Source organism: Thamnophis sirtalis, unplaced genomic scaffold (assembly GCF_051295495.1).
Source record: "Thamnophis sirtalis isolate CommonGarterSnake01/CBP01778 unplaced genomic scaffold, rThaSir2_p1.2 scaffold_13, whole genome shotgun sequence".
Taxonomy (NCBI): domain Eukaryota; kingdom Metazoa; phylum Chordata; class Lepidosauria; order Squamata; family Natricidae; genus Thamnophis; species Thamnophis sirtalis.
Genome location: NW_028261393.1, coordinates 3,739,261 through 3,809,538, shown reverse-complemented (window position 1 = coordinate 3,809,538; position 70,278 = coordinate 3,739,261). Strand labels below are relative to the sequence as shown.

Genomic DNA, 70,278 nt, shown 5'->3' with positions numbered 1-70,278 from the left:
TAGTAACCAATGCCCAATCCGGCGAAACAACTGGCCGCTGTGATACAATTGTACAATAATAATAATAATAATACCCGGAGAAATTGCTGGCAATGAAGAGATTGGAGAGAGAGAAAAAAACCCTGCACAATTCGGCTTAATTCTCCCAGGAAATGATTTCTGATGACTCACAAATTCCGCTCCCCCTCCCCTCTTTTCTGGGTCTCTGAAGAAGTCGGCCTGTGCCTCCTCCGATGGCTCAGCTACCTGTGGCCCCTGTCGCCAGGTGGCCGTGGCTTGTCGGGGGCTTCACACACACACAGCCCCAACACACACACAACACACACACACACGGAGACAGAGGCACACTTCTGAAGCCCCCAGCAGGCAGGAAAAAGCAGGGGAGGTTGTTGAATCAGATTTTGCTGGAGAGCAGATGGTTCCTGTTCACCCCCACGGATATTCCCAGAGAGCTTGGCTAGGCAAAGTAATTTCCATCTATCTATCTATCTATCTATCTATCTATCTATCTATCTATCTATCTATCTATCTATCTATCATCTATCTATCTATCTATCTATCTATCATCTATCTATCTATCTATCTATCTCATCTATCTATCTATCTATTTATCTATCTATCACCTATCTATCACCTATCTATCTATCTATCTATCTATCTATCTATCTATCTATCTATCTATCATCTATCTATCTATCTATCTATCTATCTATCTATCTATCTATCATCTATCTATATATCCTCTCTCTCTCCTCTCTCTCATCTCTCTCTGCTTGTCTCCCTCCCTCCATCTCTATATCTTTTTCTCTTTCATCTCTCTCTTTCTCCCTCCCTCCATCTCTATATCTTTTTCTCTTTCATCTCTCTCTCTCTCTTTCTCCCTCTCTCCATCTCTATATCTTTTTCTCTTTCATCTCTCTCTCTCTCTCTCTATCCATCCATCCATCCATCCATCCATCTATTCTAGTCTATCATCTCTCTCTCTCCATCCATCTCTTCTATCCATTTATCTATCTCGATCAATCTATCAATCTACCTACCTACCTACCTACCTATTCTATCATCTCTCTCCGTCCATCCATATCTCTCTCTCTCTTTCTCTCCCTCTCCCTCTCTCTCTCTCTCCCTCTCAATCTAATCTCCTCCTTTATTATTTTTACAAATAACTGAAGTCTGCGACATATCTAACACGCCTTTCCCTTCCTATTTTCTCTACTATGACAACCTTGTGAGGTGCGTTGGACTGAGAGAGAGGAGGGACTGAAGGGTTGTTGCAGTAACTGGGCATGTCCAGTTTAATGAGGAGAAAAAGACACGATAACTGTCTTCCAATATTTGAGGGGCTGCGACAAAGAGGCGAAGCACCTGGAGGCAGAAGAAGCAACGGGTGGAAACTCATCAACGAGAGAAGCAATCGGGAATGAAGGAGAAACTCCCTGAAAGAACAATTAATCAGAGGGACAACTTAGAGCAGAATAATAATAGGAGTTGGAAGGGTCCTTGGAGGTCCTCTAGTCCAACCTTCTGCTCAAGTGGGAGACCCCAATACCATGGCTGTGCCGTCTTTTTTGAAAGCCTCCAGCGATAGACCACTCATAACCTCTTCCCTCCAGAAGTTACAACTGCTCCATCACTAGAGGCCTTCAAGAAGTAAGCGGACAGCCACTGGACAGAAGAAACCGGACGTCCAGAATGGTATAAGCTCTTCTGTTTGAGCCAAAGGTTGGACTAGAACAGAAGTGGGTTCCTACCGGTTCGCACCGGTTCGGTAGAACCGGTTCGTCAAATCTAGCGAACCGGTTAGAGGAGGTTCCACCAGTGGACCCGGAAAGCAGGCCACACCTACAGAAGAGGTTCCAAAAATTTTTGAAACCCACCACTGACACACAGACACACACACACAGACTCACACAGAGAGAGAAAGAGAAAGGAAGAAAGAAAGTAAAAAAGAAAAAGTGAGAGAGAGATGAAAGGAAAAAAGGAAAAAGGGACAGAGAGACAAAAGGAAGGAGAGAGAGAGAGAGAGAAAGAAAGAAAAGACATGGCCGGCAAGCCACTCCCACCAGGTCACATGGCCGGCAAGCCACTCCCACAAAGGAGGCCACACCCACAGAGTAGGTTCGAAAAACTTTTGAAACCCACCACTGGACTAGAAGGTCTCTAAGGTCCAGTGGTGGGATTCAAATAATTTAACAACCGGTTCTCTGCCCTAATGACCAGCTGGGGGTGGTGGTGGCGGCTCGGTGGTCATGTGACTGGGTGGGCGTGGCCAACTCAATGTCACTCACATCAATGGGCGCTTTGCCTTAGCTGTGACAATGTCATAAGGGTTAACAGGAGACGCAGTTTCTGTAAGCAGGGTAAAATAAAGATTAGGCTAGAAACAACACCAGAATGTTTCCTTCCTGCCTTCCTTACAGGATTAGCCCTGGAAAGTGGAAAGAAACAAAAGGAGATTTCTTCCAACAACCGGTTCTACGAACTGCTTAGAAAGTTACCAACCGGTTCTCCCGAATAGGTGCAAACCGGCTGAATCCCACCACTGCTAAGCTCCCTTCCAAGCCTCTTGTCCTGTGTTCTGTGATTCTCCTCCCAGGCCAAACCGAAGGAGAAGAGGCCCCAAAGCTTTGCGGTGTTGTGTTCTGGCCGAGGGCTTAGCGTGGAAGTGAGGCTAAATGAACAGCCTCCAGCAACTACTCCAGATCCGAGCTGGATGTAATTCCCTTCTTTTCTTCCCACCCCCTGTGCTATAATTTAAAATCCCTCTGGGATTCCCACAGGAACAAAGTTGCACAGCATGTACTGAGAAAGCCGAATTTTAATTTAACCGGATTTTGGCTTTGCGGGAACGGACGGACGGGGGGGGACGGCGATGGCCAGGATCTGAATGCACCAATTCTTATCTATCCATGTTTTGGAAACAAGCGGTGGATATCGTGGTTAGCAGCCTAATGGGTTGTAATTTTAGTATAGTTAGTGAAGACCGGGTATAACTTGACAGACTGGGTTTTATTACAGATTTTAGTTGTTCTTTCCTGTTTTCTCTGCAATTTTTAATTGGATATTCACGGAGCGTTTTTTATTTGTTCTGGTCTCTGATCTCAGAGGGTAATAAAACGGATTGATTGATTGATTGATTGATTGATTGAATGGTTAACCTAAGGTGGGTTCATTTTAAGGTGCCAGCCCTGGAAGCCAAGAGGGACATCACAAAGGGATGAGCAATCTGCAGCTTCTGGATGGAGTCGAACTACAAATCCCAGCAGCCCCAGCCAGCACAAGGGAGGGCTAGGCTTGCTAGGCGCTGAGGCCTGCCTGGTGTCACTGCCTCAAGGGGGCAATGCTGAGAATGAGGGATGCTGGGATGTGTAGAGGTAGACTTGGATTTACGACCAAAAATTGGTCTTGTGGCCTCTTGGCTGCTATCCCCTCCATCAGCCAATCAGAGGAGGAGGAAGAGGAGGAGGAGGAGGGTGATGGTGGTGGTGAGGGCGTCAGGGTCAGCATCAAGGCAACCTGGGAACTCCAGTGGGGAGAGGGAATGGAGCTGGCAGAGAGAGAGAGACAGAGAGAGAGAGAGACAGAGAGAGAGAGAGAGAGAAACAGAGAGAGAGAGAGAGAGACAGAGAGAGAGAGAGAGACAGAGAGAGAGAGACAGACAGAGAGAGAGAGACAGACAGAGAGAGAGAGACAGAGAGACACAGAGAGAGAGAGACAGAGAGAGAGACAGAGAGAGAGAGAGAGAGACAGAGAAAGAGACAGAGAGAGACACACAGAGACAGAGAGAGACACAGAGAGAGACACAGAGAGAAAAAGACAGAGACAGAGAGAGAGAGACAGAGACAGAGAGACAGACAGAGAGAGAGACACACACAGAGAGAGAAAGACACAGAGAGAGACAGAGGGAGAGAGAGAGAGAGACAGAGAGAGACAGAGAGAGACACACACAGAGAGAAAGACACAGAGAGAGAGACAGAGAGAGACAGAGAGAGAGACAGAGAGAGAGACACACAGAGAGAAAGACACAGAGACACAGAGAGAGACAGAGAGAGACACACAGAGAAAGACAGAGAAAGACACAGAGAGAGAGACAGAGAGAGAGACACAGAGAGAGACAGAGACACACAGAGAGAGAAAGACACAGAGAGAGAGACAGAGAGAGAGAGAGACAGAGAGAGAGAGAGAGACAGAGACACAGAGAGAGAGAGACAGAGAGAGACAGAGAGAGACAGAGAGAGACACACAGAGAGAGACAGAGAGAGAGACAGAGAGAGACACACACAGAGAGAAAGACACAGAGACACAGAGAGAGACAGAGAGAGACACAGAGAGAGACAGAGAGAGAGAGACAGAGAAAGAGACACACACAGAGAGAGACACAGAGAGACAGAGAGAGAGAGACAGAGAAAGAGACACACAGAGAGAGAGACACAGAGAGAGACAGAGAGAGACACAGAGACAGAGAGAGAGAGACAGAGAGACAGACAGAGAGAGACACAGAGAGAGACAGAGAGAGACACACAGAGAGAGAAAGACACAGAGAGAGACAGAGAGAGAGAGAGAGACACAGAGAGAGACAGAGAGAGAGAGACAGAGAAAGAGACAGAGAGAGAGAGAGACACAGAGAGAGACAGAGAGAGAGAGACAGAGAAAGAGACACAGAGAGAGACAGAGAGAGAGACAGAGGCAGAGCCTGGGCTGTCTGTTAGTCCACAGATGGAGAGACAACAGTCCCAAGGTCTGGAGGTGGCTGATGAGGAAGAGGAGGAACAGCTGGTCCAGTGCCTGATGCATGGATGCACAGAAGGCAGAGGAGAGGAGAGCAGTGGAAATCTATAGGCCGGTCCTTGGGACAGAAGAGCCACTGCTGCTGGTGAAGCCCCACCCCAGCTCTGGGGATCAAAGGCAGGGGGCGGAGATGAGTAGGTGTGGCAGGCAACTATTCATCTCCCTCCTGGACAGACTTGTTAGCCTGCGAGAGAAACTTTTTGCCGGGGCTGCCGGCATTCCTAATAAAGAAATCTTTTGAAGTCACGTCTGATGGTTTGTCGTGCTTGGGGATTTGGGCCAGAACAACAGGATTCCAGGGTTTTACAATGTATGTCGTTAAGTGAATCCCTGTGGACACTACGTGGGTCACAGGATTTTGCCTGTCGGAAGCCGAGTGGGACGGTCTCAAGTGACGATCGTGTGACTTGGGGGACGCCAAAACCGGCCAGTTGCTAAGGGCTCCGAATTCTGATCATGGGGCTGCAGGGACACGGCCAAGGTCATAAGTGTGAGGAGGGGTTGGAAGGCCCATTTCTCAAGTTGCTGTCGCAACTTGAATCGGAACAGTTGCAAGCTGAGGACTAACTGCTGTTCAAGTCTTTAAAGCAGGGGTGTCCAACCTTGGCCACTTTAAGGGGGGAAAAAAGACCTGTGGACTTCAATTCCCAGAATTCCCCAGCCAGCATAGCTGGCTGGGGGATTCTGGGAATTGAAGTCCACCAAAAGTGGCCAAGGTTGGATACTCCTGCTTGGCCGACTGGGGGAATTCTGGGAGTTGAAGTCCACAGGTCTTAGTGGCCAAGATTGGACCCTCCTGCTTGGCTAGCTGGGGAATTCTGGGAATTGAAGTCCACCAAAAGTGGCCAAGGTTGGATACTCCTGCTTGGCTAGCTGGGGAATTCTGGGAATTGAAGTTTACCAAAAGTGGCCAAAGTTGGACATTCCTGCTTGGCCGACTGGGGAATTCTGGGAACCGAAGTCCACAGACGTGTCAAAGTTGCCAAGCTTGGACCCTCTCTCTTTGTAGAACCACTCCTCCCAATTCCCCACCCTTGGTTTAGATTCCCAGAACCCCCCATTTCAGAGGAATTCTGGGACTTGGAATTTTGAAAGAGCCAAGGTGGCGCAGTGGTTAAATGCAGCACTGCAGGCTACTGCTAGATCAGCAAGTCAGCGGTTCAAATCTCACCGGCTCAGGGTTGACTCAGCCTTCCATCCTTCTGAGGTGGGTAAAATGAGGACCCAGATGGTTGGGGGCAATATGCTGACTCTCTGTAAACCGCTTAGAGAGGCCTGAAAGGCCTATGAAGCGGTATATAAGTCTACTGCTATTGCTATTGCTATTGAACAGCCGGAGAGCCCCAGATTGCAGGAAGTTGGCCGCGGTGTTTTGGCAACCTAATGGCGCCTTGCAGATTCATGTCAGCGCCAAGGTGGCCAGAAATGACTGTGACGTTGTGATGCCCGAGTGCAATATTTTGGGGGCGTGTTTCTTCGAAGCCTGCTCTTCTCTTGCTTCCCCACTGCTTGCCCTTTAGCCTGTGTGTGTGTGTCAGTGGTGGGTTTCAAAAATTTTTGGAACCTCTTCTGTAGGTGTGGCCTGCTTTCCGGGTCCACTGGTGGAACCTCTTCTAACCGGTTCGGTAGATTTGACAAGCCGTTTCTTCTCTCCTACTCCCCTTCCTTCCCTCCCTCCTTCCCCTTCCCTCCTTCTCTCCTTCCCTCCTTTCTTTTCTCCTTCTCTCCTTCCTTTCCCCCTTCCTTCCCTCCTTCCTTCCCCCCTTCCTTCTCTCCTACATTCCCTCCTTTCTTCTCTCCTTCTCGAAGGAACGAGGGAAGGAAAGAGGGAGGGAGGGAAAAAGAAGTAGGACCGTTGTAAGTTAAGATGGATCTATGGGATGTTAAAAAAGCAATCTTCAAGTATATTGTCAACTGTAGGGAAAAATTGTTATAAATACATATTATTAATAACAGTTATGAGATCATATAATTGTGAATGTATATATGAAATTGATAAAATTAAAATAATTAAAAAAATAAATAAATTAAATGACAAAAAAAAACATATTAAGGGGGGGAAAAAAGATTTGACAAGCCGGTTCTATTGAACCGGTGCGAACCGGTAGGAACCCACCTCTGGTGTGTGTTCCCTTCCTGGGGTTTCCGATGCTAGATTGATTTAATAATTTCTGGGCTCCCCCCCTCCACACCTTCTGTTTAAAAAAAAGGCAGCCCCCCCCCCCCAATATGCCCCTCAGTCCCTTTGCTGCAAGGGAATCAATCCGTCCTTGATTGAGGAAAAAACGAACCCAAAGGAACTCGCACGGGGAACTTAAAGCAAAGGAATTGGGGCCAAAACGGTTGAGCTGGAGATAATTAAAAGGAACGAATTGGGGGCGGGGGGGGGGGGAATCTGGAGTACAGGAAGGCTGGAAATGTAACTCATTCCTTAAGATTCCCCCTAGCCAGAATACCTACAAAAATTAAGGGGAAACAAAAGAGCTTGCTAATCGATAAATTGCGGTACTCGGTGGTAATTCTGGAAATGGAAAAAAAAAAAAAGGCTATTCAGCTTCACATTTTCCATCTCATTTACCGGCTGAGATAAGCACTTTGAAAGAACTTAATGCAAAGTGTTTTGTACTTCTGTTTGCAAGAGGCTCAGTTGGGGCTCATTAAATTCTGCCTTTCTGGTCCCCTTTTCTCGCCCCTGGTATCGGCTGAATGCGGGCATACTTAGCAGCTGCTTTGGGAGAAAAAGACCTGTTTATTTATTTATTTATTTGGGTATTTATTCATTGGCATGCCGCCTTTATTGTTATTACAAATAACTCAAGGTGGCAGACCTGGAGGTGGGTGGGAGAAAAATATAGATTTGGAGTGGGGGGAAGCAGCAATCGCTGTCCATATTTGGGGTGCAAAAAAGGCAAGGGAGATTCTCTGGGCCATTTTTGATTGCAAGGGTCTCGTTTCACACCCACCCACCCACAAACAAGCTCAACATCTTTCAGCAGCATCTCCATCCCGCCTGGTCCTTCTCGGGGAAAGCTAGTCGTGCTGGATCTCCGGGCAGGGTTTTAAGGATTCAGAAGACCAGCCGAGGAAGGGTGGGGAATCTGATAGGCAGCACAAGGGAGAATTTGGGCAGGGAGAGATAAGTCAAAGAGGGGGGGGGTCTCTGCAGACGGAAAGGGGTTAGCGACTTCTTTAATGGGAAGTGAATCATCTCCTCTCCTCCGGGAGGAATAAATGAGTGTATCAGTTGCAAAGGAGAAGAGAGAGAGATGGGGGAAAGAATTCTTTCTTATGGAGATTAGATCCCCGTTCGCCTCGGCAGAAGTTTTGCCTTGCCTCTGAAATAGCAAAATCGAAAATAGGAAATGAAACGGGGGCTCGGGGTTGTTTATTTATGGCAGAGGTCTTCAAACTTGGCAACTTTAAGACTCGCGGACTTCAACTCTCAGAATTCTCCAGCCAGCAGAGCTGGCTGGAGAATTCTGAGAGTTGAAATCCGCGAGTCTTAAAGTTGCCAAGTTTGAGGACCCCTGATTTATGGCTATGCGTTGCAAAACGGAGCCTATTGGCCCTTTGGAAGGGTTGCAAAAAAAAACCCACTTGACACATGTGGGTCTCAGAAAGTGGCCTTCCACAATCTAAAAAGCTATAATTCCCAGAACTCCCTGCTGGCTGCGACTCGCAGAATTCCTGCTACATGAATCGATTTGATGTTTACACCACCTTTATTACTTTCTAAATCATTCAAGGGGTTGAATACGCCTAGTAATCTTTCCTCCTATTTTACCCCCCAAAAATCACTTTAAGTTGGATTGAGGGACTTGTGTCCAAAGTCGCCCAGCTGGTTTTTGTGGCTAAGGTGGGACTAGAACTCAGCATCTCCTGGTGATTGACCCAAAGTCACCTATCCACCTTTCATGCCCAAGATGGAACTAGAACTCACCATCTCCTGGTGATTGACCCAAAGTCACCTATCCACCTTTCATGCCCAAGATGGAACTAGAACTCACCATCTCCTGGTGATTGACCCAAAGTCACCCAGCTGGCTTTCATGCCCAAGATGAAACTAGAACTCACTATCTCCTGGTGATTGACTCAAAGTCACCCAGCTGGCATTCATGCCCAAGATGGAACTAGAACTCACCATCTCCTGGTGATTGACTCAAAGTCACCCAGCTGGCTTTCATGCCCAAGATGGAACTAGAACTCACCATCTCCTGGTGATTGACTCAAAGTCACCTATCCACCTTTTATGCCCAAGATGAAACTAGAACTCACCATCTCCTGGTGATTGACTTAAAGTCACCTATCCACCTTTCATGCCCAAGATGGAACTAGAACTCACCATCTCCTGGTGATTGACCCAAAGTCACCCAGCTGGCTTTCATGCCTAAAGCAGGACTGGAACTCACTGTCTCCTGGTTTCTAGGCCAGTGCCTTAATCATTACATCAAACTGGCTCTCTTACATAAATGAAATAAGTCAGTACTGGCTAGGAATTCTGGGAGATGTAGTCCCAGTGCTTCCAGAGGGTGCCAGGTGGGGAAAGGTTAGCCCTTTGCAATGGATGTCTGTTTCCAATTGCTTTTCCAGGTAACCGAAGGGTGAGGACCCCTTAAGCAAGAAGAATCCAGAATTTCCCACACACAATGGAGAACATCCATGAACTACAACATCCGCTGCTGGGAAACCCCGCTAGCAAAACTCTCCTCCCTGGCGGGATGCTCAACTGGGCAAGCTCCCACGACCGTTCTGGACTGCTGTCCCACCACGTGCCGTCCAATCTCTCCTGGCTCTCCCCCAGCACTGGTCTTCTAGCCAACCAGCTCCTGAATCCCCACAGCCTGTCCAGGACCACCGTCCTCTCCCCCAACCTTCCCGAATCGAAGCTCTACCCGGAGCTGTGGAAATGCAGCAACCCCCAAAACTGGAAGAAGAAAGATTATATCGAAACTGCCTTCGGGGAGGGCAAAGGGGCAGGCGAACTGCCACGCAAGATCGCCCTCGAGACGGATATTCACACCGTCTGCTACGAGGTGGGGGACATGGAGCTGCCCGAGGTGGAGGTAGGAGCTGGGCTGTTTTGGGGGGTCCTTCAGGGGAGAGCCAGGAGGGAGACGGGTCTATGACAATTCAGCATGGCCAACTCCCCATGGCCAACTCCCTACAGTCAACTCCCCATGGCCAACTCCTCATGGTCAACTCCCCATGGCCACAACTCCCAATGGCCAACTCTCCATGGTCAACTCCCCATGGCCACAACTCCCAATGGTCAACTCCCCGTGGCCAACTCTCAATGGTCATCTCCCCATGGCCACAACTCCCAATGGCCAACTCTCCATGGTCAACTCCCCATGGCCACAACTCCCAATGGCCAACTCCCCATGGTCAACTCCCCATGGCCACAACTCCCAATGGCCAACTCCCCATGGCCAACTTTCAATGGTCATCTCCCCATGGCCACAACTCCCAATGGTCAACTCTTCATGGTCAACTCCCCATGGCCACAACTCCCAATGGCCAACTCCCCATGGTCAACTCTTCATGGTCATCTCCCCATGGCCACAACTCCCAATGGCCAACTCCCCATGGTCAACTCCCCATGGCCACAACTCCCAATGGCCAACTCTCCATGGTCAACTCCCCATGGCCACAACTCCCAATGGCCAACTCCCCATGGCCAACTTTCAATGGTCATCTCCCCATGGCCACAACTCCCAATGGTCAACTCTTCATGGTCAACTCCCCATGGCCACAACTCCCAATGGCCAACTCCCCATGGTCAACTCTTCATGGTCATCTCCCCATGGCCACAACTCCCAATGGCCAACTCCCCATGGTCAACTCCCCGTGGCCAACTCTCAATGGTCATCTCCCATGGCCACAACTCCCAATGGTCAACTCTTCATGGTCAACTCCCCATGGCCACAACTCCCAATGGCCAACTCCCCATGGTCAACTCTCAATGGCCACAACTCACAATGGCCAACTCTCAATGGTCATCTCCCCATGGCCAACTCCCCATGGCCAACTCCCCACAGCCAACTCTCCATGGCCACAACTCACAATGGCCAACTCTCCATGGCCACAACTCACAATGGTCAACTCCCTACAGCCAACTCTCAATGGTCAACTCCCCATGGCCAACTCTCTATGGCCAACTATCCATGGCCAACTCCCCATGGCCACAACTCCCCACAGTCAACTCCCCACAGTCAACTCCCCACAGTCAACTCCCCACAGTCAACTCCCCACAGTCAACTCCCCATGGCCAACTCCCTATGGCCAACTCTCAATGGTCAACTCCCCACGGCCAACTCCCTACAGCCAACTCCCAATGGTCAACTCCCCACGGCCAACTCCCCACGGCCAACTCCACACAGTCAACTCCCTATAGCCAACTCTCTATGGCCAACTATCCATGGCCAACTCCCCATGGCCACAACTCCCCATGGCCAACTCCCTACGGCCAACTCTCAATGGTCAACTCCCCATGGCCAACTCCCCATGGCCAACTCCCCACAGTCAACTCCCCATGGCCAACTCCCCACGGCCAACTCTCCATGGTCAACTCCTCATGGCCATAGTCAATTTTGCCATTTCAGCCAACTCCATCAACTTCCGCAGCCACTTGTCCAAAGTAGGAATCGAAGTGTCCTTCCATTTTTGTGCATAGAGTCATCTGGTGGGTTTTCAAAGAGATTTTCGGAGCATCCCTCTTCCTGTGCAAACGACCGATGTCTTGGTGGGACCTAATTTTATTTTTATTTTATTTTATTAATGCCGAATCGCTCTGATGAAAAGCCATTTATTCCACCGACTCCGGGCTTTTGTTATCTCGGCTATATTTCGTGGGGCTGACCTACTTCGGCTCAACAGAGTGGCATCGGTGACGAGTATTTTGGCTCGGCTTTTCAAGTTATCTGGCTTCCAGTTCAGAGAGGAGGGGGCGGTTTTGCTTCAGTGGGTTTTGTGCCCTGATTCAATTCTTTGCTCAAAAGGGAAAGTGAGGCATCAAACCCTCCCCCTCGACCAGAGGGGCAGGCAAGAAGGGGAGGAGAGGAGACACAGGGCTTTGGCTCACGGTAGTATTGCAGTGATATTTCTTTTTTTCCCCCTGTCATTTTTAAAATTAGTTTATAGTATAAACTAATACAGGTAGTCCTCAACATATGACCACCACTGAAATTTATGTTGTTGAGTGAAAAAACCCACAACTTCTGGAGGCAAATTCTTCCATTGATTAATTGATTCATGAACAACTTGCCTCCAGAAGTTGTGAATTCTCCAAGGCTGGAAGTTTTAAAGGAGAGATTGGATAACCATTTGCTCTGAAATAGAATAGGGTCTATTCTATTCTATTCTATTCTATTCTATTCTATTCTATATTTCTATTTCTGTCTTTCCTGTCCTATTCTATTCTATATTTTCTATATTCTATTCTATTCTGTTCTATTCTATTCTATTCTCTGTATTCTATTATATTCTATTCTGTTCCTGTTCCTGTTCCTGTTTCTGTTCTATTCTATTCTTTATTTTCTATATTCTATTTTATTCTATTCTATTCATTTCTATTTCTGTCGTTCCTGTCCTATTCTATTCTATATTTTCTATATTCTATTCTATTCTATTCTATTCTATTCTATTCTATTCTATTCTCTGTATTCTATTCTATTATATTCTGTTCCTATTCCTGTTTCTGTTCTATTCTATTATTTTCTATATTCTATTCTACTCATTACTATTCATTTCTATTTATTTCTATTTCTATTTCTATTTCTATTTCTATTTCTATTTCTATTTCTATTTCTATTTCTATTTCTATTATTTCTATTTCTATTTCTATTTCTATTTCTATTTCTATTTCTATTTCTATTATTTCTATTTCTATTTCTATTTCTGTCCTTCCTGTCCTGTCCTATTCTATTCTATATTCTTTTCTATTCTTTTCTATTCTATTCCATTCCATTCTATTCTATTAATTGTTCTCCCATCAGGAAATTTCTTAGTTCTAGATTGCTTCTCTCCTTGATTTGCTTCCTTCTGTTGCTTCTTGTCCGGCCCTCGGGGGCTTTGGAGAATAGCTTTGACAACCCCTCCTCTTCTTTGGGGCAGCCCCCTTTCCTGGGACATGTTCCAAATAATGCTCAAAAGTTGCCTTTGGAAATGAAGCTGTTCTTTAAAACAAGCCAAGCATTAACCATTTCATGGACCAACCCTTTGCTGCGAATCCCAAGGGATGATTTGGGGATGGTGACATCATCAAAGGATGACGAGATATCGATGTCATCAAAGGATGACGGGATAATAATGTCATCAAAGGATGACTTGGGGATGGTGACATCATCAAAGGATGATTTGGGGATGGTGACATCATCAAAGGATGACGGGATAATGATGTCATCAAAGGATGACGGGATAATGATGTCATCAAAGGATGACGGGATAATGATGTCATCAAAGGATGATTTGGGGATGGTGACATCATCAAAGGATGATTTGGGGATGATGACATCATCAAAGGATGATGGGATAATGATGTCATCAAAGGATGATGGGATAATGATGTCATCAAAGGATGACTTGGGGATGGTGACATCATCAAAGAATGACTTGGGGGGATGGTGACGACATCAAAGGATCTTGGGGATGACCATCAAAAGATGACTTGGGATAATGATGTCATCAAAGGATGATTTGGAGATGACACCATCAAAGGATGACTTGAAATAATGATGTCATCAAAAGATGACTTGGGGATGGTGACATCATCAAAGGATCTTGGAGATAATGACATCATCAAATGATGACTTGGGGATGGTGACATCATCAAAGGATCTTGGGGATGATGACATCATCAAAGGATGACTTGGGGCGATGATGTCGTCAACCCAAGTTGCTATGACATCATTGCACGAGGCATGCAGCATTTTCACGATGTCATCGTTAGGTGGGGGTCCTTCCTGACAATCCGTCTTCTCCCCACCCCTCCCCTCTCCAGAACGACTCCTCGAGTGACAGTGACACCGAGAGCGAGAGCAGCTTCTCCATGTTGCAGCCTCAGGATTATCTGGGCCTGGCGGTTTTCTCCATGCTGTGCTGCTTCTGGCCACTAGGTATCGCTGCCTTTTACCTGTCGCAGAAGGTGAGTGTGAAGGACCAGGAAGGGAGCGTTGAGGATAGATGGACAGACTGGGAGAGAATGGTTCTTCTAAACACAGCCAAACCTGGAAGCCACGAAGCTCCACGAAGGTCCAGCAGGAAGTGCTAGAAGAGAGGGGGTTGTGGGGAAGAGGAGGGGAGGAGGAGAATGATGAAGGGGAGGAAGAGAAGGAGGTAGAAGAGGACTGTGGGGTCCTTGGTGCTCTCTGAGTTTGGTGGTTTTCTTGCAGTTGTTTCGTGGCCCAAGTAGGTAGCATTATCAGTGGGGTTTCCAGAGAGGAGGAGGAGGAGGAGGAGGAGGAGGAGGAGGAGGAGGACGAGGACGAGGACGAGGAAAATGATGAAGGGGAGGAAGAGAAGGAGGAAGAAGAGGACTTCAGGGTCCTTGATGCTCTCTGAGTTTGGTGGTTTTCTTGCAAACATTTTAATACCAGCCTAGGTATCAACATCAGTGCTAGAAGGAAGTGGGGTTTGGATGGAGGAGCAGAAGGGGAAACAGGAAGTGGACAGTGAGGTCCTTGGTGTTTTTTGAGCTCGGTTATCTTTCATTTTATGGCCCAACTAGGTAACCTCATCAGTGCTAGAAGGCAGTGGGGTTTATAAGCAGAGAGCAAACCCCACTCCCTTCTAGCACTGATGACATTACCTAGTTGGGTCATGAAACGTCTGCAAGAGAACCGCCAAGCTCAGAGGGCACCAAGGACCCCATCAGTTCAACCCTGAGCCACAAATATTCTGACGAACGAAGTCGAATACCTATCCAAATATTCACGGCAGCTAGAATTGTATTTGCTAAAAATTGGAAAAATGAGAAAATACCGACACAGGAAGAAGTTATTTACAAAATAATGGAATGTGCAGAAATGAGTAAATTGACATTTGAAATTAGAGAGCAAGAAGATAAACAATTTTATAAGACAATGGGATTCATTTTATCAGTGGTTAGATTAAAAAAACAACATGGAAATGAAAGATACTAGAGAATGTTACCAAAACAAAAATAATAGAATGTCATTGAATATAACATAAAGATATATTATTATTAGATAGATTGAAGATGATGTAATGAATCGTTATAGTATAAAGAATCCCAATATATTGTATAGTTCGTTGAAAGTGAAGGAATAAATAGTGATATTCAAACAAATAAGATACAATGATAATAATGTGTTCTGATCCCCTCCTCCGTCCAGTAATGAAAACCGAGACAAGCTTACATGGAATGTCCTTTAATAACAAGACCAGAATCTCGGTGGCTGAAAGCCAAGTAAACAAACAGATAAGGACCTTGGCAGCAAGTCCGACAAACCTTGGCAGCAATTCAGACAAACCTTGGCAGCAATCCAGCCTGCCAAGTTAGTTATGTCTCTTTAGTCAATGCATTGACTTCTGCAAGAAGGGCGTGTCACAAGCAGTCTTTTTTATAGTCCGGAGAGGAGCCTAATGACCATCAGCTGAGCGTAATTACCTCCTGTAATTGCTCCAGACGCCGAGTAGCTCCTCGATGGCGTGCATCCAGGAACAACTCACTGTTGGTTTCTGGATCACTCCCCCCTTGCCTCCTCCCCACTGATCCAAGGCTCAGGCGCCTCCTGTTGGCCAACCAGCTTCTCTGCGCCCTGCTCGGAGTTGGAACCCTGTCCAGGGTCCTCCACATCCTCCAGGGCCGACTCAGAGGGCCCCTCGCTGTCGGAGTCTGGTGGCAGCTCCAACAGCTCCTGCTGGGCCACAACAATAATGTATATAAATATATTGGATTTGATCATATGTGAATTCATATAAATTGCAAGGGATGGGAAGGACGCACAAAAACCTTGTAACCCATCGACACACAGATCAAGTTTTATTCTCTTTATGTTTTGCTTGTGTTATGATTGTCTAAAAGTAAATAATTTCTGTAGCAAAAAGAATACCGCTCCAAATAGCCTCTCCTATTGGAGAACTCAACTTCTGGAAGCTGACTTGACGTTCTCCTTTCTCTCCATCCTTCCTCCTCCTTGCAGACCAACAAAGCTTCAGCCATGGGCGATTATCCCCGAGCGTGGACGGCTTCCCGTCAAACATTTGCCCTGGCGGTCTTGGCCATCATCCTTGGCATTTGCACCTACATCGGCGCCGTGGTGGCCCTCATCGCCTATCTCTCTAACAAGGCCCCCACCTAAGACTTTCTCCTGCCTCCCCCCCCTCCCCAACCAGCCACTCGTCACCCCGTTCCTTGCCTCCCCATGGAGTAGGAAAGAGAGGGGGGTGACCGAATGCAGACATTATGACATGAAGACCTACTCCCCTACCCTGGTCTTGTGAAGAAGGACATCAACCCCCAAGGGGGTTGTGTTCAGACGGACAATTTCTGGGGACCTAAGAGGTCACGGTGGTGGGTTTGCTTGCGAGAAAAGCGGAAAACGGACCGAGAAGCCGAGCAGGAACTTGGGAAAGACTCACCATCAGCTGAGGTTCAACCTCCTGGGGCATCTCAAGTTGAGGGCCCTCAACCAGTGCTTGGAGTTTTGAGGAGGGACTGTCCAGCCCAGGAGAACTGGAGGGACTTGGAGGAAGCTGGTGGAGCGTTGATCATTGGGGGAGGGCACCAGCTGAGAGGTGTTTGCTTTGCTTGCCCGGACCCCCTTACGAAGCCCCCAATTTATCTGTGCCCCTCAGTCATGCCTCCTTTTCTACACAGCCACTCGATCCGCCATGCCTGTGATGGTCTGATTGTCAGGGCTACTCAATAAAGGGTCAACGCCCTGAGCCCCCCTCGTTGTCCTCGTTGTGCTGAGCAAGACCCACAAAGCGAAATGTCTAGGGCAGGGGGGGGTCTCAAACTCACGGCCTGCGGGCCGAATCTGGCCCACAGGGTGCTTAAATCTGGCCCACGGGGCCAGACTGCAAATATCAAAGGACCATCCCGGATATTTGGTGGGGGAGGAGGGGGGTGTTGAATTGAATTGAATTGAATTGAATTTATTATATTTCTGTGCCGCCCTATTCCCAGAAGGGACTCAGGGCGGCTCACAACCAGGTCAGGGGGAGGGAGGGGATACAAATAGGAAAAAAAGGGACATGGACAAAACAATACCACAATTTAAAAACAATCAACAGACACACCATTCGAGCGGGGACAAGAACTCATCAGCCCCAGGCCTGTCGGAACAGCCAGGTTTTAAGGGCTTTGCGGAAAGCCTGGAGGGTGGTGAGGGTCCGAATCTCCACGGGGAGCTCGTTCCAAAGGGCTGGAGCAGCCACAGAGAAGGCCCTCCTCTGGGTGGTCACCAGTCGGCATTGGCCAGTGGATGGAATCCGGAGGAGGCCTAATCTGTGGGATCTGATGGGTCTGTTGGAGGTAATTGGCAGCAGGCGGTCTCTCAAGTACCCAGGTCCAATACCATGAAGGGCTTTATAAGTGACGACTAGCACCTTGAAGCGTATCCGAAGACCAATAGGCAGCCAGTGCAGCTCGCGGGAGGATAGGTGTGACGTGGGTGTACCGAGGTGCACCCACAATCGCTCGCGCGGCTGCATTCTGGACGAGCTGAAGTCTCCGAATGCTCTTCAAGGGCTGCCCCATGTAGAGCACATGTTCTTGGCCACCAGGGCCTCCTGCAACATTCTGCCAGCCCAAAATGGGCCTTGTGGAGACCCTGAGAAGCCCCCCCCCCAGGCTGTTGTGGCCCTCCAGTGGCCAGCAGATTCAGAAATGAGGAGGAACCTGGGCCAGTCCTGGAGTCTGGGGAAGGCTCTGATGAGGGCTCTGTGTCGGAGGCAGAGATGGCAGCGTCCGGTTGCCGTATTCCAGGGTCACGTGACCCCCCCCCCTTTGGTGATCTTCTGACCAGCAAAGTCAAGGGCGAAGGCAGATTCGCTTAGCAACCATGTCACTAACTGAACAACCGTAGTGTTTCGCTTCGCAAGTTTGGCCAGAGAGAAAGCCCGTAAAACGTGATGTAAGTTCACGTCTCGCTTAGCCGCAGAAATTTGGACTCGATTCTGGGCGTAAATCGAGGACTGCCTTTAAGTAGGTCAGGAAGAACCGTCCGATCCCTTCCAGGGGGATCTCATCTCTCATTCACGCTGGGCCAGCTGGACGCGGTGAAGCCACGAAAATCTCTCCCTCGTTCGGTCTTTTTTCCTCCCTCCCTCCCTCCCGCCGTTCTGTTCCTTCCTTGTTCTTTTGCGCTTCTCCAAAGCGGCTATGAATTATTAAGGATGCTTTATGACATATTTATGCCGGGTCCCCGAACAGCTTTCTCCAGGACGAACAATCGTTTCCGTCACGGCTCAGATGAAAAGACAGGGGGGGTTATAAGGACAGAACTCCAGATGTCACCTTCGGGGGGGGGCGAGGGCTTCGGAGGGGGAGGCCGCCTGTTCTGACCCAGCTCCCCAAACACAACAATTCAAATATTCCTTTATTAGGAACGCCGGCAAAAAGTTTCTCTTTCACTGCAGGCTAACAAGTCCATCCGGCAGGGGAGATGAATAGTTATCTGCCCCTTCTATTCATCTTTGATCCCCAGAGCTAGGATGGGGATTCGCTAGCAGCGGTGGCTCTTCCGTCCCAAGGACCGGCCCATAGATTTCCACTGCTCTCCTCTCCTCTGCCTTCTGTGAATCTATGCGTCAGGCACTTGACCCAGATGTTCCTCCTCTTCCTCATCAGCCACCTCCAGACCTGGGGGCTGTTGACTCTCTATTTGAGGACTGACGGACGGCCCAGGCTCTGCCTCTCTCTCTCCCTCCCTCTCCCTCCCCCCCCTCCGTATTCCTCCCCCTCCCCCCCTCTCTCTGACAGCTCCATTTCCTCTTCCCCCTCGGAGTTCTCAGGTTGCCTTGATGCTGACCCTGACTCCCACACCACCACCACCACCACCACCACCACCACCACCTCCTCCTCCTCCTCCTCCTCCTCCTCCTCCTCCTCCTCCTCCTCCTCCTCTAATTCGGCTGCTGGAAGGGGCAACAGCTGACAAGCCACACCACCACCACCCTTAATCTCAGGGAGTTGAAGTCCACCCATCTTTAAACATACAGACTGGGGAATTCTGGGAGTTGAAGTCCACCCATCTTTAAACATGCAGACTGAGGAATTCTGGGAGTTGAAGTCCATGCCTCTTATAACACGCTGGCTGGGGAATTCTGGGAGATGAAGTCCAACCATCTTAAAACATGCGGACTGGGGAATTCTGGGAGCTGAAGTCCACCCATCTTTAAACATGCAGACTGGAGAATTCTGGGAGCTGAAGTCCACCCATCTTTAAACATGCAAACTGGGGGATTCTGGGAACTGAAGTCCATTCCTCTTACAACACACTGGCTGGGGAATTCTGGCAGTTGAAGTCCACCCATCTTAAAACATGCAGACTGGGGAATTCTGGGAGCTGAAGTTCACCCCTCTCAAAAAGTTCCAAGGTTGAGAAACAGAACTCTTGTCCTTGCGAAAGAAACTTTGCAACGAGGACAGGCTGGCTTCAGCCGAGGAAAAACAGGTTTAATTTCATCCGTGCCATGAGACTCATTAATTAAGGCAAAGGATGGCTCTCCTCCCTGGCCAGCGATGAAGGTGACGAGACGTTCAGGAAGCAAGCGGAGGTGGCGAGGGAGGGAGGGGGGAACGATGGGGAAAGAGAGATAAACAAGCTTGCCAGGGATCTCTCGCACGCCTGCCCTGCGGGTGAGGAGCTGTCAGTTTTAAGGCAAATGAGAAATGATCTCCTTAACCAGAAGGAGCTGCAATCCGACACGGTTGCAGCCGATATTCAACACTTTAATGCAAGCGTGTCGCACGACAGCTGAATTCTCCCTTTTGAGCAAGACTTTCCTCTGAAAGATTTTGGTTTTAGAACAGAATGACAGAGTTGGAAGGGACCTTGGAGGTCTTCTAGTCCAACCCCCTGCTCAGGCAGGAAATTTCAGACAAATGGTTATCCAATCTCTTCTTAAATGTCTCCAGTGTTGGAGCATTTACAACTTCTGGAAGCAAGTCGTTCCACTGATTAATTATTCTCAATTTCAGGACATTTCAGCTCAGTTCTAAATTGCTTCTCTCTTTGATTAGTTTCCACCCATTGCTTCTTGTTCTACACTCACCTTGGAGAATAGCTTGACTCCCTCTTCTTTGTGGCAATCCCTGAGATATCGGAACCCTGCTATCATGTCTCCCCTGGTCCTTCTTTTCATTAAACTAGACATACCCAATTCTTGCAATCATTCATGTTTCAGCCTCCAGTCCCCTAATCCTCTTTCTTGCTCTTCTCTGCACTCTTTCTAGAGTCTCCACATCTTTTCTACATCGTGGCGACCAAAACTGGATGCAGAATTCCAAGTGTGGCCTCACCCGGGCATTATAAAGCCCCTCGAATATTGGAAGACTGCTATCATGTCTCCCCTAGTCCTTCTTTTCATTAAACTAGAAACATCCCCAGTTCTTGCAGCCGTTCTTCATATGTTTTAGCCTCCAGTCCCCTAATCATCCTTGTTGCTCTTCTCTGCACTCTTTCCGGAGTCTCCACATCTTTTTTCCATCATGGTGACCGAAATTCAGCAGGTATTAACACTTCACATGAACTTGATTCTATCCCTCTGTTTATGCAGCCTAGGTTTGGAGTTTGGAAGAGGGGTGTCATCCTTAACAAGCCATCATTGCTTGCCCGAGCTGCGACGTGTAGTTCTCGACTTGCAACCGTTCGCAAGATACCACGGCATGGGAAAAAGTCACCGATGGCCGTTTTTCACCCTTGCAGAAAGTGCTTCATCCCCATAGTCACGTGAAGCAAATATAAAAATATATAGGAAGGCGGTGGCTCAGTGGCTAAGACGTTGAGCTTGTCGATCAGAAAGGTCGGCAGTTCAGCGATTCGAATCCCCAGCGCCGCGCAACGGAGTGAGCTCCCGTGACTTGTCCCAGCTTCCGCCAACCTAGCCGTTCGAAAGCACGTAAAAAATGCGAGTAGAAAAATAGGGACCCCCCTTTGGTGGGAAGGGAACAGCGTTCCGTGCGCCTTCGGCGTTGAGTCATGCCGGCCACGTGACCACGGAGACGTCTTCGGACAGCGCTGGCTCTTTGGCTTTGAAACGGAGATGAGCACCGCCCCCTAGGGTCGGGAACGACTAGCACATCTGTGCGAAGGGAACCTTTTGTTTTACGCAACAAACGCAAAAATGCAAAGATTTTTTCCGCGGACCACCAAATTTTTCTCATGGACCACCAGTTGGATGACTGCTGGGCCCAGGAGTCTCTTTTAAGATCAACGATGTTCAGCTTTGGCCAAGGACTTCTTCAAATGGCTTTTAGAAGGGACGCAGAGGGCTTCAATATTTCTACCCTCCAACAATGTCTCTTGCCACTTCGTTGCAGGGTGGGTAGGTGATGATAAGGGGGGGGGAGGGAATAATTAAAAGCTAAGATGCTGCATTCAGTGAGTTATTAAGAAAACAATACCCCCCCTCCTTTTGGAAGGAGGAAAATAGTGTCTCATCCTCTTTCCTAAAATCCGCAGTCCTGGAATTCAGGAAGGAGGCATTTCAGCTTCCCTCCCCCCAAAAAACTGCAACGGCGATTGAGATATCAGATTTAACTATTTTTTTTTGGGGGGGGGAGAGGCATCGGACGAGGGGAAGTCCTTTGGGAGATCACAATTGCTTTCCTAGCTTTCAACCCCACCACCCCCGAGCCTTTGCCGCGTGCCAAGCCATGATTGCAAAGCGGATTCGTGGTTGGCACCGGCCCCACGAATCTTCGTGCCCTGCTTGCCAATAATGCCAAATTAAAAACAACAACAACAAGAAGCCAGAAAGTTCCAGAGAATAATAATGAGCCAGATACGGTACAGAGATTCCAGACACTCCATCACAACTCAAGGTTGGTCCTCAAAGTGACACAAAGGGAGGTTGTGGGTCCTCCAGAGGAGGCGGGGGGGGGGGGAGGGAAAGCTGGAGCCGAAATCTTCTGTCCGTCAATTGCAACGGCGGATGAAGCCACAAAGCAGATTCAAAACTCAGCAACCGACAAAAGGCTGTGTTTGCCTGTTTCATTTTGACATACAGGTAGTCCTTAACCTTCAACCATTCATTTAGCGACCGTCCAAAGTTACCACAGCACTGAAATAAAGGGCTTTAAGGTTAAGGTTTTAGGCTCTATCCGTCCCAAGGACCGGCCCATAGATTTCCACTGCTCTCCTCTCCTCTGCCTTCTGCACATATTCGCGTCAGGGGTTTTTTCGCACTTACAACCACATCACAGGATCAAAACGGGCAACGGACTCATATTTATGACGGATGCAGTGTCCCGGAAGTCCCTGCAAATCCCCTTTGGCGACAAGCAAAATCAAGGGGGGAACCGGATTCGTTCACAATCTCATTGCTGATTTCACCACTGCCGCGATTCGCTTAACGACCGTGGGTGAGAAAAGCCGTTGAAACGGGGCAAAGCTCACTGAAGACACGTCTCGTGGAAGAACAGAAAATTTGGACTCGGTTGCTGTCGTTAAGTCGAGGATTCTCCCTGTACGGAATTATCCTTAATTTCAAGAGTTTGGGCATTGCAGCAAACAAACAAGTCGGATTTGCATAAACGTGGTCAGCCAGGGAAAAACAAGGTAAAATGAAGAAGGCTCTCGTGGGAACCGCTGGCAGATATAGAGCCTTAAATAAACCCCCGGAGGATAAACATAATCAGTGTCTGAATTCATGCATCACATCCCACAATTATGTTCCTCTCAAAGCTTAGGGCAACAATAGAATCGAATAATATATAGAATATAGTACAGAGTATAGAATAGAAAATGGAATATATAGAATATAGAGCATAGAATAGAATAGGGCAAATATAGTAGAGAATATAGAAAATATAGTAGAGAATATAGAGAATATAGAATAGAATATAGAGAATATAGAATAGAATATAAAGAATATAGAATAGAATATAGAGAAAATAGAATAGAATATAGAGAATATAGAATAGAATATAGAGAAAATAGAACAGTAGAACAGAATAAAATAGAGTTTAGATTCCTTGATTTACTTTCTTGCAGATGTTTCATGACCCAGCTAGGTAACATCATCAGGGCTAGAAGGAGTGCGGTGTTTGCTCTTCCACTCATTTTAAAGCACGTTGGCTGGGGAATTATGGGAGTTGAAGTCCACCCATCTAACTAAGATGATTAAAGGCCCGGAAACTAAAACATGAATAGAATAGAATAATAATAATGGAATACAATAGAATAGTAATAATGGAATGGAATAGAATAATAATAATGGAATGGAATAGAGTTGGAAGGGACCTTGGAGGTCTTCTAGTCCAACCCCCTGCCTAGGCAGGAAACCCTACACCATTTCAGACAAATGGTTATCCAATCTCTTAAAACCCTCCAGTGTTGCAGCATTTACAACTTCTGGAGGCAAGTTTGTTCCACTCATTAATTGTTCTCACTTGTCAGAAAATTTCTCTGTAGTTCTCGGTTGCTTCTCTCCTTCATTAGTTTCCATCTGTTGCTTCTTGTCCTGCCCTCAGGTGCTTTGGAGAATAGCTTGGCCCCCCCTCCCCTCTGTGGCAGCCCCTCAAATATTGGAAGATGCTCACGTGTCTCCCCTGGTCCTTCTCTTCACTAGACTAGCCATGCCCAGTTCCTTCAACCATTCTTTCCATGTTTTAGCCTCCAGTCCCCTAATCATCCTGGTTGCTCTTCTCTGCACTCTTTCTGGTGTCTCAACATCTTTCAACTCCCAGAATTCCCCAGCCTGCGTTGATTTAGCATCAAACTCAACACAGAAGCTGCCCCCCGTCTCCATCTGCTCCCCTTATTTCCCAAAAGTCCAGCTTTTCAGCAATCGCAGTATTTTTCAACTTGAGCAATTTTAAGGGCAGATTCCCTACTGCCAGAATTCATTTAAATGCCGGTTGGGGGAATTCTGGGCATTGAAGTCCACCCATCTTAAAGTGGCCAGGTTGAGAAAGATTGCCTAAGGGCAACAGTTTGCAGTCAGTGGCTTCGGAATATGGATAGCAAAAAGCAGAAGAAATTTATTTATATTTTGGGGGGGGGTGTGTGCTGCAGTTTCTCTCTTGTGCGTGAGGGTCTCTGCGGAGAGGGATTCGAAAAAGTCAAGATGGCAGCCCCCCGACATGTGACTGACAGCTTTTTTTAAACGTGTCGTGACGATGTGTATAACATGTTCACCGCAACAATTACGTGATCTCACCCACCTTGGATCTGCAAAATCTTTCCAAGAGAACAAGGATTCGCTCCCCCCAAAAATAAAAAAACAGGGCAGAGCTGGGATTTCCTTTTTGCTATTTTATTTGTGACATTCATTTCTTTACAGAGGCAGCAAAAATCCAGAGTACTCAATCAACGGCAGTTTTTTCCCCCTCTTCATTAAGTCGCAGCCCTGGAATTCTTCTGCCGGTGTTACAGCTCCCTCTACCGATTAGGAAAAGTGTTTTTTAAAATAATAGGGGGGGGACGACTCAAAACTTAACAGGTCTTTCCTGAAGTCCTGTTAGCTGTTTCTCCCGCCTTCAATATCTCAAAATTTATTTATTTTTATTTTTAAAAAAATGGCTTGGAGATTTACGCCTCAAAAAAGGGATGGAAGCAAGATGACATTTTGCACAGCAACTGATCCTTTCCAAGTGACCCCCCACCCAAGGCTGGTGAAATCTTGGTCCACCGTGCGGCTTCTCCAACCAAGTGGAATAAGAGTAACAGAATAACGGAAGGGGACCTTGGAGGTCTTCTAGTCCAACCCTCTTGCCATCAAGCCGGCCGATCAAAATTGGTAGCTTCAGGTAGTGTACAAGCCTTTCTAATAACTGACATGCAAGAGATTAAATATATATATATATATGGCAAGCATTAAGCAAACCGGGATAAATCGTTCCTTTTAAGCAAACTAGGATGAATTCTTCCTTTAAGCAAACCAGGACGAATTATTCCTTCGCCGAAATAACTCGGCGAAGATGAGGATGGGCAGAATCAGTTGGGTGGGTGGGTGGAAATAGGTAAAACCGAGCAAGAATCGAACTGGATACAGAGACTTTTTCTGCAGGCAGGATATGTAACATGTATTTTCGAAGTCCTGGGCGCTGTGGATTGTCGGTGTTTAGGTAGCCAGCATTCTTAGCTTGTTTGGCTAGGTTTCCCCAACCTGGGTTAACAGCAGCCCACACACATCTGGAAAGCAGAGTCCGCTGTGGGAAGGATGTTGGCTGCGTTAACCTCTCTTCCTTAGGAATGTCCCATTGCACTGGTGATTGGGGGGGGGGGGCAGCAGTCACCACTTTGAATACTTCCTGCAGGCAGCGTCTCGGTAGAAGCGGAAGATGGTTTCGGCTGCTCGCTGCGCGGTGGCGATGCACTGCTGAAGCTGCAGAAATCAAGGGGAGATGGTTAAAAGCAGGAAAGAAGGAAGGAAAAGACCCCTCCCAAACAGATTTGGGTGGGTGGGGGGCAGCACAGGCCTTGCTCTCTGCCCCCTCCCTGATAGGACCCCCAGTCCCAGGTCTCAATTGCACCCATGGCACAGCCTTCAATTAAAGGGGTGGTCCTTGCCCTACAAATCATTCATTTACTGACCAAAGTTTCAGCGGCCCTGGAAAAAGGTACTTACGACCGTTTTTCACACTTAACGACCGTTGCAGTCACGTGATCAAAGTTCCGATTACCTGACCCTATGAGTCGGTTGTAAATTATCTGATCACACAACCATGGGGAGGCTGAAACAGCGTGAAAAAGGATCGCAAGTCACTTTTTCCCCCCAAGGCCGTTGTCACTTCGAACGGTCGCTAAACGAACAGTTGCAAGTCAAGGATGCGAGAACGACCACGGGAAAGAAGACAGGTGCTGCCTTGTGTACGGTAAGATAAAGGAGCCGGAAGCCCTCAGCTGCGTAACGGATGGAGAAAAATAAACACAAAAAAAGATTTCCCTTTCCGTCTCTGCCGAACAAAACTCCTCATTGGTGACAAGCAAGGCATCTGGCCAGTAAAACACTCTTGCTAGCTCCATTCCGTTGCCCAGACTCCACACAGCAAAGGATTATGGGGTCGTTAAAAGATGATGATGAATCAGGTAATAAAAAGGGACTTGTGGGAGATTGGCTTGCAAGGTTCCTGTTAATGCAGCCACACCATAAAGGAAAATTGGCTCATCTTTTTGAGTTTCCTTATCTGGCCTACTCGCAAGACTGTGTTTTAATTAGTCAATTTATATGCAAAGGAAGACATCCATTCTCACCCCCACCCCATGTACAGAGGGAACTAGCAACCCAATTCTCCATGCCACCCCCATCCTCCTCCTCCTCCTCGTCAGCCGAGCCATTCGCATGGAACTGTCAAAAACTGTCTGGCTCGTTTACGCCTTTTCGGCTCAATTACCAACGGCACACGGCGTGGCCGCAGTATGTGACTCCGTAGCCGGCGGGAAGGCAGACAAGCGGCTACAAATAAGGAATCAGTTCAGCCCTCCGGCTCAATTCAACGGGCCATCCATCTTCTCGGAGGCGCGCCGAACAGGTGCGGTGATGCGGGAACTACTGCGGGAAAACGGTGAATTTCTCCTCTGCCAATCAGTCCCAGACCCGAGTTTGTGGAACCAGAGCCACACAAAAACTTGTGATGAATGCAGGGACACAAGATTGTGATGAATGCGGAGACCTTAACTACAGCTCCCAAACCACCATGGAGTCAATTCACACAATATACTTAACCAACACCAACTTAGCGCACGTTGCTCGGGGAGACCACAATCCTGGGGTTAAAACCTTCCCAGCTGGCTGCCCGACCAGCAAAGTTAACGGGGGGCAAAGCTGGGTTTGCTTAACGCCCGTGTGATCTGCTCAACGACCGTATGATTTAGTTCATGGGCCCATTAAAAAAAAAAAAGATCATAAAATTGGACGGGGCCACATTGTTTAGCAACCGAGGAGGCCCCAGACCCAATTGTGGCTCTTAAGTCAAGGACCCACCTAACCTGATTTCCCCACCCCAGAGAGTCATGGTTTGGGCAGTGACTTTCCTCCCAAGCCAGGTTTCGATAAGGCACCATGCTGCACCCACGCCCGACGTGGATTTGCGGGCTTCACACCCAGACCCACAAACGCATGAACGGTTCATGCTTCGCCTGCCTTCAATCCAGCACAGTGGAATTGCTTGCGAGTGGAGCACACAACAACAGCGCATATTTTGTGCCTCCAGATAATGGGCTCTTGCAGAAGCCAAATTAAATGTGCTGTGAAAAGCAATCCACCGTGTCCAGCCACTGCTTCCCCCCCCCCCAAACGGCCCAAGGGTTTTTCGCGTGGTTGTCTGTAAAAAAACCAGGCAGCCATTGAAGGGAACCCATTTCAAACGGAGCTGCAATTTGCCCAGGAACGAAGACCCCAGCTGGGCGCGGGAGTTCTTGACCGTGGAAAATGATGGAAAGATGTTGCTCGCTTCCCCCGCCATCCCACCCCCCCCCTCCGGCTAAGCTTTCAAACCACCACGGAGTCCAGCATGCCACCCAGTGTCGCTGAGCTCAGCTCCCAAATGGAAGTAAATTATAATTATTTTCTGTCCTTGCGGGCTGATGCCAACCGCCCACAGGTGCCCAGGTGACTAAGACCCTGTCAAGGGCAGGCTGGAAAAAAATTACTTCTGCGGTCTCCAACTTTTTCGGCTGGCAGAGGGATAGTTTCGCCTGTGTGAGCTTGCCCACTGCTTCTGCAGCCTGGTCGGATGGCCTTGCCATCCAAGGGACTCACAAAATAATCACCAAGGGGCACCAAGGGAATGGGGGGCAAAATAGAGCCCCCCCCACCTTAGATGTCAGGCTCTTTCACTAACACACTTCAGTCAATTTTGTTTTGTAGCTCTCCTTATTTGCTCAACTAAGTTCCTCTAATGAGGAACAACAGAAGTTTAATGTGCTTTAAGAGGTGTTTGTTTTACATTTTTAAGACATCTGAAAAGCAATCCTATGCGCGGATCAGTACAGCCTGCTCCAGTCATTAAGAAACACGAGATTCGGTTTTACGCAAGTCGAGGATAATTTACTCAAACAAATTAAGAGATCAAAGTCCAATGCATATAAAGAGATTATATAATGCATTAATGGATTTGGAAACAGAATTAGTTAAAGACTGTATGATTAAATGGGCTCAAAATTTTGAAGAACCAATAACGTTGGATACCTGGGAAAAGATATGGGTAAGAAATGTAAAATTTACACAAGCCCAAAATTTGAGAGAAAACTTTTATAAGATGTTTTATAGAGGGCATTTAGATCCTAAAAAACTGGCGTCTATGTATCCGAACTTACAACCTAAATGCTGGAGATGTGATTGTGCTGATGCTACGTACTATCATATATGGTGGACTTGTAAAAAGGTTAAAGCATTTTGGATAAAAATATGGTGGATTATGCAAAATGTTCTTTAAAAAAGGATAAAGTTTACCCCTCAGTTATTTTTGTTAGGTATAATTACTGATTATACAGTTGTAGAGATTAACCTGATTTTGCATTTAATAATCACAGCTAGACTGTTGGTGGCGCAATACTGGAAGAAGTAAGATTTGCCTACAATTCAAGAAAGGACACTAAAAGTAACAAACTTAGCAGAGATGGCTAAAATATCGGCATATCTCAAGGACCATTCAAACGAGAGATATAAACTCTCTCCAACAACCAGTTCTCCGAACTGCTTAGAAAGTTACCAACCGGTTCTCCTGAATAGGTGTGAACCGGCTGAATCCCACCACTGGCGTAAGGTGAGTGTGCAGGGCACTCACCTTCCACGCATGCAGACTCACATTTTCGGTTCTGGCCGAACCAGTTGTTACTGTTGTGGCCCGCCAGTGGAGCTGGCAGCAGAGTCGGACAGTGAGGAGGTTGGGGAGGAACCTGGGCCAGTCCTGGAGTCTGGGGAAGGCTCGGATGAGGGCTCTGTGTCGGAGGCAGAGAGGGGGCCAGGGCCGTCTGACAGTTATCAGCTGCCTTCGGAGCCAGACATCAGTGGGGCAGAAGAACAGCTGGAGCCTGTTCCCAGTGTGCGGAAGCGCAGAGTTGCCGGATGAAGGGAACAGCTAAAAAACAGGGGTCGACTTGGGAGTAAGGCCACAGGTGGACGATGAATGGCCCCCTCCCAGATGAATTAAGAGAGGAGTGAAAGAGGAGGGGGCTTTTCCGGGAAACAATTCGTTCGTTCGGTCGTTAGATTCGTCTCAGGAGTGTGGAGATCTGTCCGTGAATCTCCGAGACTCTGTGCCAAAGTCTTTCCTTGCAAAAGCACCTCATTTGGAAAATATTCACATGGCAGCTTTCCAAGATAGATAAGGTCGGTGGTCATAAATATTCCTTTGAAAGACAGCTTGCCAGGCCTTTGTCAAATATGAATGGGAGGAATTCACGTTCGTTTAATAACAGGCGTTTTGCCGGGACCAGGAATCTGCCTTTGTGCTTTTGGGGGACGCCTAGGTGAGAAGAATAACATTATGGGACGCCCATTTCTGAAATGGGGGGGAAACCCAAAGGGGGTTTAGAGTCAGATTTCTCCAGACGTGTCAATAGGACAGGCCTAATAAATATATTCTTGTGAGTTTTGATTCCGCTGGGTGTATTAACTAGGACCTTGGCACCCAAATAAGCTGCACCCCGATACTCAGTCACAGACCGGGGGGTTGGAGACCCCTGTGTTAGAGGATGCTGGATAACTTTTAGGGATGGGGAGCCCAGGAAAAAAAGGGGGGGCTATTTCTCCTCTTCCTATCTTCCCAATGTGAGATTCGTTTGCAAGATTCTTCTGCAACCCTCCGTGCGAATTACAAGCAGAGCATTTGGGGGCGAGGGGGAAACGGGGGACGTGCGCAAAAACGAGGCCAGGCATCAGACGCAGGCCGATGTTTGTCAAAGGCTTCTGCGGACTCTGCGCTGATTAAAATGGACGCCTGGCTGCGCCCCCTCCGTTCCACCGTCACCTAAGTGCCGATTTTAGCCAGAGGCGATGGAGGTTGTGATGAATGCTTAAAGAGGTGGAGAGAATGCTGGCGAAGACCCCCCGCCCCCCCCAAAGGTGCGTTCCTGCTAAATAGGGGAGGGGGAGGAGAGGAAGCAGTGCAGCAGGGCTCACGTCAAGTCTGAAAACATTTTTTTAAAAAATAAAAATAAAAGTCAAAGGCGGCACAAAAGCAGACAAATGGGCTGCGGAATGTGACATTCGTCAACAAGCAGGGAAATCTTCCAACTGATGGGCACAAAAAAAAAAACCCTTTCAGGAGAAAAACTACAAAGGGTTAATACAATATAATACAATACAATAGCAGAGTTGGAAGGGACCTTGGAGGTCTTCTAGTCCAACCCCCTGCCTAGGCAGGAAACCCTATACAGTTCCAAACGAATGGCTATCCAGCATCTTCTTAAAGACTTTCAGTGTTGGGGCATTCACAACTTCTACAATATAATACAATACAATACTACAATACAATAGCAGAGTTGGAAGGGACCTTGGAGGTCTTCTAGTCCAACCCCCTGCCTAGGCAGGAAACCCTATACTGTTCCAGACGAATGTCTATCCAACATCTTCTTAAAAGACTTTCAGTGTTGGAAGTTCTTGACTTACAACCGGAATTGAGCCGGGAATTATGGACGTAAGATCGTGGCAGTCATTAAGTTGGTCGACGCGCAATCGAGCTCTATTTTATGTGGTTGCTACGCAAATGCAGTGGTTGTTACGTGGGCCTAAAACTGGAAGTAATTTGGGGAGGTGGGGAAACTTCTGTGCTGGGGAATTCTGGGAGATCCACTCAGCTTAAAGCACCGACTAGGGAATTCTGGGAGTTGAAGTCCACCCATCTTAAAGTGGCCAAGTTTGGGGAAAAAAATTGATCTTGTCTAGTGGTTTCCCCCCCCACAGGGGGCCAATTTGATTTTTAATTTTGAATCTTGTTTAAACCTTGTTAATGGCCTTTTAGGCTTCGTCCGTGTGAGTAGAGTTCACTTTTTGAGTAAAGGAAAGTGGGGCATGGCCAAAAAAAGGTTGGGAATCACTGATTTTACTAGTCCAAGTCCAAGAATAACTTGCATTTTTGTGTTGTGGCCCAGCAGGAGCCATTGGAGCTGCCACCAGACTCCGACAGCGAGGGGCCCTATGAGTCGGCTCTGGAGGATGTGGAGGACCCTGGACAGGGTTCCGACTCCGAGCAGGCCGCAGAGAGGCTGGTTGGCCACCAGGAGGCGCCTGAACCTTGGACCAGTGGGGAGTAGACAAGGGAGTGTGATCCTGACATCATGCATTGGACCAGTGAGGAGGAGACAAGGGAGTTGTTCCTGGATGCCCAGCACAGAAGAGCTAATAGGCATAAGGAACAATTACGCAATTACAGGAGGTAATTGCACTCAGCTGGTGGTCATTAGGCTCCTCTCCAGACTATAATAAGGACTGCTTGTGCACACTGTTGCAGAAGTCAACGCAGGAACGAATGTCGGAGAACATTATTGTGAGCTTGGCAGGCTGGATTGCTGCCACAGCTTATCTGTGCTGGATTGCTGCCCAAGATTGTCTGTGCCGGTTTGCTGCCAAGGACCTGTCCGTCCGTTAATTAAATGCCGTAACTTATCTTTGGCTCAGAGTGTGTGTTGGTGTGGGACGAGGGGCAGTCTGAACACATTTGCATATTCAACAAATGGCCATTGGAAGGAAGAGACCCGTCGTAGCTCAGAATTTGAACTGTGGGGTCCTTGGTGTTCTCCGAGGTTGGTGGTTTTCTTGCGGACGTTTCCTTACCCAACTAGGTAACACCAACAGTGCTTTGTTTACAGGGTTTTTTTTTACAAAGCGCAAAACCAGCGTCGTTCTAGCATTGATGCTGTTGCCTAGTTGGGTCATGAAACGTCGGCAAGAAAACCACCAACCTCAGAGAATACCAAGGACCCCACAGTCATCGTCATTCCCCCCCCCTCCTCCTCGCCACAAACCCCACTCCGTTCCAGCACTGATGACGTTACCTAGTCGGGTAATAAAACGTCTACAAATAAGAAAGCCCTGAGCGTCTCCACAGATCACCCTGGCTCTCCTCTTCCTTCAAACGAGGAGTCTTCATTCCAAGCCGGATAATGGCGGCCGCAGCCTTCATCAAGAGGGTACCCAGCCCGAGAAGGAAGAGACCGACCTCAGCCCAAGAGAAATCTGATTTAAGGTCCTCCCCTGGGCTACTGGCCAATGATTCTGTTTTTCAAGAGCCCCCCCCCCCCCAAATTTATTACAATTCGCCCCGAAATGAAAAAACCCAGCCATCTCCACCTGACAGAAACACTGGTCTAATTAATGTGCCGTTCAATAGCACATTAAACGTTCCTAATGGTCCCTTCGGAGCAGGACGGGCTCGGCGTTCAGGACCATTTGCCAAGACGGTAATGAGAAATGACTCGGCGCGCCTCGCGTGGAATGCTAACGGCCTTTGGGCGATGCATAGCCGCAAGAGTACTAAAAGAAAAAAGAAAAAACCAGAACAGAATAACAGAGTTGGAAGGGACCCTCGGAGGTCTTCTAGTCCAACCCCCTGCTCAGGCAGGAAATATTATAGCATTTCAGGCAAGTGGCTCTCCAATCTCTTCTTAAAAACCTCCAGCGATGGAGCACCTACAACTTCTGGTGGCAAGTAGTTCCGTTGATTAACTCTTCCCGCTGTCGAGAAATTTCTCCTTCGTTCCAGGCTGCTTCTCTCCATGGTTAGTTTCCATCCGTTGCTTCTTGTCCTGCCTTCAGGGGCTTTGGAGAAGAGGTTGAGGTCAAGAGGGCTTCCAGGACGGTGGAGGTTGAAGCTTTGCCTCAATTTTAGGTGGTCCAGATTTCTGCTGAAGGCTTCGTTTGGCTAAGCAAACCCTCAAATCAAACCCAACCCAACCTTTGTCTGGAATGGTATAGGGTTTCCCATCTCCAAGGTCCCTTCCAACTCTGTTATTCTATTCTATTCTATCCTATTCTATTCCTATTCTAAATATTCTATTCTTATTCCTATTCTAAATAAAGATTCTATTCTATTCCTATTCTAAAGATTCTATTCTATTCTTATTCCTATTCTAAATAAAGATTATATTCTATTCCTATTCTAAAGATTCTATTCTATTCTTATTCCTATTCTATTCTATTCCTATTCTAAATGAAGATTATATTCTATTCTTATTCCTATTCCTATTCTATTCCTATTCTAAATATTCTATTCTATTCTATTCCTATTCTAAATAAAGCTTCTATTCTATTCTAAATAAAAGATTCTATTCCTATTCTAAATAAAAGATTCTATTCCTATTCTAAATAAAGATTCTATTCTAAATAAAAGATTCTATTCCTATTCTAAATAAAGATTCTATTCTATTCTTATTCTAAATAAAGATTCTATTCTGTTCTTATTCCTATTCTATTCCTATTCTAAATAAAGATTCTATTCCTATTCTAAATAAAGATTCTATATTCTATTCTTATACCTATTCTATTCCTGTTCTAAATAAACAATCTATTCTATTCTAAATAAACAATCTATTCTAAATAAAAGATTCTATTCCTATTCTAAATAAAGATTCTATTCTAAATAAAAGATTCTATTCCTATTCTCAATAAACATTCTATTCTATTCCTACTCTAAACATTCTATTCTATTCCTATTCTAAATATTCTATTCTATTCCTATTCTAAATATTCTATCCTATTCCTATTCTAAATATTCTGTCCTATCCTATCCTATCCCATCCCATCCCATTCTATTCAAACCAAATCTCCCAAAATCAATTCAATTCAGAAGACCTTGGAGGTCTTCTATTCCAACCCACTGCTCAAGGGGGGGACACTATTTCAAGCAAGTGTCTGTCCAATCTCTTCTTAAAAACCTCCAGTGATGGAGCACCCACAACTTCTGGAGGCAACTTCTGTTCCACTGGTGAATTCTCCTCACTGTCAAGAAATTTCTCCACCGTTCTCGGTTGCTTCTCTCCTTGTTTAATTTCCACCCATTGCTTCTTGTCCTGCCCTCGGGTGCCTTGGAGAATAGCTTGACTCCCTCTTCTTTGGGGCAACCCCTGAGATATCGGAAGACTGCTATCATGTCTCCCCTGGTCCTTCTTCTCATCAAACTAGACATACCCAGTTCCTGCAACCGTTCTTCGTATGTTTTAGCCTCCAGTCCCCTAATCCTCTTTGTTGCTCTTCTCTGCACTCTTTCTAACCCCTCAAAACGATGCAGGTTTGAAACTTCGCCTGACTTTTAGGTGCTCTTGATATATATATATTTTTTGACCGTGCCCTACAGCTATCTCTGACACACGTAACAAGATGGGTGGGCCGGTGCCCGGAGAAGCCATCCTGAGCTGATGGATAGGGTGGCACAAGTACTTCCACCGATTCGGATGAATGCCTCCAATTAAGGCGCTTGCCAGCAAGCTGAGCCATTTGGCAGAAAAACACACGGTTAGGGCTGCCGTTGTCAAGACGAAGAGAAAGCGCTCGGGGAGGGAGAGAAATCACAAATGCCTTTGTCAATGCGACGTTGAGTGAGTGTGATATCCACGGTAACCAGGCGCCTCCTTGTGCCAGGCGCTGATTTATTATTATTATTAATAGGATTGAAAGCGTTTCGGCCAGCTTCCTGATGGGAAGTGGCTTCTAAACGCTTGGCAACCCTTGAAAAACACAGCCAGAGGAAAGGATAAACGGAGGGAAATCCATTCGCCATCCCCCAGGTGTACAAAAACCCAGATTTCATTTAAATCCTCATTTAAAAAAAAAAAAAAAATTAGAACACGTCTGGGGGCTTTGTGGATTCAATTGAACGTTTTAAAATTCGACTAGCGGTGTTTGTCAACCGTGGCGACTTTTAAGTCCTGGGGACTTCAACTCCCAGAATTCCCCAGCCAGTTACATCCTGGGGACTTCAACTCCCAGAATTTCCCGGCCAGCTAAGTCCTGGGGACTTCAACTCCCAGAATTCCCCAGCCAGCTTGCTAGAAGGTCGCAAAACTGGACACTGGAACCTCATAAATGTGAGTCGGCTGTCACACATCCCCATGGCTGGGGACTCACAGTTATGACGGTGCCAGTGTCCCGGAGTCACAGGTCAGAAGGGTGAAAAACAGACGTAAGTTACTTTTTTTAGTGCCGTTGCAACTTTGAAAGGGATATACGGTTGTTAAGTAGAGCATTACTTGTATTTCTAGATTGTTGAGTTTCTGCTAAAAAAACAGGAACTAATACACTCTTACTGTCCTTGCCTGGGCTACCTCGCAGGGGTGACGCTCATCAGAAATTCACAGAAGACAAAAGAGGCTTTGAAAACAAGGCGCTCAACCCCCCCTCCTCCCCCCCACAAACGAGCGTTAAAGGTCACATTCGGACACGCCAGATCCACCAGCCGTGACCCTCACCTGTTCTTCAGAACACGTTCCCTTCATGGTGGAGAGCAGGATTTTCTTCTCAACGCTGTCGATGGCGAAGGTCAACACCGCAGGGGCATCCTGCAGAAAGAAAGAATCTTGTATTCCCAAAGAAAATATCAATTTCAATATCAATTGGGACTGTACCCCGTAATCCTGGCCTGATACAAACCCCCAAATTCTCAGGAAAGCTGGGAACGATCAAAGGTGAAGCTAAAATAATTAGGGTTAGACTCCCCCTTGAATTCGGATTGGAAAAAACCGACGTCGCCAACGGATTCCTAGCCCATCGGTATGGTTAGGAGGGGGGTCGTCTTTTCAAACCCACCCCCCTCTACGCTTCCGGTGAAATACATGGGGAAATCCCATAGAAGGAAAAACCAAATTAGCGTTAGGGTTAGACCCCCCTCCCTTGAATTCGGATTGGAAAACCGACGCTGCCAACAGATTCCTAGCCCATCGGTATGGTTAGGAGAGTGTTGTGGCCCAGCAGGAACCGTTGGAGCTACCACCAGACTCCGACAGCGAGGGGCCTTATGAGTCGGCTCTGGAGGATGTGGAGGACCCTGGACAGGGTTCCGACTCCGACAGGGCGCAGAGAGGCTGATTGGCCACCAGGAGGCGCCTGAGCCTTGGACCAGTGGTGAGGAGACAAGGGAGTGTGATCCTGACGTCATGCATTAGACCAGTGGGGAGGAGACAAGTGAGTTGTTCCTGGATGCCCGGCACCGAAGAGCTAATAGGCGTAAGGAACAGTTATGAAGTTACAGGAGGCAATTGCACTCAGCTGGTGGTCATTAGGCTCCTCTCCAGACTATAAAAGGACTGCTTGTGCACACGCCCCTTTTGCAGAAGTCAACGCATTAACTAATGTTGGAGAACAGCATTGTGAGCTTGGCAGGCTGGATTGCTGCCAAGGCTTATCTGTGCTGGATTGCTGCCAAGGACCTGTCTGTCTGTTAATAAATTCCGTAAAGTATCTTTGGCTCGGAGTGTTTTGGTGTGCGACGAGGGGGGTCAGTACAGGAGAGGGTCGACTTTTCAAACCCACCCCCCTCTACATTTCTGGGTGAAATACATGGGGAAATCCCATAGGGGGAAAAACCAAATTAGGGTTAGGGTTAGGCCCCCTTGAATTCGGATTGGAAAACCGACGTCGCCAATGGATTCCTAGCCCATCGGTATGGTTAGGAGGGGGTCGACTTTTCATGCCCACCCCCCTCTACGCTTCCAGGTGAAATACATGGGATTAGAGTTCCATCCTTCAGAAAGTGGGAGAATTCTGGTGTGTGAGTTCTTTGGGGTGAATGTTTCTCATCTTCTGCCACTTTAAGAGGCGTGGACTTCAACTCCCAGAATTCCCCAGCCAGCCAATTCTGGGAATTGAAGTCCACTCCTCTTAAAGGGACAGAAGTTGAAAAACAATGGCTGCTCCATTAGTGAGAAGAGCAGAATCTTTAACACATCTTTGCACATATTGTCTTCCAGACTGCTCCTCCCCAGTGCCCAGCAGAAGGTGGCGCAGTGGTTAGGGTGCAGTACTGCAGGCCACTTCAGCTGACTGTTATCTGCAGTTCAGCGGTTCTAATCTCACCGGCTCAAGGTTGACTCAGCCTTCCATCCTTCCGAGGTGGGTAAAATGAGGACCCGGATTGTTGTTGGGGGCAATATGCTGACTCTGTAAACCGCTTAGAGAGGGATGAAAGCCCTATGAAGCGGTATATAAGTCTGCTATTGCTATTGCTAACCTATGGTACTCCCTGCCACCAAAAACAACAACTGCATTTATCCAGCCGGGAATGAATGAGGATACCCACCTTTTCTTGCTTCGCGGTGGGGTCGAGGAGGATGCTTCCGTCGGCGTTCAAGGCGCAGGTCACTCCGCAGAACAAGGCGCTCATGGGCAGCCCCGCGTCTATCAACCCCACGCAGGCGGCGTTCAAACAGCTGGAGAGCAGCTTCAGGGGCAGAGATTTTGATTCAGGGAAGACAATCCAACAGGTGCAGACAAGGATGGGGAAGGGGATAAACCGGGCCAGGTCTGCAATTCCCAGGCACCCCAGTTGTTGGGAAATTGTGTGGTACAGTATATATATTTTAATAGCAATGTTCTTTATAGTAGGGATCACCAACTAACCTCAGGGACCACTAAATTCATAATTTTAAATCCCGCGGACCACTAATATGATTTTTTAAAAAAAAAAAGATAAATAGTATTTAGCGCAATATAAAACATGCAAATAAGTTTTGCAACCGGCAAATTTATTTAGTGGCAGCTCTAGCATCCTGGAGTTATGTTCTCGGCTTTTGCATCCTTCCCAGCTGGCTCCCATCAAAACAAAGTCATTGGTAGGAAGCCGTTCACTTAATGACCACATGATTCGTTTAATAGCTGCGCAATTCTTGAGCCGAGGTGGCGCAGTGGTTAAATGCAGCACTGTAGGCTACTTCAGCTGACTGCAGTTCTGCAGTTCGGCTGTTCAAATCTCACCGGCTCAGGGTTGAGTCAGCCTTCCATCCTTCCGAGGTGGGTAAAATGAGGACCCGGATTGTTGTTGGGGGCGATATGCTGACTCTGTAAACCGCTTAGAGAGGGCTGAAAGCCCTATGAAGCGGTATATAAGTCTAACTGCTATTGCTAATTCGCTTAATGAAGGACCCAGATTGTTGGGGGCAAGAGGTAACACCGCATAGAGAGGGCTGTAAAGCACTGTAAAGCGGTATATAAGACTAAGTGCTATTGCTAATGGCCGCACGATTCACTTAATGACCACCTGCTTTACTTAACGATCACACGATTCACTTAATAGCCACATGATTCTCTCAGTGGCACATGATTCATGTAATGAATGCACGATTTCCTTAACAGTGGCAAAAAAACAAACAAAACTGTGACTCACTACACAACTGCCTTGCAAAAAAAAACAAAAAACGGAAATTTGGTTTTAATTTTAGTCGCAAGTCGAGGATTACCCTGTTCGGATTGCAGAACGGAGAAAGCTAGCTATCCCACAAGAAGGATCTTAATATTTTGATCTCGGGACAATCCATTCTCCCTACTATCTATCCGTTTTCCCCTTCCCTGGGATTTATAAGGAATTTCTCTTCTCTCCTGCCAATTCTTGCTCCCAGCTTCAGCTGCTTTCAAGGGGAGAAAGTGAGTGCCTGAAAGGGAGCAAATGTGTGTTTGTGTGTGTGTAGGGGTGTGTGTGTGTGATGGCAGGAGGCCTGCAATGCCAGTTGCTGACCAGGCTGCCTCGTTTTAACGTGCAAAAAAAGGTTGCCAGCCTCTCTTCCCTCTTCATTCTCCAGGTCTCCTGCTCTCTGCCAAGGCTTCACTGCCCTCTGCGGGCTGCAAATAAGTAGCTAGGATTGACTGGCAAGGCTTAAAAAAAAAATAGATGCTGGTTTTCAAGGCCTGCCCAATTATTTCATCTCTGTTGCAAGCCCACCAACTTTGGAAGGAGAAGTGGAAGAGAATCCTCAACCACGGGCAGAATAAATCCCTCTCTCTATAAAAGACTTTGACTGCCGGGATCACCCAGCCAGCAGGATAGCAATAGCAATAGCAGTTAGACTTATATACCGCTTCATAGGGCTTTCAGCCCTCTCTAAGCGCTTTACAGAGCCAGCACATTGCCCCCAACAACAATCCGGGTCCTCATTTTACCCACCTCGGAAGGATGGAAGGCTGAGTCAACCCTGAGCCGGTGAGATTTGAACAGCCGAACTGCAGAACTGCAGTCAGCTGAAGTAGCCTGCAGTGCTGCATTTAACCACTGAGCCACCTCAGCTCTTATATACCGCTTCATAGGATGGCTGGGGAATTCTGGGAGTTGGAAGTCCATACATCTTGAAAACATGAAGTTGAGAAACATTATGCTAGGACAGGGGTCAGCAATACTCAAAAGAGCCACAAAGGTCCTAATCGGAAGCCTCCCATTCAATTCTAGAGCCGACCGGAAGTCTGGTTCTCCCCACCGTAGAGTATTCTCCTAGCATGGCGCCCTCTACCTGTCCTAATTGAAAGTCCTATCAATTATGGAGCGGCAAAAGGGGAGCCGCAGCAGACGGAGGAAAGAGCCACACAAGGCTCCAGAGCCGCAGATTGCTGACCCCTGTGCTAGGAGACAGGTTGTCGGTAAGTACAAAGAACTCTAATCTAGGCCGCATCAGAATTCACAGGTCCAGAGCGAGCGCCACTTTGAACATCTATCCACACTTTGGGTTTTGGGATGTGTGTGTGTGTGTGTGTGTGTAACACAGAGCAGCACAAAGTTTCCTCAACTCCCCCCCTCCTGTCCCATTTCCTGGGAGACCCATCTCATCGCCCTTCAAAATATATTTTTTTCTTCTTTTTGGTCTACCTCTCAGCCAAAAATAGGATGGGTGGGTGGAGATTAAAAGCACAATGACTATATATGTATACTTTTTTCTTTTGTTTTTTTTTTTAAAAAAGGAGGAAGATATATGTCAAAATTAAATATGGAATTATAAATACCATCAACACGTAAAATGGAACTTGCTCAGAAGCTGAAATACACCATGTAAATGAGAGGAAGAGTGTGAAGTAGAGGAGAGAGGTAAGGGAAGAAGAGAAGGCAGTGGGGAAGAGGAGGAGAGAAAGAAGGAGTGGAAAGGGGAGAGAAGAAGGGGAAGTAGAGAAGAGAAGGATGACAGAGGGAAGAAAGGAAGTAGGGAGGCGGAGGAGAGAGGGAGAAGAAAGGGATGGATAAGGTACAAACATGGTATAAGGAGAACAGAAAAACCAATAATTGTTTTTAGGAGTTGATGGTAAGGTGAATTGATGTAAACATTGAATAATACAATACGATGTTGGCTAGGTAATAGTATACATGTGATCGTACGTTATGAAAATGGAAAAATAAAAAAAAACCGAGGTGGCGCAGTGGTTAAATGCAGCACTGCAGGCTACTTCAGCTGACTGCAGTTCTGCAGTTCGGCTGTTCAAATCTCACCGGCTCAAGGTTGACTCAGCCTTCCATCCTTCCGAGGTGGGTGAAATGAGGACCCAGACTGTGGGGGCGATATGCTGACTCTGTAAACCGCTTAGAGAGGGCTGAAAGCCCTATGAAGCGGTATATAAGTCTAACTGCTATTGCTATTTTAAAAATGCCTTTTTTTTTCCTAAAAAGGATACAGATCCAGCATCTGTAATCACCTGGAGGACCACCGTGATAGAGGAACGGGGGTGCAGGTTGCCCAATATCACCGCCTCGCAAGTCTTCTTGATCATCTGTTCTCTGCTTTTCTCGTAGACTCCTGCAAAAGGGACGCGTTAGGTGTGCGTTAGAAGCCGAGGCGGCGCAGTGGTTAAACGCAGCACTGCAGGCTACTTCAGCTGACTGCTAGTTCTGCAGTTCGGCTGTTCAAATCTCACCGGCTCAGGGTTGACTCAGCCTTCCATCCTTCCGAGGTGGATAAAAATGAGGACCCGGATTGTTGTTGGGGGCGATACGCTGACTCTGTAAACCGCTTAGAGAGGGCCGAAAGGCCTATGAAGCGGTATATAAGTCTAACTGCTATTGCTATTGCTATAGAAGGGTTAGAAGTTTGCTAAAAAATGGTCACTTCCAGAAAGAGTGCAGGGAAGAGGAACAGAGAGGATTAGGGGGCTGGGGTCATGGAGAACGGTTGCAGGAATTGGGTAGGTCTAGTTTAGGTGATGGCAAACCTTTTTTTCCCTCAGGGGCCACCATAGCACATGCGTGCCAACACCCATAATCCTATGCCCTCCCCCAATGCGCATGCATGCACAACCCCCGTTTTGGTGGTAGCAGGCCCCCCCTGAAGCCTCCTGGGACCAAAAACAGGGGGTGGGTGGGAGTATTCACAACTGCGATTGCCTTAATGACGGTATTGTATTGTATTGTATTGTATTGTATTGTATTGTATTGTATTGATACGATTTATAGGCCGCCCAATCCCGGAGGATTCCGGGCAGCTTACAATGAAGGGAAGGGATAATAAAAAAATGAAAATAAAAAATAAAGAACAGGTTAAAATCAACACACATACATTCGTTATGATCGGGGCTGGACTTCAACAATGAGGTCAACAGCCCCAGGCCTGCCTGAATAGCCAGGTGTTTTTTTTTTGTTTTTTTTAAAATATATTTTATTCATTTTCATTTTCATTTTATACAATCACTTATATACTGTGCATTTGCAAAAAAAAGAGCAGTAAACACAACTCATCTTCCACCATGGAAAACCAACATAGCCCTTCCATCCTCCATACACCCTTTCTTCTCCCCCTCCAACTTTCATTTCTCCCTTCCAACATTCCCCTCTTCTACTTCCCTTCCCCCTCAAACATTCCTTTCTCCCCTTCCCTCCATCTCGCCCTCCTTACATTCCCCTCTCTCTCCCTCTTTACTTCTCCCTCTTCTTTCCCTCTACTCCTCACTTCGGTGTATTTCTCTATTCATTAATCTATTCAATTTATATCTTACACTAAAATTAAAAAAATTAAAAAAAAGGGGGGGGAAATAAAAAGAAAAAAGAAAAAAAGAAAGAAAAAAGAGCAACAGTATACGAGTGCATTCTTCTTATTCTATAAGTTGAAACTATATTTCCACCCTCCCCCCCTCCCCCCCATAAACCCCCCTCCCTAATCCCCTTCCGACTTCCCAGGTCCCATACCCAGCATAACTCTTTATCAAACACAGTCTGGAGTATATTAAAACCAAATAGAATAGCCAGGTTTTAACAGCTTTTCTGAAGGCCACGAGAGTGGGTAAGGTCCGGATTTCTTGACGGTGGCAAGACAAAGGCGGTCAAATGGAAGCAAAGCCCACTTCACCACTGTTTCGCTTAACAACGGGAATGCTGAGCTCAACTGGGGTCCTAAACCGAGGACTACATGTGTCCCTAAATGCAGAAGCCACCCCCCCCAAAAAGTTGCTCACGCCTTCCCAAGCAGCCTCTCTGCTTCTACCGTCATTTTCTGTGATCCAACAGATCCAGTAAGATCTTTCAGAAGAGCCTTTCCTCGTTTCCTACGAAGGAAATAAATCCGTTTGTTTGGTGTTTTTTTTTTCAATTGCACCATTTCCAGCGAAGTGGGCTCCTCCAGAGATCTGTCGGCACTGAATATCTTCTTTTTTTAAAAAATTGTTTCCTCTGTCCTCTTGCCAACAATATTCTTTTGTCGGCTCCTGGCGGAGGGAACAAAACACCAGCTGGTGTTCTTGCTGGCATTCCAGATGGCCTGCTTGGTTATGGAGATAACAGATCCCTTAGCCTTTTGGATCTTGTTCCCTTCAAAGAAGCAGGGGGGTGGGGGTGGGGAAACAGGGAGGATGCCCAAGAATTTATATCAGAGGAAGAGCTGGACGCAGCGCACTCGCTCCAACATAACACAGGTGTAAGTTGCGTTGAACTTTCCCTGGGTTTGCATATCCATCCCGCCGGCGGTTTGTCCTCGACTTAACGACTGTAATGGAATCCGGAATGATGGGTCTAGAACAGTGTTTCTCAACCTTGTCCACTTGAAGATGTCTGGACTTCAACTCCCAGAATTCCCCAGCCAGCATTCGCTGGCTGGGGAATTCTGGGAGTTGAAGTCCGGACATCTTCAAGTGGACAAGGTTGAGAAACACTGGTCTAGAATGAACGGCGTTTATTAAACAGATCACCCCCGTGACTTAGGTAAAGGAATAATATTCTTGCCTTTCTTTCTTTCTTTTTTTTTAAGATTTCTCTTGTTGTTAAAATGTTTTTATTTTTCATTTTTCATTTTCATACAGTCACATATATACTGTGCATAACCGGGGCCATACAACATTAAATAATCACAGCAGTTCCTCTTGTCAACAATACCCCGAGAAATATAAATAAAATAAAACTCAAACTCAAATAGAAACCCAATATACCTCTTCCGCTCTCCATACACCTCTTTCTTCCGCCCCCCTCCAACTTACTATCTTCCCTCCATCCTTCCCCTCTACCCTACTTACCCTCCCCTTCTACCACTCCTCTCTCCCAGCCCACTCCCTCCCTTCCTTCTCACCCTCCCTCCCATCCTCTCTCCCGCCCTCTCTCCCCCTCTTCCTTCTATCCCACTCCTCCTCCCCTTGGTGTATTTCTACTAAATGTATTCAGCTTGTCCTGTTTTTACGGAGAAATTAAAGAGAAGCAGTATACATGTGAAATCGCCTTACGTTGAAATCTAACTCATGGTATATGTCCCCCCCCTACCCTACCCCCCCCTAACACCCCACCTCCCTCCCCCCCTGACTTCCCAGAGCCCGTACACGGTATAGATTTTTAACAAACACAGTCTAAAATATATTGAGACAAAAGAAATAGAAAAAGAGGTTAATAACATCTCTACGTTGATTTTAGCTTCTTCCTGTTACACTAACTTTGAACAGTTTAAATCATTCCTGATCCTAAGCGTAGACTATCCGGAATTTCTTAGTCCCGTATTTGTTTTGTATATAGTCAATCCATTTTTTCCAGTCTCGTTTATATCTCTCATTTGAATGATCTTTAAGATATGCCGATATTCTTGCCTTTCTAATGTGCTTATTGGCAAGGATAAAACAAGAGAAGAGAACGAGGGTGCGGATTTCAAAATCTATACTAATTCATTTCAGTGAACACACACAGGAGAATATACAGGACAGCGGCCCCAATGGTAAGTGAAGCAAGAGATTGTGAGTTCTCGTCCTGCCTTAGGCACGAAAGCCAACTGGGTGACTTTGGCCCAATCACCAGGAGATGGAGAGTTTTAGTCCCGCCTTAGGTATGAAAACAAGCTGGGTGTCTTTGGGCCAATCACTAGGAGACGGTGAGTTCTAGTCCTGCCTTAGATAAGAAAGCTGGCTGGGTGACTTTGGGCCAATCACTAGGAGACAGTGAGTTCTAGTCCTGCCTTAGGTATGAAAACAAGCTGGGTGTCTTTGGGCCAATCATGAGGAGACGATGAGTTCTAGTCCTGCCTTATATATGAAAGCTGGCTGGGTGACTTTGGGCCAATCACTAGGAGACGGTGAGTTCTAGGCCTGCCTTAGGCACAAAAGCCAACTGGGTGACTTTGGGCCAATCACCAGGAGATGGAGAGTTCTAGTCCCGCCTTATATATGAAAGCTGGCTGGGTGTCTGGGCCAATCACCAGGAGACGATGAGTTCTAGTCCCGCCTTATATATGAAAGCTGGCTGGGTGACTTTGGCCAATCACCAGGGGACAATGACTTCTAGTCCCGCCTTATATATGAAAGCTGGCTGGGTGACTTTGGCCAATCACCAGGGGACGATGACTTCTAGTCCCGCCTTATATATGAAAGCTGGCTGGGTGACTTTGGCCAATCACCAGGGGACGATGACTTCTAGTCCCGCCTTATATATGAAAGCTGGCTGGGTGACTTTGGCCAATCACCAGGGGACGATGACTTCTAGTCCCGCCTTATATATGAAAGCTGGCTGGGTGACTTTGGCCAATCACCAGGGGACGATGACTTCTAGTCCCGCCTTATATATGAAAGCTGGCTGGGTAACTTTGGGCCAATCACCAGGAGGTGGTGAGTTCTAGTCCTGCTTTAGGCATGAAAGCCAACTGGGTGACTTTGGGTCAATCACTCTCTCTCTCAGTCTAACCCTCCTCACAGGGTTGTTGTTGTTGTGGGCAAAACAGGAGGAAGCTGTGTTGGATATGTTCGCCACCTTGAGGTTTTTGTAAAAGTAATAAAGGCAGGGATGGATGGATGGATGGATGGATGAAGGGAGGGACTGATAGGTAGGCAGGTAGATACAGACAGATAGACGAGATAGACAGACACACCCATACATGTACATATTGTACCTCCAGCATCTAGCAGGCAGAAAACCCCCTCAAAGTCCCCCCCCCCCAGTCCTTGGGGTGATCCCTAACCAGGGCCCCCTCACCTGGCAGGCCCACTTTTGGCCTCAGCAGCACTTCCAGAGTTGCTTTATCGTAGATTTCCTTGCTGACCTTCACCTCTGTAGGTCCATACACCCCGACTAACACGGAAGTATCCCCTGGAAATAATAATAATAAAAAAAAAGGAAGGCTCTTTCAGATGCCACTTTCAGCTGAACTCTAGAAAGCGATAGAATTATAGAAATTCCTCTACTCTAAATCCCACTTTTGGGTGGGAGACCGGCCTGCAGCCCAAATATGTTGAATTACTAATAATGGGGGTGGGGATGTTGCAAGAGTCATCCAAAGGTCTATGGAGATTCTTTTTTTTTTTTTAATGAAAATTTTGGGAAAAAAAACTTTTACAAATATTTACTTTCCTTGTTTATTCATTCATAAGCTAACTGAAATTTCTTAGTCCTATATTTATTTTGAATATAATCAATCCATCTTCTCCATTTCAACTTGTATTTCTCATCTGAGTGGTCCTTAAGGTATGATATTTTAGCCATCTCTGCTAAGTTTGTTACTTTTAACGTGCATTCTTGAATAGTAGGCAATTCTTCCTTCTTCCAGTACTGCGCCACCAACAATCTTGCTACTGTTGTTAAGTTCAAAATCAAATTAGTCTCTATAACTGTACAATCTGTAATTATACCTAACAAGAATAACTGAGGAGTAAACTCTTTTTAAGAATATTTTGCGTAATCCACCATATTTTTATCCAAAATGCTTTAACTTTTTTACAAGTCCACCATATATGATATTTAACTTTTTTACAAGTCCACCATATATGATAATACGTAGCATCAACACAATCACATCTCCAGCATTTAGGTTGTAAGATCGGATGCTTTTTAAAGAGGCAAAACTGGACTGTCTGATTTTTCTTTTGGAGACATTTCATTTCTCATCCAAAAAGCTTCTTCAGTTCTGACTGGAATGCTGAGAGCTGAGATGGCACAGTGGTTAGGGTGCAGTACTGCAGGCCACTTCAGCTGACTGCTATCTGCAGTTTGGCGGTTCAAATCTCACCGGCGCAAAGTTGACTCAGCCTTCCATCCTTCCGAGGTGGGTGAAATGAGGACCCAGACTGTGGGGGTGATATGCTGACTCTGTAAACCGCTTAGAGAGGGCTGAAAGCCCTATGAAGCGGTATACAGGTCTAACTGCTATTGCTATTGCTTCCTGGATGAAAAGTGATACGTCTTCCAAAAAAACCCAGAAAGTTCAGTTTTGCCTCTTGAAAAAAAAAATCACCTTTGGGACAGTTATCCAAAGGACAACTTTGGCAATCCTCCATAATTTTTAACAGGATTTCTGCTGAGAGTAATCCTGGGAGTTGAAGTCCACACCTCCTAAAAGGGTCACATTTGAGAGAGAGAGAAATGGTTTTAAACCAGGGGTTTCCAACTTTGGCCACTTTAAGACTCATGGGCTCTGCTGGCGAAGGAATTCTGGGAGTTGAAGTCCACAAGTCTTTAAAGTGCCCAAGGTTGGGGAGCCCTGGTTTAAACCATCTTTTAATGCCAGGGAAAGAAATCAGCCAGGACATATAACCAACCACAACATGCCTCTGAGCACCACTGGTGGTCCCCCACCCCAGGGGAGGAATTGACCTCTACATGTTTTTTTCTGGAATTAAAGGAATTATTTCAGGAAAGCTGGCGATGCCCCTTTCCCATCCTGCCTGACCGCACAGACGTGCGAGAATGGGAGTTGGGGTCCATATCGCGAAGGCGCCTGATTAGAGAAGGGTGATCTCCCCCCCCCCCCAATCACTATAAAAAAAATAATCAGGGAAAAAACCCCACGAGGAGATCAAGAGTTGGAAGGGAGGGAGGGAGGGAAGGGAAGCTGGGCGGGAGGACAGCAAGCCGCGCTGCGCACCCTGCATCCAAGAGACGGAGCCGTCGGGACGGGAGATCGGCCCCTGCTCGCACACGATCCGGCGCAAAGAGGGCAGATCGCCGGAGTCGAAGCGCCGCTGAGCACTCTCCATGCTGCCCACGTGGTTCCCTTCGCGGCACTTCCGCATCCGGGGCTTTTTTTTTTCTGAGCCTGGCGCGGAGACGGCTGATTAGTGGTTGGGCGCCACGCCACGCCCCCCGCTCTGTAGGGCCCGCCTCCCAGAGCCTTAGGAGGCCCTTGGTGGCTTTTTGTAACAGGATGCCTGTGAGGTTGGGGGGAGGGGGGGAGGAGAGAAGACAACACACACAGACACACAAAATCACCCTGCTATGTTGCGGCTATCATTTTTTTATTCAATTTATGAGCACTTCTACTCCAGAAGACTCTGGGCAGCAAATCTAAGAGTTATATCTATGTAGCTTCAGTCCTATTATTCTGTCTATCTCATCTCTATATTTAATCTTTCTATCTAATTTCTAGATCTGTTTCTATATCTATATCATCTATCCATCTATTTATCTCTAATTTCTATATCTAATCTCTATATCTAATATTTATATCTAATTTCCATATCTATCATCTAATATATCTAATCTTTCATTTCTATATCTGCCTATCATCCATCCATCCATCCATCCAATCTCTATATTATCTATCAATCTTTGCTTTATCCATCCCTCTCTTTCTATGTATCCATTTCTCCATCATCTATCTCTCATCTATCTCTAATGTCTATAATGTTTCTATCTAATTTCTATATCTGTTTCTATATATCATCTATCCATCCATCCATTTATCTATCTCTAATTTCCAGAACATCCACCCACCCACCCACCCATCCATCTATCTATATCTGATGGATGGATCTATCTATCTATCTGTTCTATCTATCTATCTATCTATCTATCTATCTATCTATCTATCTATCTATCTATCTATCTATCTATCTATCTATCATCTGTCTATATTTGATCTATCTATCTGATAGATCTATCCATCCATCCATCCATCCATCCATCCATCCATCCATCCATCCATCTACCTACCTACCTACCTACCTACCTGATAGATCTATCTATCTCTATCTATCTATCTATCTATCTATCTATCTATCTATCTATCTATCTATCTATCTATCTACCTACCTACCTACCTACCTACCTACCTACCTACCTACCTACCTACCTGATAGATCTATCTATCTATCTATCTATCTATCTATCTATCTATCTATCTATCTATCTATCATCTATCTATCTATCTATCTATCTATCTATCTATCTATCTATCTATCTATCTATCTACCTACCTACCTACCTACCTACCTGATAGATCTATCTATCTATCTATCTATCTATCTATCTATCTATCATCTATCTATCTATCTATCTGATCTATCTATCTATCTATATCTGATCTATCTATCTATCTATCTGATCTATCTATCTATATCTGATCTATCTATCTATCTATCTATCTATCTATCTATCTATATCTGATCTATCTATCTATCTATCTATCTATATCTGATCTATCTATCTATCTATCTATCTATCTATCTATCTATCTATCTATATCTGATCTATCTACCTACCTACCTACCTGATAGATCTATCTATCTGATCTATCTATATCTATATCTATATCTATATCTCATCTATCTATCTATCTATCTATCTATCTATCTATCTATCTATCTATCTATCTATCTATCTATCTATCTATCCATCCATCCATCCATCCATCCATCCATCCATCCATCCATCTATCTATCTATCTATCGTCTAATATTTCTATATAACTTCTATATCTGGCTATCATCTATCCCTCCTTCCCTCCCTCTCCTTATATCTGCCCCCCCCCCCTCTCTCTCTTGCTTACCACTAATCTTAGTGGGAGATTTGCACAGGGGCGAAGGGAGTCCAAACGTTGCAGGATTCCACCACCTAAAACGTAAACCTCCAATAAGCACCGACACCCACCCACCCCCAGCCTCGAGTTCCCTTCTCCTCCAACCGGGCGCCCTCCAGGAGGCTGGCACAATCGCCCCCACCGCCCACCTGCCCATCCCCAGTTAGGCTCCCGGGGAGGCCGAGAGGCGCCCCTGCCCTGCCCTGCCCAAGGCGGAGGAGGAGGAGGAGGAGGCAGGCGGGTGGCCGGGCGCTCCTCTGCGCTCCGCCCGTTCCCGGGCGCGGCTTGCTGGCTCTCCGCCTCTCCGGCAAGATGGCAGCAGCGGCGGTGGTGGGTCGAGCCGGGCTGGGCTTCCTGCGGGGGCTTCGGCTGCCCGGCCCGGCCGCGATCCGGGGGCTGAGCGCAGGAGGGGTGAGTCTGGGGAGGGGGCTTCCTGGGGGGGAGGGGGCTACAGTTGCAAGGGGGTCTCGGGATCTCCAAGATCATGGGGGGGGGGGTGTCTCCATTTGGGTCGGTGGTCGTTGCGCATGAACTAGGGGGGGAGATCATGGGGGGGGGTGTCTCCATTTGGGTCGGTGGTCGTTGCGCATGAACCACAACCAGTGAATTGGATGAGAGTTATGGGGATAGGGTGGGTGGGGGGCTTCCCCAGATGGGAGGAAGGGATGTTGAGTGGGGGGCGCTCCCCTTAATCAGGCAGGTGGCATTATTGGGGGGGCTCCCCAAACAGTTTGCAAAGTTTTTTTTTTACAGAGAACCCCCCCCCAAAAAAGGGGAAGGGGGGGGTTGGCCCTGGCCGACATGAGAAATGACCATTTGGAGACCCCGGGGAGTGATGAGTGAAAGCTAATGATGACCCACTTCCCCTGTCTTCCCAAGCAGAGGGACTACAGTCCCCATACTCCCCAGCCAAGGACATTGGGTAGGGTTGTCCAGCGACCTTGTGGTCAAGAGGGGGCTGGAATCTCCACAAGACGAGACCCCCCTCCTTTTATTTTTTCTGAAAACATCTGGCAAGATGGGCCCCCTCCCATCTTTTAAAACAGAGCTGCCGAAACTTGGGGACTTAAAGGACGTGTGGACTTCAACTCCCAGAATTCCCTAGCCGGCTAGGGAATTCTGGGAGTTGAAGTCCACACGTCCTTTAAGTCCCCAAGTTTCGCTAGCTCTGTTTTAAAGACAGGGAAAGGAGTGTGTGGGGTGGAGAATCAAGGACGTTTACACCTGTGTGTGTAATGTGTGGCACGCATGTGCAAATGATGTGTTGCACATATGTGCAAAGGTATTTCCCCCCCCCCCAAACAACAACCTTACAATGGCATTTGCCGAGTGTCCCTTGTTGAGGTGGGGGGGCTAATCCTGCAGAAATCAAACCAATTTGCCCATAAATAAGAGACAATCGGGCCATCCGCCATCAATCTGGGCGAGAACGCCTGCAGAACTAGATTTCCCAGTTCCCCAGCCCCCGTCTCCAAGACTTAACCTGGTGTTTCTCAACTTATGGACTTCAACTCCCAGAATCCCCCTAGTTAGATGATTGAAAAACATTGGGTTCACTAGACACGGATGCAATCTCAAAGATAAATAAATGAACTCACAATTCTTGGCGATTGGGAAGGAGGCGTGTTTGAAATCGGATGTATTTAGTTGTGTGTCTGTGTGTGTGTGCGCGCACACACTTTTGCTCTCGAGGTGTGTTGAATTACGATGCTTGTTGTTCTACCACACCCATTTATTTCATTTTATTTCCTTGTATCCCACCTGAATTTAACATTTATAAATAACTCAAGGCAGTTATTTAATATTTCTTCCTCCTGCTATTTCCCCCACAACTCTGTGAGGCTGGTATGAGAGAGGAGGATTGGACCCAAATCAACTAGACTAGAATTCACCATCTCCTGGTGATTGGCCCAAAGTAATCCATCTAGCTTTCCTGCCTTATGCGGAACTAGAAGTTCCAGTCTCCCGCATTTCTACTCTGGTGCCTTAACTATTAAACCAAACTGGCTCTCAAGTAGTCAGGATACCACCATGGCATTTATAGTCATCCAGACTGGAACTCCCAGTCTCCTGGTGATTGGCCCAAAGTCACCCAGCTGCCTTTCATGCCTAAGGTGGATCTAGAACTCTTTGTCTCCTGGTGATTGGCCCAAAGTCACCCAGCTGCCTTTCATGCCTAAGGTGGATTTGAACTCCCAGTCTCCTGGTGATTGGCCCAAAGTCACACACCTGGATTTCATGCCTAAGGTGGATCTAGAACTCTTTGTCTCCTGGTGATTGGCCCAAAGTCACACACCTGGATTTCATGCCTAAGGTGGATCTAGAACTCCCAGTCTCCTGGTGATTGGCCCAAAGTCACACACCTGGATTTCATGCCTAAGGTGGATCTAGAACTCTTTGTCTCCTGGTGATTGGCCCAAAGTCACCCAGCTGCCTTTCATGCCTAAGGTGGATCTAGAACTCCCAGTCTCCTGGTGATTGGCCCAAAGTCACACACCTGGATTTCATGCCTAAGGTGGATCTAGAACTCCCAGTCTCCCAGTCTTTACCTTTCATGCCTAAGGTGGATCTAGAACTCTTTGTCTCCTGGTGATTGGCCCAAAGTCACCCAGCTGCCTTTCATGCCTAAGGTGGATCTAGAACTCTTTGTCTCCTGGTGATTGGCCCAAAGTCACACTGGATTTCATGCCTAAGGTGGATCTAGAACTCCCAGTCTCCCAGTCTTTACCTTTCATGCCTAAGGTGGATCTAGAACTCTTTGTCTCCTGGTGATTGGCCCAAAGTCACCCAGCTGCCTTTCATGCCTAAGGTGGATCTAGAACTCTTTGTCTCCTGGTGATTGGCCCAAAGTCACACCTGGATTTCATGCCTAAGGTGGATCTAGAACTCACCCTCTCCTGGTGATTGGGCCAAAGTCACCCAGCTGCCTTCCAAGCCTAAGGTGGATCTAGAACTCCCAGTCTCCTGGTGATTGGCCCAAAGTCACCCAGCTGCCTTTCATGCCAAAAGTGGGACTAGAACTCTCCATCTCCTAGTCACTAGACCACATCTTAATGGGATGCTACTCTGGTGCGTTTGATGTGGCAGGAAAACTCCAAAATCCATTGTTGTTGTTTTTTTGCACTGAATATTTGAATGAACTTCCTTACTGTTTTTTCATGTGAAAACCTGCAGTGGTGGGCACCCTCCCGGGGGGGGGGGGGGAGGTCCCACTGCATTCAGTGGGATTTGCATCTGATAAAGCACTGCCAAAGCATCTGGGCTCAAGCCCACCCCTCCAATTCAAAAATACAAGAACATAAATAATAATAATAATAATGCAAAAAAACCAATGAACTCTGGAATTAAGAGAAGCCTTGGGCAGAAAATGCCCTCTTTGCTTCTTTGAAAGAATGTTCTTTGCACAAAGGCATTTTCAATTGCGGGCAGAAGGGGGGGGGGTCTCACCCGCCGATGGGCCAGCCTTCGTTTCCTTGGCAGAAGGGAGGAGGGCAGAGGGTGCCCTTGTGAGCGCCTCCTGTGATTGGTCCGTTCAAGGGGCGTGTTGGAGGCAGGTCAGGCTCCCTCCACCCCACCCCCCTGGCGCTTCCCTGGGCACCAGCAGCGACTGGCATCATGCTTATCTACTCAGGGCAATCCAGCTTTTCCCTGGTGGGAACGGAGGGGTTTCCCCCTTTGTGGGCGTTTTTATGCCCAGAGAAAGTGTTCTGGTTTCTGAATTCAAGATTCTTCTCCTGCCAGTGAACTTTTGCATCTGGAACAGCTGGCAGAGTTTTCAGTTCAACAACCTGCCTTGCCAGAGAATTTGGAGCAGACGGAAACCATAGCAGGCGTCTTCATGCGGAAGGCCTAGTGGTTAAAGTTTTTTTTGAGGGGGGGGGGGTGAGGTTGTCACTTATTATCAGCTGAATCTTCTAGTTTTTATAGGGGTGTGGAATCATTCTCATAGATGCTGTCTTTCCAGTAAAAAGGATCAATTTCTTTCTTTCTTTCTTTCTTTCTTTCTTTCTTTCCTTTTCTCTTTTCCTCCTTCCCCTCTCTTCCCTACTTCCTTCTTTCTCTTCCTTCCTTCCTTTTTCTTTCTCTTTTCTTTCTCTTTTCTTTCTATCCTTTTCTCTTTTTCTCCTTCCCTCCCTCCTTCCTTCCCTTCCTTTTTCTTTCTTTTTCTTTCTCCCTCTCCCTCTCTCTTTTTCTCTTTCTATCCTTTCCTTCTTTTCTCTTTTCTCCTTCCCTCACTCCTTCCTTCCCTTCCTTCTTCCTTTTCTTTCTTTTTTCTTTCTCTCTCTCTTTTTCTCTTTCTATCATTTCCTTCTTTTCTCTTTTTCTCCTTCCTTCCCTTCCTTCTTCCTTTTCTTTCCTTTTCTCTTTCTTTCTCTCTTTTTCTCTTTCTATCCTTTCCTTTTCTCTTTTCTCCTTCCCTCCTTCCTTCCCTTCCTTCTTCCTTTTCTTTCCTTTTCTCTTTTTTCTTTCTCTCTTTTTGTCTTTCTATCCTTTCCTTCTTTTCTTTTTTCTCCTTCCCTCCCTTTCATTTTCTTTCTTTCTTTCTTCCTTCCTTCCTTCCTTCTCTTTCTCTTGCTTGTTTGCTTTCTCTTCCTCCTTCCTTCCTTTCTTCCCATTTTGCTTTTTTTCCTTCCTTCCTTCCTTCCTTCCTTCCTTCCTTCCTTCCTTCCTTCCTTCCTTCCTTCCTTCCTTCCTTCCTTCCTTTTCTTGCTCCCGCCCTCCCTTTTCTATCTATCTCCTATCAAATCCTGTTGATATTTTAAAAAGAAATCCAAGCATACACTGACCTGGTGAAAGGTTTGGATGGGGGTACTGTGCCACCGCCAGCTCTTGAACTTCAAGGAATCTCTCTACTGAACCGGTTAGAATTAAAAAAATAAAAGCTAGATTCTTTCATTCTGTCCCAGCCCAAAGCTGGATGGCATCTTGGTACTTGCAACTCCTAGAATTCCTAGGCAGCCAAAAAGGAAGGAGCGGTCGTAAGGTTGAGGACTCCCCGTAAATCTGATTGGTGGGTCGCCCTCCCAAGCTAATATGGGGCAGCTCTGCTCACCCCTTCATGCACACTTATTTCTGCTCTTCCCACCCCCCCACCCAAGGGAGGTCTTCGGCAACAGGAATTCACCTCCCTGGAGGAGAAGCCGCAGTTCCCAGGCGCCTCGGCCGTGTTTATCGACAAGCTGGAATTCATCCAACCCAACGTCATTTCGGGGATCCCCATCTACCGGGTCATGGACCGGCAGGGACAGATTGTCAACCCCAGTGAGGACCCCCAGGTGAGATCAAGGCCGAGGGGAGGGTCTCCACCCTGAGCAACTTTAAGACTGTTCTGACCGAGGCTTCCCGAGAGCCTGAAACAAACTCCTTGTCCCTTTTATTAATTGACTGTGAATTCTGCTCATTCACCTCCAGCAAAGCCTTTCAAGGGAGGATTTACGGTCACAGACCTTATCTGGCTTGGGAGGATTTACAGTCACAGACCTTATCTGCTTGGAGAGCTGCCAGGCCGATATCTGCAGAACTTGGCAAGGAGTCTCGGAGAGTCACGAACCAATGAAGCGAACTAACTGTCTCCTGCAAAACTCCACTCCCCTTTTGCTCCTCTCTTATTCCCTCTGGGAGGGGCCGTTCATCGTCCACCTGTTGGCCTTACTCTCAAGTCGACCCTGTCCTTTAGCTGTTCCCTTCGTCTGGCAGCTCTGCGCATGTGCACACTGGGAACAGGCTCCAGCTGTTCTTCTGCCTCACTGATGTCTGACTCCGAAGGCAGCTGATAACTGCCGGACGGCCCTGATCCCCTCTCTGCCTCCGACACAGAGCCCTCATCCGAGCCTTCCCCAGACTCCAGGACTGGCCCAGGTTCCTCCCCAACCTCCCCACTGTCCGAATCTGCTCCCAGCTCTGCTGTGCAGGCCATAACAAAGACATGTGGACTTCAACTCTGGGAGTTGAAGTCCACAAGTCTTTTAAAAAGTCGCCAAGGTTGGAGACCCCTGATCTAGGCTTCCGCCTCCCCCTTTCCTGCTCGCCCCCAAAACCTGCCCCAAAGCCCAGCTTTCAATTGAGTTGAGTTTGAGTTGAGTTTATTATATTTCTATGCCGCCCTATTTCCCGGAGGGGACTCAGGGCGGCTCACAACCAAGTCGGGGGGTGGGGGGTGGGTGGGTACAAATAAGAAAAAAGAACACGAACAAAACAATACCACAATTTAAAACTACTCAACAAACCATACCATTTGAGGGGGGACAAAAAACTCATTAGCCCCAGGCCTGTCGGAACAGCCAGGTTTTAAGGTCTTTGCGGAAAGCCTAGAGGGTGGTGAGGGTTCGAATCTCCACGGGGAGCTCGTTCCAGAGGGTCGGAGCAGCCACAGAGAAGGCTCTCCTCCGAGTAGTCGCCAGTCGGCATTGGCCAGTGGATGGAATCCGGAGGAGGCCTAATCTGTGGGATCTAATCGGTCTATTGGAGGTGATTGGCAGCAGGCGGTCTCTCAAGTACCCAGGTCCAATACCAATCCAATTTCCGTCTCTCCTCCTCCTTCTGCAGATTTCCCAGGAGGAAGTGCTGAAGCTGTATAAGAGCATGACGCTGCTCAACACCATGGATCGCATCCTCTACGAGTCGCAGAGACAGGTGGGAGGATAACAGGGAGGGAGGGAGGGAGGGAAGGGCCAAGGCAGGGAATCCCATGGGAACACCATTGGGTGACCCTTGGGACCCTGGTCCAAGACAAGGGGTTGGCTGTTTGCCTCGAAAGCCTTACCTGGCATGGGGCCTGTCTGGCAGAATATCAAGTGATGGCAACCTGTGTTCCTTGCCAGCAAGGATGATGTTAGCTGGTTTGGTAATGAGACGTCTGCAAGGAAACAAGCAAGGTCAGAGAGGCACCAAGGGCCCAAGAGTCCTTTTCCTCCTCCTCCCCTTTCTCCTTTTCCCTCCACAAACCCCGTTCCTTTCCAGCACTGATGATGTTACCCAGTATGGTAATGAAACGTCTCTGCAAGTAAATAAGCTCAGAGAGCACCAAGGACCCCATAGTTGTCCTCCTCCTCCTCCTCCTCCTCCTCCTCCTCCTCCTCCTCCTCCTCCTCCTCCTCCTCCTCTCCTCCTCCTCCTCACAAACCCCGCTCCCTTCGAGCACTGATGATGTTAACTAGTTTGGTAATAAAACGTCTCTGAAAGTAAATAAGCTCAGAGAGCACCAAGGACCCCATAGTCCCTCTCCTCCTCCTCCTCCTCCTCCTCCTCCTCCTCCTCCTCCTCCTCCTCCTCCTCCTCCTCCTCCTCCTCCTCCTCCTCCTCCTCCCCACAAACCCCGCTCCCTTTGAGGACTGATGATGTTAACTAGTTTGGTAATGAAATGTCTCTGCAAGAAAATAAGCTCAGAGAGCACCAAGGACCCCATAGTTCTTCTCCTCCTCCTCCTCCTCCTCCTCCTCCTCTTCTTCTTCCTTCTCCTCTTCCTCCTCTTCTTCTTCCTCCTCCTCTTCCTCCCCACAAACCCCACTGCCTTCTAGCACTGATGATGGTACCTAGTTTGGTAAAGAAATGTCTGCAAGAAAACGACCAAGCTCACAGAACACCAAGGACCCTATATTCTTCTTCTTCTTCCCTCCTCCTCCTCCTCCTCCTCCTCCTCCTCCTCCTCCTCCTCTTCCTCCTCCTCCTCCTCTTCCTCCTTCTCCCCACAAACCCCACTCCCTTCAAGCACTGATGATATTAACTAGTTTGGTAATGAAACGTCTGTCAGAAAATAAGCTCAGAGAGCACCAAGGACCTCATAGTTGTCCCCCTCCTCCTCCTCTTCCTCCTCCTTCTCTTCCTCCCTACAAACCCCACTCCCTTCCAGCACTGATGATGTTAACTAGTTTGGTAATGAAACGTCTCTGCAAGTAAATAAGCTCAGAGAGCACCAAGGACCCCATAATCCTTGTCGTCATCGTCGTCCTCCTCCTTCCCCTTCTTCCCACAAACCCCACTCCCTTCCAGCACTGATGATGTCGCCTAGTTTGGTAATGAAACGTCTGCAAGGAAACAGCCAAGGTCCCTTCATGTCAACCCTGAGCTATCCCCATTGTCCCTTATTAGCATCTTTTAGGCTTCGGACTGGAAGCCCTGGGGCAGCATTCACACTCCCGCCCTCCTTTTTATTCCCAGGGGCGAATTTCCTTTTATATGACCAACTACGGAGAAGAAGGCACCCACGTGGGCAGCATCGCAGCACTGGACAACGCTGACTTGGTCTTTGGACAATACCGAGAAGCAGGTGACTTTTTGCAAGGTGTTTTTTTCCCTACTGAGCAGCCACCAGGGGGCAGCATTTCACAGCAGAGGACTAGAACAGTGTTTCTCAACCTTGGCGACTTGAAGTCCCGTGGACTTCAATTCCCAGAATCCCCCAGCCAGCACAGCTGTGCTGGCTGGGGGATTCTGGGAATTGAAGTCCACGGGACTTCAAGTCGCCAAGGTTGAGAAACACTGGACTAGAATCTTGGTTTATGAGCTTCCTGTGGTTTATCCCGAGACCTGCGTGGGAAAAGATTTCTAACTTTTCTTTATTCTACCTGGTTGGTTTGTATCCCACCTTTATTATTTTGACAAATAAGGCAGCAAATGTATCCAACACACCTTCTTCCTCTAATTCCCCCCCCCCCTAATAACAACTGTGAGGTGGGTTGGGCTGAAAGAGAATGATTGGACCACCAGCTGTCATTCATGCCTAAGGTGGGGCTAGAACTCACCCTCTCCTGGTGATTGGCCCAAAGTCACCCAACTAGTATTTATGCCTAAGGTAGAACTAGAACTCACTATCACCTGGTGATTGGCCCAAAGTCACCCAGTCAGCTTTCATGCCTAAGGTGGGACTAGAACTCCCTGTCTCCTGGTGATTGGCCCAAAGTCAGCCAACTAGTTTTTAGGCCTAAGGTAGAACTAGAACTCACTATCACCTGGTGATTGGCCCAAAGTCACCCAGTCAGCTTTCATTCCTAAGGTGGGGCTAGAACTCCCTGTCTCCTGGTGATTGGCCCAAAGTCACCCAACTAGTATTTATGCCTAAGGTAGAACTAGAACTCACCATCTCCTGGTGATTGGCCCAAAGGCACCCAGTCAGCTTTCATGCCTAAGGTGGGACTAGAACTCCCTGTCTCCTGGTGATTGGCCCAAAGGCACCCAGTCAGCTTTCATGCGCAAGGTGGGACTAGAACTCCCTGTCTCCTGGTGATTGGCCCAAAGTCACCCAACTAGTATTTATGCCTAAGGTAGAACTAGAACTCACCGTCTCCTGGTGATTGGCCCAAAGTCACCCAGTCAACTTTCATCCGCAAAGTGGAACTAGAACTCACCGTCTCCTGGTCATCGGCTCAAAGGCATCCAGCCATCTTCAGTGGCTAAGGTGGGACTCGAACTCACGCCTGCTCATTTGTAACCTGTTCCTTCACCGCTAGACCAAACTCTCCAAACTCTTGACCTTCCTTTCCCCTTGTGTTGTTAGTATCTTGAACGTAGGGGATACTCGGCGCTTGGATCCGAAGCCTGGAAGCTGTTTTGGCAGGAGGCTTGGAGGGCGCCTGTTTGTACCAGCCGGCATCTCTTTAAAGCAGCCGCCTTCGGGGCACGATAGCCTCTTGAACCCAGGGCCAGGCTCGTGGGAGTGAGTCAGTGCCAGAGGGCTTCATATCTGTCGTTGACGGAGGAGGTGCCAGGAACGCACCGAGACCAAAGACGGCCTGGCCTCCTGTCGGCACCTCCTGATCCCAGACCCCCGTTTTCTGGAATCCAGCAGCCTCATGTGGGGGGAAACCTCCCCTCTTCAAGGAAGCGCCAACGGCACAAGTTGAAAAGGGAGAGGCATTAACTGGGCAGCTGGTCAACCAGTCGCTTTGGCCAAGCTGTAGGGAGGGTTTCTTTGGTGTCCAATAAGAGGGATTGCAGTAAATGTGGTGTTTGTATGCTACTCAGAGTCGGTAGCAACTGGGAGGGGAGAGGGGGAGAAAAAAAAGAAAAAAGGAAGGAAAGAAAGAAAGAAAGAAAGAAAGAAAGAAAGAAAGAAAGAAAGAAAGAAAGAGGAGAGATGGAGAAATGGAGGGGAAAGGAAGGGGGAAGGAAGGAAAAAGTGAGAAAGGAAGGAAGGAAGGAAGAAAGGAAGGAAGGAAGGAAGGAAAGGAGAGATGGAGAAATGGGGGCGAGATGAAGGGGGAAGGAAGGAAAAAGAGGGAGAGAAAGAAAGAACAAAGAAAAAGGAAGGAAAGAAAGAGGAGAGATGGAGAAATGGAGGCGAGAGGAAGGGGGAAGGAAGGAAAAAGTGAGAAAGGAAGAAAAAGGAAGATAGGAAGGGAAGGTAGGGAGAAATAAAGGAGAGAGGAAGGGAGAGGAAGGATGGGGGAAAAGGGAATAGGGAGGGAAGAAGAAAGAAAGAAATCAGCTTATCCTTATTGTAATTGTGTCTCATATATATCTTTTATTTCCTTTTATTACATCCCCCCCCACACACAAAGAAGTTGAGCAGAACAATTAGCACCACAGTGCCAATGCCAACTTAGTGCCAGATGCCATCTGAAGCCACTAATCTGCTCTCTCTCTCTCCCTCTCTCTTTCTCTCTCTCTCTCCCCCTCTCCCTCTTTCTCTCTCTCTCCCTCCCTCCCTCCACCAGGCGTCCTGATGCACAGGGGGTATCCTCTGGACCTGTTTATGGCCCAATGCTACGGCAACACCAGCGACCCCGGAAAAGGTCGTCAGATGCCGGTGCATTACGGCTGCAAAGACTTGAACTTCGTCACCATCTCCTCCCCGCTGGCCACCCAGATCCCACAAGGTGAGGCACCGTCAGAGGCGTTGCCAGGCCGATATCCTCCAAACGCCACGCTGTAGCGGCAGTCCCTTGGCAAGAAAGCCAGGAACAGATCTTCACCCGAATGAGTTGAACTCATTGCCTCCTGCAAACTCCCCTCCCCTTTCCCTCCTCTTTTATATCCTCTGGGAGGGGCCATTCACCGTCCACCTGTGCCTTTACTCCCAACTCGACCCTTGTTCCTTAGTTCTTCCCGTTATCTGGCAACTCTGCGCATGCGCACACTGGGAACAGGCTCCAGCCGTTCTTCTGCCTCACTGATGTCGGACTCCGAAGGCAGCTGATAACTGTCAGACGGCCTTGGCCCCCTCTCTGCCTCCGACACAGAGCCCTCATCCGAGCCTCCCCCAGACTCCAGGACCGGCCCATCTTCCTCCCCAACCTCCTCACTGTCCGAATCTCCTGCCAGCTCTGCCGGTGGGCCACAACACCCCCAAATGGAGGAACTCAAACAAAGGCAGCCTTTTATATTTGAGGGGTGGGGGGGGAACCCTCCCCAAGAATTAACAGCCTGGCATTTCTCTCCTTCCCTTGCTAGCGGTGGGGGCCGCCTACGCCTTCAAGCGGGCGAATACGAACCGGGTGGTCATCTGCTACTTCGGCGAAGGGACGTCCAGCGAGGGGGACGCCCACGCGGGCTTCAATTTTTCTGCCACCCTCGAGTGCCCGGTGATATTTTTCTGCCGGAACAACGGCTACGCCATCTCCACTCCAACATCCGAACAATACCGGGGCGACGGAATCGGTGAGACTCCCCGGTCGGGGAAGGGAAGACAGGCCGTCCTCAACATACGACCGACGTTGAGCCCGAAATTTAGGTCGTTAAGCGAGGTGTTGGTTTCGCCCCAGGTCATGACTTGGCCTCACCTCGTTTGTTAAGTGAATCACTGTCGTCGTTCATTTAGTGACACGGTTGTTAAGTGAATCTGACTTCCCCCATTGATGTGGCTTGTCAGAAGGTCGCAAAAGGGGATCACGTGACACCCCCACCCCGGGTTCGCTGTCGCCGTCATAAATGTGAGTCAGTTGCCAATCATCTGAATGTACAGTAAATCGTGTCACCGCCGCGGGGCGCTACGACCGTCATAAATGCGAAAAATGGTCATAGGTTACCTTTTGCGGTGGCGTTGTAAATTTGAACCGTCACTAAATGAAATGTTGTAAGCCGAGGACTACCTGTAGGTACATAAAAACCTCATGACACTACAGATAGTCCTCAACTTATAACTGTTTGTTTAGCAACCGTTCAAATTTACAGCGCCACTGAAAAAAGTGACTTGGGACTGGTCCTCGCCCTTACGACCATTGAATGCAGCAGGCCCCATTGTCACGTGATCGAAATTCAGGGGCTTGGCAAATCGGCATGTATTTACAACGGTGGTAGCATCCCACATGGGATCCTGGGATCGCCATTCCCTGGATTCCGACCGACAGAGTGGTTGCTTAACAGCTGCACGAGTCACTGCCGTTGTTAAGTGAATTGGCTCAGCGGCCGTGGCAAAACGAAGTTAAAATTAGGCACCACTGATCTAATAATCATGTTGCTTAGCGACGGAAACACTTGGTCCTAATTCCAGTCGTAAATTGAGGACTTCCTCTCTGTGTGTTTTAAGCTGTGTCTGTTAATCCTAAGGAAGTCAGAAGTAGCCCTCCCCAGGGCCGTGGGGACACTGCAGTGGTCGTAAGTGTGAAAAATGGTCCTAACTCCATTTTTTTTCAGTCCCGTCGTAACTTCAAATGGCCACTAAACAAATGGTCGTAAGTTAAGAACGGCCTGTGTTCTTGTTTTAGCCATCACTCCGCCAGCCTAGCTAAATCCTGACTCCGGTAGGCTTCCTGAATGTAGATTTTAAACTTAACTTTTAAATTTAAACTTTAAATAAAAAAATAAAAATTAGCAAAAGGGGCCTGGGAAGACTAAAGACCCAGGATGGTGATAGCTCTTCTTGCACCCGCAGCCGCCCGGGGTCCCGGTTACGGCATCCAATCCATCCGGGTGGATGGCAACGACGTCTTTGCCGTGTATAACGCCACCAAGGAGGCCCGGCGCAGAGCCGTTGCCGAGAACCAGCCGTTCCTCATCGAGGCCATGACCTACAGGTAGGTGGTAGCAGAGGTGATATGCAGCAGGTGCTGACCGGTTCTGGAGAACCGGTAGCGGAATTTTTGAGTAGTTCGGAGAACCGGTAAATGCCACCTCTGGCTGGCCATGCCCCCTTCTGTTCTCTGCCTCCCGGAGTCCCAGCTGATCGGGAGGGAATGGAGATTTTGCAGTTATCTTCCCCTGCCAAGCCCACCAAGCCACGCCCACAGAATCTGTAGTAAAAAAAATTGAATCCCACTACTGACCCAATGCCACCTCTGGCTGGCCCCACCCCTTTCTATTCTCTGCCTCCCGGAGTCCCAGCTGATAGGGAGGGAATGTGGATTTTGCAGTTATCTTCCCCTGCCACGCCCACCAAGCCACACCCACAGAACCAGTAGTAAAAAAAAATTGAATCCCATCACTGACCCAATGCCACCTCTGGCTGGCCCTGCCCTCTTCTATTCTCTGCCTCCCGGAGTCCCAGCTGATAGGGAGGGAATGGGATTTTGCAGTATCCTTCCCCTGCCATGCCCACCAAGCCACGCCCATCATGCCATTCCCACGGAGCTGGTACCATGGTTCACAGAAAATAAGACAGGGTCTTATTTTCTTTCGACCCCCCAAATAAGGCCTTATTTTTGAGGAGGTCTTATTATATTTGAGGTGCAGGAGATGACGAGCATGGTCACCTCAGGGCTGCTGCTGCGCTGCAGTATTTACAGGGAGGGCTTATTTTAGCGCATGCACTTAAAAGCCCGATTGGGCTTATTATCCAGGGAGGTCTTATTTTCAGGGAAACAGGGTAGTAAAATTTTTGGTAGGTTTGGAGGTGAAAGGTGGAATGGAGATCAGAGCAGGGGGGCTGGAAGGGAGGGGTCCGGCCGAAATCTACCTTGTCCCCCACCGCCTTCTTCTCCCAGGATCGGGCACCACAGCACGAGCGACGACAGCTCCGCCTACCGCTCGGTGGACGAGGTCAACTACTGGGACAAGCAGGACCACCCCATCTCACGGCTGCGTCACTACATGGCCAACCGGAACTGGTGGGATGAGGAGCAGGAGAAAAGCTGGCGGAAGAAATCGCGCAAGCGGGTCAGTGGCTGCGGCCGAAATCCCTTACCCCAGTGGTGGGTTCCGGATCCCGTTCCAACTGGGATGGTACTCGGGGTAGGCTCCGTACCGGGGCGTTACCGCCTGCGACCCACCACTGCCACATGTCTCAGTGTGGGGAGGGCCAAGGGCGGCAATTAATTTCCCCAAAGTCTCAGAGAGAATGTCTATGGTGGTGGTGGGGGGGTCAAACTCAATTTCCTTGCGGGCGCCAAAGAAGGAGGGGTCAAGCTATTCTCCAAAGCCCCTGAGCGCAGGACAAGAAGCAGTGGGTGGAAACTAATCAAGGAGAGAAGCAACTTAGAACGGAGGACGAATTTCCTGACAGTGAGAACAATTAACCAGTGGAACAGCTTGCCACCAGAAGTTGTGAATGCCCCAACACTGGAAGTCTTTAAGAAGAGATTTGTCTGAAAAGACATAGGGTCTCCTGCTTGAGCAGGGGGTTCGACTAGAAGACCTCCGAGGTCCCTTCCCACTCTCTCGTTATTCTGTTAAATAAATCCGGGTTACGGTCTGGCAAATTGGTAACACCCTCCTGTCCTTTTTTGGCTGAAGGGGAAGGAATAGCAAGTGGTGGGAGCCCTTTGAGTGACAGCCGTGCCTGAGCTGGACTAGAACGGAGGACTCCATCTTTGGCAACTTTAAGGCTGGCGGACTTCAACTCCCAGAATTCCCCAGCCAGCTTTTCCCCATTCCAACTTTAAGCCTGGCGGACTTCACGCTTGGCCGCCTGGAGGATTCTGGGAGTTGAAGTCTGCCAGGCTTAAAGTTGCCAAGGTTGGAGACACCCCCCCCGGACTAGATGACCTCCAAGGTCCCTTCCAACACCGTTATTCTGCTTCACTGTCGCGTTCCCCCTTACCCCTCTTTCTCCAGGTGATGGAGGCCCTCGAGGAGGCCGAGCGGAAGCTGAAGCCCAAACTGCAGTTCCTCTTCTCCGACGTCTACAGCGAGATGCCCTGGCACATCGCCAAACAGCAGACTTCCCTGGAGCGCCATCTGAAGCAATACGGGGAACACTACCCTCTGGCTCAGTTCGAGAAATGAATCTCGGCCTAGCGCGGGGGACGCCTTCCTCACATCCCACTTCCTCCCCCAATTCCTCGGGTTGCCCTCCCCTTTTCTCCAGGGTGCCAGATGGGCCCATAAGAGCCGAGGTGGCGCGGTGGTTAAATGCAGCACTGCAGGCCACTTCAGCTGAACTGCTAGTTCGGCAGTTCGGGGGTTCAAATCTCACCGGCTCAAGGTTGACTCAGCCTTCCATCCTTCCAAGGTGGGTAAAATGAGGACCCAGATTGTTGTTGGGGGCGATATGCCGACTCTGTAAACCGCTTAGAGAGGGCTGAAAGCCCTACGAAGCGGTATATAAGTCTAACTGCTATTGCTACTGCTATTGGCATCTGCAGCACCCATCCCCGGTCGCCCCCCCCCCCCCCAAATCTCTGTTCTTTCATCGTGGGGATGCCCGTCTGGCTTTCCACCCATCCATCCATCCTTGGTTTTTGCTTTCAGCCCGAAGAATCTCTGCATCCCGACAATGATATTTTCTTACAAAAGGACTTTGTTTTTCGTTGTTCCACTGCCTTTTCGTCTTTCTTCTTTTCCTTTTAAAGGCCAGCCCAAAAGAAGAGAGACACACACCCCCCCACGCCGCCAAACAGGCTTGGTGGGGCAAGTGACCCAAGTGGGGACTGGGGACCCCCACAGTTCAAAGGAGGTTTAATGCATTGCTAGGCGCATTTCTGTACCTCCCCCAGGGTGAGGTGGGCTCTCTCTCCGGCTATCACTGCTTCATGCTAACGCTGTCAGGAGCTTCGTTTAGAACTGGGGAGGGGGGTCCTGTGTTTCCTTTCGGCCTGCTTTGATCTTCGAAGACTTGGAATAGTCTCAAAACCAGTGGTGGGTTTCAAAAATTGTTCGAACCTACTCTGTGGGTGTGGCCTCCTTTGTGGGAGTGGCTTGCCACCCATGTGACCGGATGGGAGTGGCTTGCCGCCCGTGTGACCGGATATGAAGATGCCGACGACACTTGTCAGAACCACCTTAAATGACCTCCCACACAGCACTGGCATGCATAAGAATAGGATGTAAACTTGTTCTTTAAAAGGCATCTTTGGTTTGCGTTAAAACAACTTCAACACACACAATGTTCTGATTGCACCACAAACGCAGTAGTCATCCTTACCTTTCACAGAGGCTCTGAGTTTTATAAATAGGAGCATGATAGTGTAGAATAATCACATCCAAGGACCGGTGGTGGGTTTCAAAATTTTTGGGAACCCCTTCTGTAGGTGTGGCCTGCTTTCCGGGTCCACTGGTGGAACCTCAAATCGTAGATTTGACGAACCGGTTCTACCAAATAGGTGCGAACTGGTGGGAACCCACCTCTGCTCAAAACCATTATTTTTTTGCACAAAAAAGGCAGCAAAAGCTGCAGATATTTTCCTTATAAGCACAGAAACGTCTCCCAGCTTTCTGGTGATGGGACTGGAGTGGCCTTAAACTTGCTTAAACTTAAAGACTCTGGGTTTTGACCGGTTCGCCCCTTCCTCGCCACCCAGCCGAAATTCAGCTAGCATCCCCCCCTGTCAAAAGGGTTAAATTGGTCCGATTCCTCTCTAGAGGGGAACGTATAGCTTTAGGAAAATCCACAGAAGGGGAGGTGGGGGCGGAAAGGCTTGAAGTGAGGGTCCCCCCCCCCATTCTCCACCCTGAAAAGAGACATGATAAATGTATTTCTTGGCCAGGGCACACGCAGATCGGCCTCCAACGAGGCGCCGGCTAATTTATCAAAACGCTCCCCGAGAAAACGGTTGCCAAGGATTCATGTTTGTGGGTTTTCTTTGGGAGGGAAATGGCTTTGAACAAGTGGGGGGGGGGGGAGGCTGGCAAATTGTGCACAGGGGGGGACTTGTGAGAACGAGGCGCAGGGATCCGCATTCGAGCGCCTCCTTGTGGATGTTCGGTGCATTTATTTATTTTCCCAGCGCCTTCCTAAAAGTGGAATTCGCCCTGTTCTGTTCCTCTTACTCCAACGCTGTTAACGACGGAAAATAACGGCTATTGTGGGTTAAAAGGAATAAGGGGGGGGTGGATGCCAGCCTATCGAATCCCACATATCGGGCAAGTTGGAAAATCAATAAATATTTGTTTTTTGGGGCAAACGTCGTTTGTGTGAATACCTGTTCTGACCCCCTCCTCAGTCCAGTAACGAATGCCGAGACAAGCTTAGCTGGAATTCCACAGCACTTTTATTAGCAGGAAACGTAAATCTCGGTGGCTGAAAGCCCAAGCATAACAAATAGATAAGAACCTTGGCAGCAACTCAGACTTCGACAGAGACAGATAACAGCTTCTCCAGCGTTAAGAATGAAGTTGAATCTTGCAAACCAGACTCCTCCCCGAGTCTCTCCTTAAATACAATCTTGAGAGGAGCCTAATTACAACCACCTGGGTCCAATTATCTTTTGTAACTGCATAGCTGTTCTCTCCATCGATCTGCCCAGCGTTGCCGGGCATCCGGGACCCCCTCCCTTGTCTCCTCATCACTGCTCCAAGGCCTGACGTCAGGAGCACACTCCCTTCGGCTCTCGCTGCTGCTCCATGCCTCGGGCGCCTCCTGGTGGCCAACCAGCCTCTCTGCGCCCTGCTCAGAGTCGGAACCCTGTCCAGGGCCCTCCACCTCTTCCAGAGCCGACTCATAAGGCCCCTCGCTGGCGGAGTCTGTTTGCAGCTCCAACGGCTCCTGCTGGGCCACAACAATACCTGTGGAGGGAAAGGATCTGCCCTGCAACATATCAAAACACATCAGCATGGTGTGTATTTTGTGTTTGTGTAGTTTTTCTGGCTGCCTCCTTGGGGGAAAAAAAAATCAGAGTTCTTATTGGAGATGCTCTGCAGGAAATACAGGTAGTCCTCGACTTAACAACAATTCATTTAGTGACCATTCTAAGTTACAACAGCGCTGCAAAAAGTCACACGAGGCGAGGGTTTTTCCCCCGGAGGACCATTCGTTGCAGCACCCCCGTGATCAGAATTCAGGCGCTTGGCTGCTGACTCAGATTTATGACGGCTGCAGCGTGTCCCGTGAGCTCCTTTTGCGACCTTCCGACAAGAAAATGGGAAAGCCAGATTCACTTAACAACCAGGTTGCTAACTTAACCCTTGCCTTGGTTCACTTAACAGCGGTGGCAAAGGGAAGTCGTAAAAGGAGGGGAAGCTCACTTGGGTGTGTCCCTTGGCAATGGAAATGTTCAACGGGGGTCATAAATTGAGGACCACCTGTCATACGCTGCTTTGAAGGCTCCAAGCCCAACGTTTCCAAAAAATAAAAACACACATTCACAAATCGCCAGTCGACGTTCTCCAAGACCGCCGGTGCCCAAGTCCCGTTTTTATTACAGCCGGAGGTTATTACAGGGTGGGCAGGAGAGGTTGGGGGAATCCCATTTGCCCCCTCCCCATTTTGTCAAGTCAAAGGTAACGGAGCCCTCTTTAAACCATCAGCAATTGCAAGAACCCTTAGACGTTTATACTGCTTCACACAGGAAGGATGGGAGAGGAGGAAGGAAGGATGGATGGAAGGGAAGGATGGAAGGGAGAGAAGGAAGGATGTATAGAAGGGAAAGAAGGAGAGAAGGATGGATGGAAGGGAGAGAAGGAAGGAAGGAAAGGAGAGAAGAAGGATGGAAGGGAAGAAAGGATGGGAGAGGAGGAAGGAAGGGGAGAGAAGATATGATGGAAGGGAAGGATGGATGGATAGAAGGGAGAGAAGGAAGGATGTATAGAAGAGAAAGAAAGAGGGAAGGGAGAGATGGAAGGAAGGATGGATGGAAGGGAAGAAAGGATGGATGAAAGAAAGGGAAGGATGGAAGAGGAGGAAGGAAGGATGGATGGAAGGGAAGGGAGAGAAGGAAGGATGTATAGAAGGGAAGGAATGAGGGAAGGGAGAGATGGACGGGAAGGATGGATGGATGGAAGAAAGGGAAGGATGGGAGAGGAGGAAGGAAAGATGGAAGGGAGAGAAGGAAGGATGGAAGGGAAGAAAGGATGGGAGAGGAGGAAGGAAGGATGGATGGAAGGGAGAGAAGGAAGGATGTATAGAAGGGAAGGGAGAGATGGAAGGGAAGGATGGATGGAAGAAAGGGAAGGATGGGAGAGGAGGAAGGAAAGATGGAAGGGAGAGAAGGAAGGAAGGAGAAGAGGAGGAGGAGGCTCTAAGCAGTTTACAAAGTCAGTTAAAAGGATTTCTTAGGACGAGGCTCATGAGATGAATACATTTAGTCCCCTCTCTCCCCCTCTTAGTATCTGCCTCGTAGCAAAGGAAATAGTTCGCTGTTTGCAAGTCCTCAATCCTGTAATCTGTAAACGAGAGATGGAATTTTTTTTGGTCTTATCTCGAATACTTCCAGGGGTTTGGAATATAAGACCTGGACAAGGGGAAGCGTCTGCTGATGGGCCTGAAACAGCAACTACACTTCTCTGCTGCTTTTCAGGGGTGTCGAAGTTTCCTGACCAATGTACAGGTTCTCCCTTCCCAGCTCGGCTCCTGAGCCTTGCAGAACCTGAATATTACATTAAACTCTTTTGACAGGTGGAGAGATAGCAATAGCAATAGCAGTTAGACTTATATACCACTTCATAGGGCTTTCAGCCCTCTCTAAGCGGTTTACAGAGTCAGCATATCGCCCCCAACAACAATCCAGGTCCTCATTTTACCCACCTCGGAAGGATGGAAGGCTGAGTCAACCCTGAGCCGGTGAGATTTGAACAGCCGAACTGCAGAACTGCAGTCAGCTGAAGTAGCCTGCAGTGCTGCATTTAACCACTGCGCCACCTCGGCTCTTATAGAGATAATGTGGGTCTGGACATCTAAAGTGCGTGAACAAGGAATTCTGCTAGGAATGAGCTACAGAATAGCAATAGCAATAGCAGTTAGACTTATATACCGCTTCATAGGGCTTTCAGCCCTCTCTAAGCGGTTTACAGAGTCAGCATATTGCCCCCACAGTCTGGGTCCTCATTTTACCCACCTCGAAAGGATGGAAGGCTGAGTCAACCCTGAGCCGGTGAGATTTGAACCGCCGAACTGCAGAACTGCAGTCAGCTGAAGTAGCCTGCAGTGCTGCACTCTAACCACTGCGCCACCTTGGCAGCCCAGGAGTCAAAAGCCTTAAGGAGAAGGTGGGACAGATCCTATCGGGCATCAAAACTATCCTAGGATCCTAATGACATCCCCAAAAAGCATCTTGCTTCCCACCCCAACAATCCGGGTCCTCATTTGACCGACCTCGGAAGGACGGAAGGCTGAGTCCAACCTTGAGCCGGTCAGTATCGAACTGCTGGCAGTCGGCAGAGTTAGCCTGCAATGCTGCATTCTCACCACAGCGATCCTTCCTTCTAGAGGGCCTTATTGCCACTTCAGCCCATGTTGAAACACTCCGCGGTTAGCAAGGCTAAGCTTCGTGCCTCAGTTTCTTGGTTTATCCAGCTGTGGGGAAGGGGGAATTGACCCTCAAAAATTCGGGGCCTAAAGGGAAAAAATAAATAAAACACTTGTGGACAATACTTCCCCTCCTGGAAATCCAGGCAGGTTGGGCCAGCTAGCCAGGAATTTCTCTTCCTCTTGCATTGCCTCCATATCTGGAGGAAGGTTCCTCTTAGAAATCCAGCAATTGCAGGCCAATTGGGAGGGCACCGGGTTTGGGGGGGGGGGGCGGAGGAAGCAAACTTGAAGCCCTGGCATTCTCAGCTAGGGCCAGGCAGATGTAGTGGCCTTTTTCCCACCAGCCTGGTGGGAAAAATAAGGACAATACTTAGATCCGTAAACGGCGCTTCTGGGACTGTTGATACGGCACTGCCTTCCATCGCGATATCTCCAGAAAGGCAAATAGGAATTTCAGAACATCGCAACCTTGTCAACCAGACACTTAAAGGGGTGCCCATCCCCAGATCCTGTCCTTCAAAAGTCCACTAAAAGTTGGGGTGTCCTCCCCCCCCTTGAAATACTCCAATGGGATTTGGGCCCGAGCATCTCTCCGTTGTAGCCCAGAGATCGGAATAGCTTCACGTTCCGCCGTTCGGTTAGAATCCCGGCGGCTGTTCCGCTTGGGGTTTCGACACCTCCGGTCCGCATCGGAGATTCGGATCGGTGATTTTCTTC

At 48.1% G+C, this 70,278-nt stretch overlaps 4 protein-coding genes across 6 annotated transcripts in view; 2 read left to right on the top strand and 2 right to left on the bottom strand.

Moving 5' to 3' along the window:
• The window catches only part of TMEM91 (transmembrane protein 91), a 21,294-nt gene extending 4,608 nt beyond the window's left edge, over positions 1-16,686 (top strand). For 2 of the 3 annotated variants that reach the window (XM_087727629.1, XM_087727630.1), the window contains exons 2-4: positions 9,379-9,851; positions 13,787-13,930; positions 15,951-16,686. In XM_087727629.1, the coding sequence (XP_087583755.1) occupies positions 9,435-9,851; positions 13,787-13,930; positions 15,951-16,109 (720 nt within the window). In that variant the 5' untranslated portion in view covers positions 9,379-9,434 and the 3' untranslated portion in view covers positions 16,110-16,686. The remainder of the gene's footprint in view (positions 1-9,378; positions 9,852-13,786; positions 13,931-15,950) is intronic. The other variant, XM_087727631.1, reaches the window with a different exon arrangement.
• Positions 16,687-24,235: 7,549 nt separating this feature from the next.
• On the bottom strand, positions 24,236-47,274 carry EXOSC5 (exosome component 5). Its single transcript, XM_087727451.1, has 6 exons — positions 47,136-47,274; positions 45,251-45,364; positions 40,501-40,622; positions 37,157-37,297; positions 35,331-35,420; positions 24,236-25,308 (listed from the first exon to the last, which is right to left on the bottom strand). Exons 1-6 carry the CDS (start codon positions 47,245-47,247, stop codon positions 25,216-25,218), a joined length of 672 nt encoding a protein of 223 aa, XP_087583577.1. The 5' UTR covers positions 47,248-47,274; the 3' UTR covers positions 24,236-25,215.
• A 2,062-nt stretch (positions 47,275-49,336) lies between these two features.
• Positions 49,337-64,693, top strand: BCKDHA (branched chain keto acid dehydrogenase E1 subunit alpha). Its single transcript, XM_087727161.1, has 9 exons — positions 49,337-49,478; positions 54,167-54,343; positions 55,614-55,700; positions 57,225-57,333; positions 59,720-59,881; positions 60,456-60,662; positions 61,876-62,017; positions 62,924-63,095; positions 63,993-64,693. The coding sequence occupies exons 1-9, from the start codon at positions 49,380-49,382 to the stop codon at positions 64,161-64,163; spliced, it is 1,326 nt and encodes a 441-aa protein (XP_087583287.1). The 5' UTR covers positions 49,337-49,379; the 3' UTR covers positions 64,164-64,693.
• Positions 64,694-67,874: 3,181 nt separating this feature from the next.
• Positions 67,875-70,278, bottom strand: part of B3GNT8 (UDP-GlcNAc:betaGal beta-1,3-N-acetylglucosaminyltransferase 8) — a 6,977-nt gene continuing 4,573 nt past the window's right edge. Inside the window, exon 2 of the mRNA XM_087727318.1 lies at positions 67,875-70,278. This exon is cut by the window's right edge and continues 1,206 nt beyond it. Within this exon, the coding sequence (XP_087583444.1) occupies positions 70,200-70,278 (79 nt within the window). The 3' untranslated portion in view covers positions 67,875-70,199.

Bases quoted from the DNA above. Each gene is read 5' to 3' on its own strand.
- BCKDHA (XM_087727161.1), top strand. From the start codon at position 49,380: ATGGCAGCAGCGGCGGTGGTGGGTCGAGCCGGGCTGGGCTTCCTGCGG. The intron at 57,334-59,719 runs GTGACTTTTTGC...TCCCTCCACCAG, and splicing joins TGGACAATACCGAGAAGCAG to GCGTCCTGATGCACAGGGGG. The intron at 60,663-61,875 runs GTGAGACTCCCC...TTGCACCCGCAG, and splicing joins ATACCGGGGCGACGGAATCG to CCGCCCGGGGTCCCGGTTAC.
- EXOSC5 (XM_087727451.1), bottom strand. From the start codon at position 47,247: ATGGAGAGTGCTCAGCGGCGCTTCGACTCCGGCGATCTGCCCTCTTTG. The intron at 40,623-45,250 runs GTGAGGGGGCCC...TCCCTTTTGCAG, and splicing joins GCCAAAAGTGGGCCTGCCAG to GAGTCTACGAGAAAAGCAGA. The intron at 35,421-37,156 runs GTGGGTATCCTC...TTCTTTCTGCAG, and splicing joins CCACCGCGAAGCAAGAAAAG to GATGCCCCTGCGGTGTTGAC.